Source organism: Oncorhynchus masou, chromosome 15, assembly GCF_036934945.1.
Source record: "Oncorhynchus masou masou isolate Uvic2021 chromosome 15, UVic_Omas_1.1, whole genome shotgun sequence".
NCBI lineage: Eukaryota > Metazoa > Chordata > Actinopteri > Salmoniformes > Salmonidae > Oncorhynchus > Oncorhynchus masou.
In genome coordinates this window covers 257,261-329,349 of record NC_088226.1, presented here as the reverse complement: position 1 = coordinate 329,349, position 72,089 = coordinate 257,261, and the positions used below count along the sequence as shown (strand labels likewise).

At 42.5% G+C, this 72,089-nt stretch overlaps 3 long non-coding RNA genes across 3 annotated transcripts; 1 reads left to right on the top strand and 2 right to left on the bottom strand.

Annotated features, from left to right (window-relative positions):
* Positions 1-24,432: 24,432 nt before the first annotated feature.
* LOC135554931 (uncharacterized) lies at positions 24,433-25,581 on the top strand. The gene is made up of 2 exons (XR_010457789.1): positions 24,433-24,800; positions 24,925-25,581. It is a non-coding gene; the product is annotated as an uncharacterized LOC135554931 (long non-coding RNA).
* On the bottom strand, positions 24,519-25,885 carry LOC135554930 (uncharacterized). The gene is made up of 3 exons (XR_010457788.1): positions 25,521-25,885; positions 24,933-25,057; positions 24,519-24,822 (listed from the first exon to the last, which is right to left on the bottom strand). It is a non-coding gene; the product is annotated as an uncharacterized LOC135554930 (long non-coding RNA).
* A 14,727-nt stretch (positions 25,886-40,612) lies between these two features.
* Positions 40,613-41,464, bottom strand: LOC135554929 (uncharacterized). Its single transcript, XR_010457787.1, has 3 exons — positions 41,385-41,464; positions 41,119-41,238; positions 40,613-40,675 (listed from the first exon to the last, which is right to left on the bottom strand). It is a non-coding gene; the product is annotated as an uncharacterized LOC135554929 (long non-coding RNA).
* Between the last annotated feature and the right edge of the window lie 30,625 nt (positions 41,465-72,089).

The window sequence follows — 72,089 nt, the reverse complement described above, 5'->3', positions numbered from 1 at the left end:
ATTGTCCAATTCACGCCCTTATCAAGAGAACATCCCTGGTCATCCCTACTGCCTCTGATCTGGTGGACTCACTAAACACACATGCTTAATTTGTAAAGGATGTCTGAGTGTTGGAGTATGCCGCTGGCTATCCGTCAATTAAAAAAACAAGAAAAGTGGGCTATCTGGTTCGCTTAATAAGGAATTTGAAATTATTTATATATTTACTTTACATTTGATACTTAAGTATTGTTACGGACATAGGATATACGGATATATCCTGTGTGTATTTCTTTTCTCTCCTTCTCCCCTCCTCACGGGTGGCAATCATGATTCCCCAATCAGTCGACACCTGCTCTCTCTCTCTCTCTCACCCTCTCCCTCTCTCTCTCTCCCTCTCCCTCCCCTTGGGTCCAGCTCAGCCCCTTTTCCCACCCCCTTTACCGTGTGTTTAAAAATAAACCATGAGTGTTTGACGGTAATTTAGTTGTCTGTGGTTTTTGTTCTCACTGTTACTTTTTCACTGTTATACTTTGCATGAGTCATGTGTCACGCCTTGGTCTTAGTATTTTGTGTTTTAGTTTATTAGTTAGTCAGACCAGGGTGTGACATGGGTTATTATGTATTGTATTTTCGTATTGGGGTTTGTAGTGTTTGGGATTGTAGTTGATTAGGGGTGTGTGTGTGTTAAATAGGTTGGCTGCCTGAGGCGGTTCTCAATCAGAGTCAGGTGATTCTCGTTGTCGCTGATTGGGAACCGTATTTAGGTAGCCTGGTTTTCGCCTTGTATTTCGTGGGTGATTGTTCCTGTCTCTGTGTAGTGTGCACCAGTCAGGCTGTAATTGGTTTCACGTTCTTCTGTTTGTTATTTTTGTATTTATTAGTTATTCGTGTATAGTTCGTTTGTCTTCACTAAATAAACATGAGTAACTTACACGCTGCATTTCGGTCCGACTCTCCTTCAACTAAAGAAGAACGCCGTTACATCATGTTATGGGTCTCCTGCCCATCCCCCTAGACTGCCGGGCCAAAGGGATTCGTAACAAGTATATTTGAGCAATTACATTTACTTTTAATACTTAAGTATATTTTTAACCAAATACCTTTTGACTTTAACTCAAGTAGTATTTTACTGGGTGCCTTTCTCTTTTACTTGAGTCATTTTCTATATCTTTACTTGTACTCCACTGATATTAACACATGTTTAATAGTGAGGGTATTGTGTTATACCTATATCTGTTCATATCCTACAGTCAACCTATGCAATGACTAGTGACTGATACTACATCTAGTTCACACAGTCATCAGATCATAGCAGGATATTTCATGTAAAGGCTAAGATCGTCCACTCCTGGTGGGTACATATAACTCCAACCATTTATGGAGTAGGTGAGTTTTTGTACAGCTCTGGTGCTGGTTTGTATCACTGTGACCACCGAGCACAATAATACACAGCTGTGTCCTCAGCCTGCAGACTGGTGATGTCTAAGTACAGTACATTACTACTGTATCTGCTCTTTAAAGAGGCTCCAGAGATGGATCCACTGGCCCAAATGATCCCAATCCACTCCAGTGTTTTCCCTGGCTGACGTCTTATCCAACCTGTACTAGTCTATCAGGACATAGCCAGAGACTTGGCAAGACAGTTTCACTGATTCCCCAGATTCCCCAGGAGTGTCGAGTTGAGCAGGGGAAGAGGTCAAACTAATGCTGTGTATATCTGGCAGGGAGAAGAGAGAGACAACTTAACCTGACGAAAGAGAATCAATTACTTTTTCCAACCATCCACGTCTTTATACAAAAGGAACACATGGGCAAAAACAACCTTATTTACTGGATTTAGTGTCCAATCTTGTTTTGTACCCTGTATTTGAAGAGATAAAAATCACCCCACTTACCTGGCAGGAAGGACAGGAGGAGAGAAATAAGAAACGTGTTTCTCTGTTGAATGACAGACAGGGTGGTTGCAGTGATGAAGGTTGTGTCTGTGTGTGTCTGTGTGTGGCTGCCCCACAGAGCTGTTTATACAGTTTATAGCAGAGGGGATTATGTGCATATTGTCCGTCTTTTATTGACAGAGTAAACGGGAGTCAATATTGAGACATCAACCTAGGATCTGGAAAATATGCATATGCTGTTCAGATTTCCATGCATGCATAAATGACAAACTCAGCAATGCTGTTCTACAGTGATCATTGAGGACATAGTCAGATAATTAGTTAGCACGATGTGTCATTCACCACAGAGATTTGGAACATTAAACTTGGAGAGATACCTGGTGAAACCTTTAGTTCAACTCAACATTAATGTCAGTTTGACAATCTGTAACGGGATTCCTCCTGGGAAGGAGAGGCGGACCAAAATGCAGCGTGGTTATAATTCATGGTTCTTTAATTATGAAACTATACATGAATAAACTACAAAATAAGAACCGTGAAAACCCGAAACAGTCCCGTGTGGTACCAACACTGACACAGGAGACAACCACCCACAAAACCCAACACAAAACAGGCTACCTAAATACGGTTCCCAATCAGAGACGATGACTAACACCTGCCTCTGATTGAGAACCATATCAGGCCCAAACACAGAAACAGACAAACTAGACACACAACATAGAATGCCCACTCAGATTACACCCTGACCAAACAAAACATAGAAACATACAAAGCAAACTATGGTCAGGGTGTGACACAATCATGGAGGAAGGATTTGATTTTGATATGCCTGAAGTGCAGTTCGACTTTTGTGAAGCTGACATAGAGATGGATCACTGTGGTGATGTTGAGGAGGAGGGACAATAAGAAGAAGAGGAAGAGAAGGGAGATCGTGGACGCTCAGGCCAGCCCAGACAACCCCGATAGCCATAACAGCAGTGGGCTCTAAGACACATGGGAGTCCAGGTTAAAGACTACTTCTGTTGCTCCGTGTGCAACATCATGTTCGGCAACTGCCTCTTCCTAGGGCTCCTGGCCCTGCTCTGCTCTTATCAGGTAAGATGTCTGACATCAATTGGATCATGTCATAACAAAGCACTCAGAAATAAGATGGTTTTCATGGTGAGCTGTGTGTGTACAATGATGGTTCCAATCTACATAGGCACTTTGTTACAGGTTGAAGAGTTTTAGTCCAATCAGGGATGAGACTTTTTAGGTCCCCCAACCGCCATTGTGTAATTCTAGAGTTATACAATTATACAATGCACTTTCTTCAGTTATTGTTGATCTAGCGTGAGTAAAATGTGACCAGTTAAACTAACATTTTAGTGACATTGAAATCAGAAAAGTACAAAACCCTTTATTTCCCTGTCTATGTTCTTTGTTTTTCACCTCTCGGTGAGGAAGAGGATGGCGAAGAGGGACCTGAAGGGGCCGCGGCAGTGCAGTGGTCATGTTTACAGGACCAAAACGGATGCTCTGGCGGTGACCCACTGTGGCCTGGCCATTTTCTCCTCTGTCTATATTTTGGTCATTCTCTTTCTGACCCAAGCGTGCCATATGAAATATTGTCATCACATTCTAATAGTTATGATGCCCCCCAAGTTCTGGCCGCAGCCCCAATTCCGGCCACCAGGCAAGTCAAGGAGGACGCACCAGGGGGAGAGGATAGGGTCAGAAAGGAGTCAGTACACATTAATAATACTACACTTAATAGCCAGGGACGTTAATGCTACAGGCCTATAGTTGTTTAGCACAAATGGGTTTCACAGGACAGACAGGTAAAGGTTTCCCTTCATACTGAGTGTGGAGATATAAACTCAGCTGCTCCACACAAGACAACAATACAAGTCAGCAGCAGAACAGAAGAATATATGAACTCTGAGGGATTTGGATTTACATAATGATGTCATGGGTGAGGGTCTGATGACTCCTTCAAGATTGGTGTTCCGTCCGCGGGCTTGGTTGAGCAAACGTAGGCTAATGTGATTAGCATGAGGTTGTAAGAAAGAAAAACAATTCCCAGGACATAGACATGTCTGATATGGGCAGAAAGCTAAAATCCTTGTTAATTTAACTGCACTGTCCAATTTACAGTAGCTAATACAGTGAGAGAATACCATGCTATTGTTTGTGGAGAGTGTACAATTATGAACATGAACATGTATGAATAAACCAATTAGGCACATTTGAGCAGTCTTGATACAACATTTTGAAAAGTTATGCAATAGTTCACCGGATAACTCCAAAACTTTGCACATACAGTGCGTCCATCTACTGACCAAAGTCTAATTTGCGTCTGGGCTAAAATATTTCTTTATGGCCTTTCTCCTGCATTTCAAAGATGATGGTACAAAAAAATACAAAAATAATACTGCCGTTTTTTTTTTTTTGCATTATCTTTAAAAAAATATCTAATATGTTAAATTCTCCTACATTCCTTTCAAATGGTATTAATAATATGCATATCCTTCCTTGAGGCAGTTAGATTTGGGTATGTCATTTTAGGCGAAAATGGACAAAAAGGGGCAGATCTTAAGAGGTTGGTCGGGGGTCAATATATGACTCATCTCTAGGGTCAGGAGTTTTCGTTGATCACATCTCACAGACAAACTCACAGACAAATGTCCCCATGCCCGAACCAGGGCCTGGAGTTTTTCCTGCTCAGGTCACGTAGGTTGGTAAAACTGCAGGGAATCTGCGAGAATGATTTTCTAAATATTTATAGAAATCCTTCACCATTTGGGTTAATTTACTGTAAATGTCAGATTAGGGATCAATTGTACGTTTCTTTACAGTTTAGTATATTGTTATTATTATAATTTTTATCACTTCCATTGTTATAGTCATCACTGAACAGGGGCAGCAGGTAGCCTAGTGGTTAGAGCGTTGGGCCAGTAATCGAAAGGTTGCTGGATTGAATCCGCAAGCAGGCAAGGTTAAAATCTGTCTTTTTGTCCCTGAACAAGGCAGTGAACCCACTGTTCCCCAGTAGGCTGTCATTGTAAATAAGAATTTGTTCTTAACTGACTTTCCTTGTCTTAATTATAAAGGTTAAATAAAACACACCTCTAAATCAGAACATAGTTTTATTTAGGATGTTTCTCAAGGATCTATCCTTGGTCCATTAATGATTTTAGTTTACATTACATTCATGATTTTCATCTGGTATCTAAAAGTACATTTGAAGAGTTTCATTCCATCCGCTATATTTCCATTTTCAGAAATGTTGGTAAATTAGCATTTATTGTTTAAAGAAATTATGAAAGAGATTGTGTGGTTTTCACTATTTAATCATGACATACTGTACATGTATTTGTTTAAAGTTGATGGTTTCATTAAGGAGACTAATAATCATGTTTTTTTGCAAAATGCAATATATCTACCTCACTCTCAGAGAAATAAGTAGTTCATAACTACATTTTTAATAAAGAACTGTACAAATGATACATTTCTGACATTAATATTTTTAAATGTATATATTGTTTTGTAATTCAATACAGTAATATTAGATCTGTATGTAAAACATTTGATATCATACTTGTTTAGCAGATGCTCTTATCTTGAGCGACTTACAGTAAGTGCATTCATCTTAAGATAGCTAGGTGAGACAACCACATATCACAGTCAAATATATATTACTGTATATGAAAACAAAATTCAAGGAATATATTTTGTTTTGCCCTCGCCTACATTTTTTTCATACACATCTAAAATTAAAATAAAATAAAAAAACCTGAGAACAGTAATATTTTGCACACACATGAAGGTAACCCACAAGAAATAATTTCTGAATAAAAAATACAAATGTAAAAATGTTAGATGTACCCCAGTACAAAAACACCTCCACATCTCCATAGGGATTCAATATGACTCTGTCTGTTCTCAGTGAGGTGTAAGAAACATAAACCATGGTAGACACTATAGTATAGCATTACCACAGATTCTTACATTATAATATTCACCTATCAGTTGTTGATTTCATCTTCCATGTTTGTGCCATTGTCAGTTTGTAACAGTGGTTTGCAAATGTATGGATTTAAGTGTTGCAGCATAAAATCCACTAACATGGCTATGGCCACAATCCTGTTTATGGTGAGGTTTCATTAGGTTACCACCATTGTTGTGGAGTGTGTTAATTTGACCTGTTCAGTGTTGATGTGTCCATACAGGAACAAAGGGGGTTTTGTACGATGGAATATCACTGTGGCCCCCATATAGTCACAGTGATACACACATAACAAAAACCTCCCACCAGAACCACACACCTGCTGTATGAGGACAGCAACACATGTAGATGGTTGTAGTAGGTGATCATACGAATATCTATTATTTCTTAGAATATTAAAATATATTTTAACCATCAGTTAACTGTTTTGTAAAGTAGTATATATTATAACATTATTAAATTATTCTTTAGAATTACAAAATGTTACCTAAATCTTGCAGGTACAGTGCTTTATAATTGTTACAAACATGTTTAGTGCTTGATCAGTTGTTGTAAAGCCCTGCAGCCTCCTGTGTCACTGTGTCTCTGGCACAATAATAAACAGCAGAGCCTTCAGTCTTCAGTCTGTTCATCTGGAGATACACCTGCTGCTTGCCTGTCTGATCCAAGCCATCCAGTAGCTATTCATGTCTAAATCAGAGGCTGTACAGGTCAGTATGTGTGGTCCAGACTCAGTCAGTGTCTGACCCTGAACACCTATTGATAAAAAGAGAGCATTTCAAACTTGAAGAAAGACTGGGCAAGAGATCGGATTTTTATGAAGTTTGAATGTTAGAGGTTGGAGTATTTTATTGTTTAGTGCTTTGTGATATTGTTGATGTATTATTTACAGTAATGATACTCAGCATTATTATAGTGTGACACAAAGAGAGGAAGCGGTACACCAGCTAGCCTTTTTGTTAGGGTTGTTTTTGTACAGCTGCTTCACCAGCTTCAGTCAGTGTGTCTCTCGAGCACAATAATAAACAGCAGAGTCCTCTGAACTCAGACTCTTGGCCTCTAAGAACTGTGTGCTTGTAGAGACGTCTTCAGTCAGAGTGAACTGGCCTTTCAGGGAGTCTGAGTAGTCTGGAGCATCTGTTGAACCAGAGTTAACTGCCCCAATCCACTCTAGAGCTTTGCCTGGTTTCTGTCTTATCCAGTGCATGTAATAGTCTGTCATATCAAACCCAGAGATTTTACATGACAATTTAAATGTGTCTCCAGGTCTTTTCACCTGAGAAGGTGACTGATCCATCTCATCACAGCAAACACCTGCAAAACAAAAATGTTGACACTCAGTTGAAGATCTGGTATTTACATACATGTTGAGTTTAACCATGATACTCAGACATTCTTCAGTCTTGTAATGCTTTACTTACTGTGTATGGACATCACCATGACAACTAAACTCCAGACAGTCAGAAGCTCCATTATTCAGTATTAGTTAGTACAGGACTTGTAATGTCAGTCCAAGCTGCCTATAATGAGAAGGCCGGAGACGAGTGTGTGATTATAAAGGGATGAAGGGGAGGGAGACTTTGCATAGACCGCCCTCTAGGGGTTTAAATACAGACTGAGTGGGAGAAATCTTCTCCTCTATTCCTTGATTCTCTGTCCTCTCTGTCCAGTATTCTGCTCTCTGAAGTTCAGATTTTACTTATGAGATGTGTTGAGTATATAATGGCTTTAGTATAATGTGTTGAAGATAAGGAACAAAAGTTAAGTTTTATTTGGGTTAACATTTATTTAAAGCTTTTAATGATGTATGGTTTTAACGATTTTTGTAATGTTAATTTACCAAATTATAATGTAACTGTTTTTGAGACTGACCGTTAATCTTAAATATGTTGATATCTTGGTGTGGAGATACATTTACATTATAATGTGCTTACACCATTCTCAAATGAGTCTCTGGGTAATTGTTCAGGTCTGGTATTGGTTCGTATCACTGTGGTGGGTAGCGAACACAGTAATACACAGCTGTGTCTTGTTGCAGGCTCTGCCTTTTAAAAGACACAGAGTTACAGGAGGCATCTCTTGAAATGCTGAACATGTTTTTCAGTGAATCAGTTTTGTAGATATCTCCATCATCCCATATATGGGAAATCCACTCTATTGCTTTCCCTGCAGGCTTTCGAACCCGACCTGTGGCAAAGCTTATGCTGCTATCACTAACAGAATACCCAGAGACCTGTAGGTGATGCTCAGAGACTCTCCAGGCTTTACAACCAATAAACTTGGCTGGCTGAGTTCAAGACCGCCGCACCATACATCTAAGGGAGAAAAAAACGTAATTAGTCATTATTCTACATAGTATAATTCAGTATGACCGTTAAGGATATGGTTAAATTAATATTTTCTCAATATATTTTATTGAGCCTCAACCCATTCCTTCCCCAACATCTTGAGAGACTCACAGGAGGCAGCTGCCAGCAGGAGATGCAGCAGAGATGCAGAGAACATGGTTTGTGCTGAAACTGAACTGGTGGGAGCTGCTCTTCTCTACTCCAACTGACTCTGAGACAGACAGTCCGCTTTTTACAGAGAAGGGTGGTGTGTTAGGCTCCTTTGCATGTAGAGTTGGTATAAAAGGATTAGACTGTTATTAAGCACCAGCTATCAGAGCAGCTCACAGATTACTGCACCTGTACATAGCCCATCTATAATTTAGCCCAAACAACTACCTCTCCCCGTACTGTATTTATTTATTTATTTTGCTCCTTTGCACCCCATTATTTCTATCTCTACCTTGCAAATTCTTCCACTGCAAATCTACTATTCCAGTGTTTTACTTGCTATATTGTATTTACTTTGCCACCATGGCCTTTTTTTCCTTTGCCTCCCTTATCTCACCTCATTTGCTCACATTGTATATAGACTTATTTTTCTACTGTATTATTGACTGTATGTTTGTTTTACTCCATGTGTAACTCTGTGTTGTTGTATGTGTTGTTGTATGTGTTGAACTGCTTTGCTTTATCTTGGCCAGGTCGCACTTGTAAATGAGAACTTGTTCTCAACTTGCCTACCTGGTGAAAAAAAAAATGTAATAAAAAAATTGCTTGACCTGTTCAGTGTTGATGTGTCCACACAGGAACAAAGGGTTTTTGTACGGTGTAATATCACTGTAGCCCCCATATAGTCGCAGTGATACACACCATATCAAAAACCTCCCACCAGTACCACACACCTGCTCTATGAGGATAGCAACACACATTGATTGTATGTGGATAGGTGATCATACACATACAGTGGGGAGAACAAGTATTTGATACACTGCCAATTTTGCAGGTTTTCCCTACTTACAAAGCATGTAGAGGTCTGTCATTTTTATCATAGGTACACTTCAACTGTGAGAGACGAAATCTAAAACAAAAATCCAGAAAATCACATTGTATGATTTTTAAGTAATTAATTTGCATTTTATTGCATGACATAAGTATTTGATTCATCAGAAAAACAGAACTTAATATTTGGTACAGAAACATTTGTTTGCAATTACAGAGATCATATGTTTCCTGTAGTTCTTGACCAGGTTTGCACACACTGCAGCAGGGATTTTGGCCCACTCCTCCATACAGACGTTCTCCAGATCCTTCAGGTTTCGGGGCTGTCGCTGGGCAATACCGACTTTCAGCTCCCTCCAAAGATTATCTATCGGGTTCAGGTCTGGAGACTGGCGAGGCCACTCCAGGACCTTGAGATGCTTCTTATGGAGCCACTCCTTAGTTGCCCTGGCTGTGTGTTTCGGGTTGTTGTCATGCTGGAAGACCCAGCCATGACCCATCTTCAATGCTCTTACTGAGGGAAGGAGGTTGTAAGTCGGATCTCGCGATACATGGCCCCAGCCATCCTCCCCTCAATACGGTGCAGTCATCCTGTCCCCTTTGCAGAAAAGCATCCCCAAAGAATGATGTTTCCACCTCCATGCTTCACGGTTGGGATGGTGTTCTTGGGGTTGTAGTCATCCTTCTTCTTCCTCCAAACACAGCGAGTGGAGTTTAGACCAAAAAGCTCTATTTTTGTCTCATCAGACCACATGACCTTCTCCCATTCCTCCTCTGGATCATCCAGATGGTCATTGGCATACTTCAGACGGGCCTGGACATGCGCTGGCTTGAGCAGGGGGACCTTGCGTGCGCTGCAGGATTTTAATCCATGACGGCGTAGTGTGTTACTAATGTTTTTTTTTGAGACTGTGGTCCCAGCTCTCTTCAGGTCATTGACCAGGTCCTGCTGTGTAGTTCTGGGCTGATCCCTCACCTTCCTCATGATCATTGATGCCCCACAAGGTGAGATCTTGCATGGAGCCCCAGACCGAGGGTGATTGACCATCATCTTGAACTTCTTCCATTTTCTAATAATTGCACCAACAGTTGTTGCCTTCTCACCAAGCTGCTTGCCTATTGTCCTGTAGCTCATCCCAGCCTTGTGCAGGTCTACAATTTTATCCCTGATGTCCTTACACAGCTCCTGGTCTTGGCCATTGTGGAGAGGTTGGAGTCTGTTTGATTGAGTGTGTGGACAGGTGTCTTTTATACAGGTAACGAGGTCAAACGGCAGGGTAGCCTAGTGGTTAGAGCGTTGGACTAGTAACCGGAAGGTTGCAAGTTCAAACCCCTGAGCTGACAAGGTACAAATCTGTCGTTCTGCCCCTGAACAGGCAGTTAACCCACTGTTCCTAGGCTGTCATTGAAAATAACTGACTTGCCTAGTTAAATAAAGGTAAAATAAAATAACAGGTGCAGTTAATACAGGTAATGAGTGGAGAACAGGAGGGCTTCTTAACCTCTCTGCCCACCGAACCCGTTAGTGGGATGAAATTCAATAACATACGGTGATCGCTACATAAATAGTCATATTAAACATTTATTAAAATACAAGTGTATCACATGTTCCGAAAGCCTAGAATCTTGCTAATCCAACTGTCAGATTTAAAAAAGGATTTACTGCGAAAGAATACGATGCGATTATCTGAGGATAGAGCCCCATAAAAAAACAACTATTTCATCCAGCACAGGCGTAACAAAATCACAAAATGCAATACAATAAATTGTTTACCTTTGACGATCTTCCTCTGTTTTCAATCCCAATGCTCATTTTTACACAATGAATGGTCTTTTGTGTGATCAAATCCATTTTTATAGCCTAACACGAAACATTTTGTGAACCGCTTGTGTCGTGAATTCCGTTTCATTCCATGTTCGACGACACATTCCATATAAATACACACACACAAAACGTAACTTTTCCAGTCATGTTTGGTTTCGTTGCAATCAACTGGTTTGTTTGTAACACAACCAAATCTGATGTGTCATTTCGCAGGAGGTATTGAAGGAAAGAAACCGATTTGAAGACAACAAGTAATGACATCATTGTGCACCAATGATGTGACGCTGTTTCGTTGATTGACTGTATTTTAACCCAATGACCACTGATCGTCTTGAAATCTTGCTGGGTAGATAGCCAATGAGCTGAGGTAAACGGTAATATGTAATGTTTATGTGTTGGAAGACCAATCCATGTAGTAAACTCCAGTGTAAAGAGGCTCATTGCTATTGAAGTTTCATACCGGAAGGAACCACACCTGTTGCGCACAGCATTGTTTTGGTAAACGCTCATATTCAGCTGAAACTGAGACAGAGATTGTTGGAGGATGATTCATTTAGCGATTCCCAAATAGAGGAATATTTTTTGAACGGAGAGGACATCGTTTTGGACTGGTAAGTTCTTCTCATGCTAATGCCGTTGTTTGAAATTAATAATATAAAATATTTTTTTAAATTTTAGTAGCAATATATAAAAATATATTCAACCTTATGTTCCCTGTACTCTATATATATATATATATATATATGTTTATTATACCTGTTGATACAGGGCTCATTAGTGAAACTATTCTAACTTAACATTTTCTTTCACAGTGACACTGACTCCGAATGGGAGCCCCCAGTGCCAAGGTGTCCATCCCCCACTGAAGCTGGTTCATCCAGTGGTGTTCATCTGCCACAAGTGGTGTTCATCTGCCCAAATATATTTCTGCAGGCATGGATGCGCCTTGTGGCCAAAAGGGCACAGCATGGAGGCGTCGCTGTGTTCTTTGCAAAATTAAGTCTCCCATCACCTGCACCACATGCTTGGTGATCCTCTGCTTTACAGCAGAAAGAGACTGCTATGGCACCTGGCATCAGCAGCACAATATTGTGTAGAAGACTGAGGGTCTTCCAAATATTGAAAGTGTTATTTTGTAAATGTAAATATATATTTTTCATGTTTTTTCTCCATTTTTTGTGGGGGTGTGCTAGAATACCATTTTGGTATTTTGTATATAGTTATTCCATTCAAAATGTATAACTTCACCAATTTGGCCACTTGGGTACATTTGGGCTACTTGTGTGGGACACCTGGGTGACTTCATGATAAATGTCATGTGGCACACTCATTTTGAAAGTTATCATTCTGAAACTTTGCACAAGTACTGTTGCCCTCTTATGTTTTCACTGAAATTGTCCGCATCATCCTATCTGAATGCTTGTTTTATCTTGTTCATTTTAAAGATGTTGATACAAAAATAAAAAAATAAAAACGTATGGTTTTTTTCATTATATTATCTAAACCAGATCTATTGTGTTATATTCTCCTTCACATTTACATTCAATTCACATTTACACAAACTTCAGAGTATTTTCTTTCAAATGGTACCAAGAATATGTGTATCCTTGGTTCTGGACCTGAGCTACAGGCAGTTAGATTTGGTTATGTCTTCAGGCAGAAATTGAAAAAAGTAGGGGGGTAGCTCTAAGAGGTTTTAATTAATTAACCCTTTCCACGTACCATCACATGGGTGTGATCGTTCTGCAGTGGTCCCTGAAGCGTACGATCACACCCTGTGTGATTAGCACACTCATTTAGAATGCTCTGTGTGATTAGAACACTCATTTAGAATGCTAGTTTGGAACGGCCAATTTCGAATGACGCAACACTCAGCGATTGAGCTGGACACACTTTTTTCAGAAACTATTTACACAAACACAGTCTTTACAAAGTTATGTCCAGAATGTGAGCAGTTTATTTTTGGATGCAATGTTCAGATATTCACAGAAGTATATATATAGCATAACAGAATCATCCTAACCAGAAAAATGTAGGCTACATTTGTCCAAGCGCTAACTGAGGAAAGATTGACCCAACACAAGCAGTCATATTTTCTAACTATCGGCTGACATAAACGACAATATGAATTAGCTAATACCAATTACCATGTACTGTATAATTAATCACATCACTGGTGAGCTCACCATTGATCGAAATAACTAGGTAAAACACTATAGAAATCGAAAGTAATCCAAGGATTAGTTTCAGCGCGCAGTAAGTAAGTAAGCAGAGGAAGATGACAAAATACATGTGTTAAGCCTGTGATACACCTCTATGTATTTCACCATGCTTTGAGGAGTATCACATGCTCACGCATGATTGAGCACATCTGCAGCAATAAGTGACAGACTGACCTGACAGGTGACCTGCCATGATACTATGCCTTTAGAGATGGGGGTGGAAATGCAGTTGTTGTTTAGTCACTGCGTGGATATTAAATATGGGTTATGCATATTCAGTTTTTTGTCCTCTAGTTAAACAAGTTGTTGAACAAACTACCAATGCTGCAATAAAATAGATGACTATTACATATTGGCATATGTGTTTTCTTGCTGTGTTTTCACCCAGTACAACTGTTAACTTGTTATGGCTGCAATCCCAATACCGGGATCGATATGACAACTACCAGTGAAAATAGAGGGCGCCAAATTAAAACAACAGAAATCTCATAATTACAATTCCTAAAACATACATGGGTCTCATACCATTTTAAAGCTATTCTCGTTGTTAATCCCACCAAAGTGTCCGATTTCAAATATGCTTTTCAGCAAAAGCACTACAAACGATTATGTTAGGTCTCCACCAAAACACAATAAACACAGCCATTTTCCAGCAAAATATAGCATTCACAAAAAGCGGAAATAGAGATAAAATTAATCACTAACCTTGAATTATCTTCATCAGATGACACTCATAGGACTTCATGTTACACAATACATGCATGTTTTGTTTAATAAAGTTCATATTTATATAAAAAAAATCAGAGTTTACATTGGCATATTAGATTCACTAGTTGAAAAACATCAAGTGATTTTGCATAGCCACATCATTTCAACAGAAATACTCATCATAAGTGTAGATGTGTACAAGTTATACATATGGAATTATAGATATACCTCTCCTTAATGCAACCGCTGTGTCAGATTTCAAAAAATGTTTATGGAAAAAGTAACCCATGCAATAATCTGAGACGGCGCTCAGAACAGTAGCCAAATTTGCCTCTATGTTAGAGTCAACAGAAACCAGAAAATACATGATAAATGTTTCCTTACCTTTGATGAACTTCATCAGAATGCAGTCCTAGAAATCCCAGGTCCACAATAAATGCTTGATTTGTTGGTTAGTGACTCCAAAGTCACAAAGCGCGTCCACTATAATGTGCGGAATGTCCAAAAGTTCCGTAAAGCCAGTAGAAACTTGTCAAACGATGTACTGAATCAATCTTTAGAATGTTGTTTACATATATCTTGAATAACATTCCAACCGGAGAATTAGAATTACTTCAGATGAGCGGTGGAACGCAAGTCCTTCCCCTGTGAACGCGCCTGGTGAAAGCATGGTCCACTCATGGCTGTGGTGACTATTTCCTGTCTCATTCAACTCCCCGTTACATCAAAATAAAGTTATATTGACTGCTGACATCTAGTGGAAGGCGTAGGAGGTGAAAATTCATCCATATCTCGCTGTAATTTCAATGAGAGCTTGGTTGAAAATCTGCTACCTCCAGAAAAAAAACAATAATATGCAAATGTTAGCAACTATGACTGAGGAGCAGGCCGTTGAATATGGGCACCTCTGTGCACCTTTCATCCAAGCTACTCAACACTGCCCCTGCAGCCATAAGAAGTTCAGGAGTGTACGCTAGCATACAAAAGCTGTCCTCATTCTTCAGCTCCAAAGATGTCCAGCTCCAGTTATGATATTGGCAAATAATGTTTGTGGTTTCTGAAAGTACAGAATAAAGAGGAATTATTCATTAGAATACAATATAAGGATATAGCAATAAAACAATACTACAAAGAAGTAACATAATAAATACTGCTATAAAAAATAGTTTATTGCATTGACAAAATCACAGATTTGAGTTATAACAGTAAGAAACTAACTTTTGAGCTCCACAATGGGGGAAGGCAGGGCAGAACAGAGCTATGCTGAATAGACCAAATAAACAAACCATGGTTATATTTTTTATTTATTTAACTAGGCAAGTCATTTAAGAACAAATTATTATTCACAATGATGGCCTACACCGGCCAAACTCGGACAACGCTGGGCCAATTGTGCACTACACTATGGGACTCCCAAACACAGCCAGTTGTGATACAGCCTGGATTTGAACCAGGGTGTCTGTAGTGACACCTCTAGCACTGAGATGCAGTGCCATAGACCGATGCGCAACTTGGGAGTCATAAAGCCAGGGTAGCTTCAAAATACAACACAAGCTAATAGTTCTCTGACGCAACTAGCATTGTTTTACAGAGCTGATAGAATAATGTAGCTACGTAAGCACGATTGACTATAACACCATAATTGTTATAAAATGTGTAATGTTACCTCACGTGTCCGCGGTTATAAGGAATATATTATGATCCATACATACAGTGAGCTACAGCAGAAACGGCACACGGAAACTATTATAACGTAATAAAGGACTTACTTTGATAGAAACGAAGCCTTGATTTGAACCAGGGTCTTCAGTAGAATTGGCACTCTGGTACCGCTTGCCAGGCGGCAGCAGAGAGAACATTTTATGACTAGGGTGGCTGGAGTCTTTGACAATATTTAGGGCCTTCCTCTGACACCGCCTGGTATAGAGGTCCTGGATGGCAGGAAGCTTGGCCCCAGTGATGTACTGGGCCGTATGCACTACCCTCTGTAGTGCCTTGCGGTCGGAGGCCAAGCAGTTGCCATACCAGGCAGTGATGCAACCCGTCAGGATGCTCTCGATGGTGCAGCTGTAAAACCTTTTGAGGATCTGAGGACCCATACCAAATCTTTTCAGTCTCCTGAGGGGGGATAGGTTTTGTTGTGTACTCTTCACAACTGTCTTGGTGTGCTTGGACCATGTTAATTTGTTGGTGATGTGGATGCCAAGGAACTTGAAGCTCTCAACCTGTTCCACTGCAGCCCCGTCGATGAGAATAGGGGTGTGCTCGGTTCTCCTTTTCCTGTAGTCCATAATCATCTCCTTTGTCTTGATCACGTTGAGGGAGAGGTTGTTGTACCTGCACCACACAGTCAGGTCTCTGTCTTCCTCCCTATAGGCTGTCTCATCATTGTCGGTGATCAGGCCTACCACTGTTGTGTCATCATCAAACTTAATGATGGTGTTGGAGTTGTGCCTGGCCGTGCAGTCATGAGTGAACAGAGAGTACAAGAGGGGACTGAGCACGCACCGCTGAAGGCCCCCCGTGTTGAGGATAAGGGTGGCGGACGTGTTGTTACCTACCTTACCACCTGGGGGTGGTAAGGTAGGTGTTGTTATTTAGTCAGCATTAGTATGAATGGTTTAACATGTAATAGTTGTTATTTAGTCAACAACGTTATGAGTGATTTAACCTATTAGTTATTATTTACAGTGTTGTCCCATCGCTGCTAATCACGTACGGACTCGGGAGAGGCGAAGGCCGAGAGCCATTTGTCCTCTGAAACACGACCCCGCCAAGCCACACTGCTTCTTGACACAATGCTCGCTTAACCCGGAAGACAGCTGCACCTATGTGTTGAAGGAAACACTGTACAGCTGGCGACCGAAGTTAGGGTGCGTGCATGCGCCCGTCCCGCCACTGGGAGTCGCAAAAGCGAGATGGGACAAGGACATCCGAGCCGGCCAAACCCTCCCCTTCCATGGATGATGCCATCTCATGGCTCTCATGGTTAAAGGTTAAACCATTCAAAATGATTATGAATGGTTCTGTTCTGCTCGTTGTTTACAGTATGTTACCATAATTATTATCATTGTTGCTTTGGAGAACTGCACAAAAGGCACAGATGGTGAGAATTTAACTATTGGTATCCCCAAAGATACAGTATATACTTGGACAATTAATATGTTTATTTAAAAGTAAGTCTGTTATCAAAATTCTTCTTCTAAATTGAATTATGCTCCATGAGGACATTCATTAATACCTACCAGGAATCCAAACTCTTAATTGGATTAGGCTGACATACAGGTGAATGTAATTAAGATTATATTTACTGATCAAAGTGGCCAGAGGAGTGGATTAAGCTGTATTGACCTTGATGAGTGTAACTCATCTGCTTCCAACTCACACCCTTCACTGAACGCAGCTCACTCTAACAAACACCTCGATCCCCTGAACACTGCTCACTCTCCAGATCCCAATCACCTGAATTCTAATCACCTGTTCACACACCTGTATGTCATTATCACACACTATTTAGTGCAGTTCTTTGTGCCCATTCACTGTGAGGTATTGTTTGTTTTGTGACATGTCTTTCTGAGCGCTGGGTTTCCCGTGAGGGACTCCTCCCTTGTATGATAGTTTTTGCCTGCATCACTAATGACGCCTGTTGCCTATTCCCTGCCTGTACTTTAGCTTGTACTTTAGCTTACCTATTGCCTGATCTCCCGAACAACGTTACGAGCCTTTCCCCTGCCTGTACTGTTGCCCTTTTTGACCCCCTGTGTCTGACCTTCTGCCTGCCCCTGGACCCAGCTACCTGCCTCCTCCTGTGGTCCTTTGCAATAAACACCTGCTGCGCCCTGCACTTGAAACCAGCACTCTGTCTCCCATCATGTTCATTACAATGAGGAATGATATGCTTTGAATGAACTTAGAATTGATGCTGGATCCTCAGTTTGTCGGTCTCACATCCCATTTGACTCTGCCAGAGAGAGATAAGTGCTTGATCAGTTGTTGTACAGCCCTGCAGCCTCCTGTGTCACTGTGTCTCTGGCACAAAATTAAACAGCAGTCTTCAGTCTTCAGACTGTTCATCTAGAGATACACCTTTTTCGTGCTATTGTATCTGGAGATGATAAACCAACCCTGAACAAACTGTGGGTAGTAGGTGCTTTTGCTGTCATGGGTAGTGTAGAGTATTTCAAACTTGAAGAAAAACTTACACACGACCATCTGTTGAAAGTAACAACAAAGTGACAGTCGTATAATCAGTAGCAGATGATGTGGGACAACAAGAAAGCTTGACCAGACAGGGCAGGAGATGGAATGTTAGATACTTGTTCATGTGACAACAAGTAAGATTGACCAGACTGGACAGGATATCATATTTTTGTGTAGTTTGAACATTAGAGGCTGGAGTCTTGAATTGTTTAGTGCTTTGTGATATTGTTGTATTATTTACAGTAATGATACTCAGTATTATTATAGTGTGACACAAAGAGAGGAAGTGGTACACCAGCTAGCCTTTTTGTTAGGGTTGTTTTTGTACAGCTGCTTCACCAGCTTCAGTCAGTGTGTCTCTCGAGCACAATAATAAACAGCAGAGTCCTCTGAACTCAGACTCTTGGCCTCTAAGAACTGTGTGCTTGTAGAGACGTCTTCAGTCAGAGTGAACTGGCCTTTCAGGGAGTCTGCATAGATAACATCTGTTCCTGAACCAGTGTTCATTCTCCCAATCCACTCAAGTCCTTTCCCTGGTTTCTGCCTTATCCAGTGAATGTCATAGCTAGTCATTGAATAACCAGAGATTATACAGGACACTTTAGCAGGGTGTCCAGGTATTTTCACCTGAGAAGGTGACTGATCCAGTCTGATATCACAACAAACACCTGAAATATAAAAACATGTCAGCACTCTTGAAGATGTGGTATTTACACACATTTTGAGTTTAACTATGAGACATCCTTCAGTCACCATGTAATGCTTTACTTACTGTGTATGGACATTACCATGACAACTAAACTCCGGACAGTCATCAGTTTCATTGTTCAGTGATAGTCAGGTTAGTGCAGTGCTTGCTGTAATGTCAGTCCACGTTGCCTATGATGAGAAGGGCAGAGCTTAGCGTCTGATTATAAAGGGGTGAAAGGATGGAAGACTTTGCATAGACCGCCCAATAGAGGTTTAAATAAAGACTGAGAGAGAGATGTTCTTTGACAGTTGATAATGCCAGCATTGTTTCTCAGAACAGCACAGGTTAACAGGATCTATTAGGATCCCCCGAAGATCTATATTTGTACCAATTCTGTTTAACATTAATGACCTTCATGGTACATGTATTCAATATTGTATTAATTGTTTGATGAAATTTGACATCTGGTTTCATTTAAATAAGATCACCAAATTGAAAAACATGACCAAATAGGCCACAATGGTTTTAGCTTCTAGAGATTGATAAATCATTTTACTAAGTGACTGCATTTATTATTGATAATGTTAGTTATTTCCTATTGTCAACTGACTTGGAATGGCTTTAAAGTTTTTAGTTAAAGTTTCAATAGGATATTCATACATTTATCTTACAAAGATGGCAGGCATGTTTTACGTTTTTCAAGTAATTATGGTTAAAATTTAGAGAATGATGTGTCTATTCTTTCCTATAGTGTTTATAGGCCCATAGGATTGATGCAGACAGAGACTGGAGCACAGAATTGTCTTTACAGACCTTCACAGTAAGGGAAGTGCGCATTCATGGGCAAAGGATTAGCATTTCAATTATTATAATTATCAGCTGTGCAGTGACTCTTGTCCTTCCCGCCCTTCTCAGTCCACACCCACTTCCCTTTGTCCACCAAGCCCTCATATCAGCTTAGCCCACTAGGGAACCTCCCCTATCATTTCCTTGTAACCGTATCTACTGTTTGTTTGTTTATGCATTTCTGTGATTATTTAGTTGGTTAGTAAATGATTAAGACAATTGATGTATGGAAGATTCATAGTAAAGGCTGGATTCGTGCAGATAACCAACAATTTATGACGTTTGGAATGAGACTAATGTGAGGTAAAGAATAATTCATTAATTAGAAGACGAATTGATCAGATATTAAAATATCTGAAGAGTTATGTTAGGAAAATTATAGCTTTGTAATCTGAAGATCCCCCAATTTACATGGCAGGAATGCCAGGAGGAGTAGGGATGTAAGAAACATGTTTGATCTCTGGCAGTGTCTGTCTGGTTTCTACCGAACAGGGTGGTTGCAGTGATGAAGGTTGTATCAGAACAGGGCATTGATATAGCAGAAGAAGGGTGTTTTTTGAGCTCTGTCTGTCCATTAAAGACAGGTGTCTGATACATCACTGGATGCATTATGTATGCATAATGTACTCATAATATTTGCACGTACTGTACATACGGTGCATTCGGATAGTATTCAGACCCCTTCCCGTTTTCCACATTTTGATACAATATAGCCTTATTGTAAAATGGATTCAATAAATCACTCTACACACATAATGACAAAGCATGAACAACCGTATTACCTTATACCTTATTTACATAAGTATTCAGACCCTTTGCTATGAGACTCAAAATTGAGACCAGGTGCATTCTGTTTCCAATGATCATCCTAGAGATGTTTCTACCACTCTTACTGGACACAACGATTGAAATCTGAAAACTCAGAGACCCTCTTTAGATTATATTTTTAATGTAAAATATAACTGAATGAAACACTATTTACAGCATTAGTTCATACTTGTGGTGGATGAAACATATTTAAGACACTGCTTTCACTTTGACAAACAAAAGTACTTTGAATCAACATCCATTTATTACTTTTTTTTCTTGTAATATATTTAAATAGCAGAGCCTTCATCAGTACTGGTCTTTATTTTAATCATATGGAGAGAGAGTGCCCCCTGTTGGTGCATCAACAACTCTAGCACCATGTATTTAACATGTGCATCATTGTGCTATTATTTGATCATTAGAATTGTTCCTCATGTGTCCACTTGTCATGGTCTACTGGTCATACCATACGAGTGTCTGTGTGTTTGTGCAGGTCCTTCCTTTCTCTACCAGATGGTTTTTGTACGGCTATTCTCATTAGTTTAATTATAGTGAGTCTCTAGTACAGTAATACACTGCAGAGTCCTCTGACTTCAACTGGCTCATGTGCAGAAATAAATTAGTGCTGTCCTTCAATGCAGTGAATTGACCCTGTACAACCGGGGCATTGCTCGTCAGTGTCAGAATAATAGTAAATGATTCATTCAAGTCATTTTCCAGTTTCTTGGTGGATCCAGTACATATTAGTGCTGCTTAGAGTAAATCCACTTCAGGCACATGTGAGTTTAAGGGATCCCCCGGGGCTCCCCTGGACTGACTGTTCAGTCTTTGTGAGAACGACCTGACAATGGACACCTGAGGAGGGAGAGGAATGACAGGTCAGATCAATCAAGGAGTCACATCAGTATCACAACAACACAAGTTGTACTTTTTTTGGGGTGGCAGGGTAGCCTAGTCATTGGAGCGTTGGACTAGTAACCAGAAGGTTGGAAGTTCAAATCCCAGAGCTGACAAGGTACAAATCTGTCGTTCTGCCCCTGAACAGGCAGTTATCCCACTGTTCCTAGGCTGTCATTGAAAATAAGTTGAAATTTGTTCTTAACTGATTTGACTAGTTAAATAAAAATAAATACTGATCAGACTACAGTCAGGATGCAGGGAACATGGTTTTTATGAAGTTGAAATGGTGGGAGTTTACTCTCCAGGACTCAGAGGGCATCTAATGAGAGACAGACATACACTGTTAAAGTAGGGAAGAACCAGAGGGTTGGTTTGCATTGACATAGAGCACAGGAGGTTGGTGGCACCTTAATTGGGGAGAACGTGCTCGTTGTAATGACTGGAGTGGAATCAGATAATTGGATTAAATTCATCAAACACATGGTTTCCAGGTGTTTGATGCCGCTCCGTTCTGACCAGACAGGGAGACACTGAAACAGTAGAAATGAAATACTGTATCTATTCAAGGAAAACATATTTTACTATATATACATTTTATGTGGGTAGACAGAATAAAGTAGACGGCACGGGTCAAAATGTTGATTTATGACCTACGTCCAGATGATGCGTACATGCCCAAATATGGGCACCCGGACAGGACATCCTGTTCCTGTTGTCACGTGTTAGAGGGTGTGTTATTTTATATCTATATTGCATCTATTCCTTTGAAGTTGTCATGCTGATTGATGTCTAGGGACCTCTTTGAACTGCGGGGATGTGTTTGAACATTTCAAAGAGTATGACCCCCCCACCCCCCTGTTTTATTGACCTTAGGGCTGTTGTCTATGAAACAGGAATGTCCGGGGTATTGGCTGTGGCAGACGCATTATAAATAAAGTCCAGAACAAGACATGCGACCCCAGAACAGTAAACAAGATTTTTTAAATAAACATGGATTTTGTGATCAGTGGCAAAGCTGTGATGACAGAAGCAGGACCGCGGCTGAAACATAGAGAAAGGGACAAGTTTAAAACCTGTTAAGGCTTGGGACAATACTGCCCCCTTTGGATGAATTGCGTGCCCATAGTAAACTGGAAAAAAATCTGTCCAAAATTGCTAATATATGCATATAATAATTATTATTGAATAGAAAACACTCTAAAGCTTCTAAAACCGTTTGAATTATGTCTGTATGTATAGCAGAACTCACAGAGCAGCCAATCTCCCAAACTATTTTTCTCATCAGGAAAGTTGGGCCAACTTTGACGTCATCGCCCCCACCCTTCCCAACCAGCTATGGATCTGGGATCAGTTTCTATGTCTTCCGCGAGATGTCTTCTATGAGTAGAGCGTTTAATTGTGCAAATCCCGCGAGCTTTGACCCTTTGGCAGGCAAAATACTGGGTGTCGCGAGAAAATACATGCACTTTCAGGCACGCGTTGCGCACAGAGCACCGTTTGTTCCAACTTGCTCGAGAAGAACACAGTTTGTCCGGTCGATTTGAGAATTGTTTTGTATGTTAAAGCCACAATATACGATGTGCCAAAAAAGTGGTTTCTAAGTGTGTATAGAACCCAGATACCGCCCGCAACTGCGCTGAAATATCAAGTGCTGATGTCTAATGGACAGCAATGGGGGTATCAGTTTGATTACCTGGCCTGAAGAGTGAAACTCTATACGATAGCCGAAGGAGAAGAATATACCGAACAGACATTAGGAGTGGACTATGGGCTTGAAGACTGGGCGGTTTTTCGCAAGGTTGTGTGTCCCGAACTGAGACTTATCACCAAGGGGTATAGCTTGTTCACAGGGAAGGTACCCCTGACTCCTCAGGAAGAATATTTCACAGGGTGAAAATACAAAGAAAGAATGGACTTCCATGTGGCTACGTGGAGTTCTATATCAGCAACGAGGAAACCCGCAACCAAAACATTCGTGATGGAGGTCTGACTGGGGATTTTAGGTTGGGCATGCTTATTCCTTTTAAAAGTTGGGATTTAATGGAATTGAAAATGTTAGAGTTGTTGGACGCTCTATTTGTACAGAGTCAACAGCGACAGAGCATTGTTCGGCTAAGGAAGTGCATAATAGATACGAATCCCGAGGATTATGATTCAAAGGAGCCCCAAGAAGGTACATCGTCAGAAGGGTCATCCCCCGAAGAAAACTAAGTACGCGGCTGCGTTAACCACGCCCTGATACCCAGAGGGCTGGTTCAACAATAAAAGGAGGGTCCTTAAAACCTACAGTTCTTCACTTACGCATATGCCATGGATATTCCTACCACATACCAGGACTCCGAAACGTCATGGGGCCCAGACCCTAAGGACTCTATGCCTCGCAGCCCAACATTCTACTCCCCCCTGGCAAGACCCGCGACACCCCCTACATGTACACAGCCTGAGGACGTGTTTGATGGGGTGGTCAGTACTATTTTGATGGACACCATCAAGGCCTCTGTAGCCACACTTTTACACATGGTGATTGGAGAGTATATACGAGAAAAATGCATCGGTTGTGAGATCATTCACCTCAGCCAGCTCAGACGTCCATTGGTCCTGCAGGTTTACACCATCGCTGGTCAGAGTCGTGGAGTCTATGGGTCTTGTGCCGTCTATTCCCAGAGTGGGGGTTGACTGGGCATATCGGGAGACCAGACAGGGAGACACTGAAACAGTAGAAATGAAATACTGTATCTATTCAAGGAAAACATATTTTACTATATATACCTTTTATGTGGGTATATGTAAGAATATTTTTATAGACTTTGATGATACGAGTAATCATGTGTATTCTGATGATCACCTTTATTAAAATGGTTTCCACTGTGACAGTTTATGAGGTTATGATAATATAGTGGAGATTGATGTTCTGTGTTTTATTGTTTTATATCACATGATTAACCTGTGTTGTTTCATGACCAACCTTTATGTTGCAAATATTGTAGAGTCATTAGATCAAGGGAGGTTTGAGTTTACAATCAGACTTAGATCACCCCCATCTGGTAGATAATGTATATATACAGTATATATAGTATAACTGTTCATGGAGCAATGAGTTTTAGTACAGGTCTGGTGCTGGTTTGTATCACTGTGGAGGCGAGCACAATAATAGACAGCTTCAGTATGCAGATTCTGTCCTTTTAAAACAGCATGTTGCTGGAAGTGCTGCTGGTGGTGCAGAACTTGTTTTTCAGTTCATAATTATAAGCTATGCTTCCACCACTTTAGTTATATCCAATCCACTCCAGTTTTTTCCCTGCAGGCTGTCGAATCTAAGCTGTATGCAATCTACTACTGAATATGAGACCTTACAGGAGACGGTTAGTGGTTGACCTGGCTGGACAGTCATGGAGGCTGGCTGAGTGAGTTCATAACTCTGTACACCTGTTGAAAGGAAATAATGAACAATATTAAAAATCCAAGTAACATGATTTTAGCATTACATTAAAGTCTGATCCAATTTTCCTTATTGTGCCTGTAATATAGACACTCACAGACAACAGCTGCCAGCAGCAGAGATGCAGGGACATGGTTTGTGGGGACAGGCACAACGGTTGGAGATGCTCTTCTCTACTCTCCAGGACTCAGAGGGATGTATTTTGATACACACATATGGAGCCTGTTTATATAAGGAAGAGGGAGAGACAGGGTTTAGATTACATTTGAATAATGACAATCAGGTATAAAGGACTGGGAATATCAGTGCAAAATGGGGGGAAAATGTGATAATGTGCCAGTTTTTAACACTACACTTATGGGAGATGAAACTGGAATGGATAAACACTGTTTCTTGTTATTGGTAATCCTACTGTCACACCATGGTCGAAATATATTATGTTTATTCTTCATTTATTCGGTCAGGCCAGGGTGTGACATGGGTTATTGTGGTGTGTTTTTGTCTTGGGGTTTTGTGGGATGTCTAGCGTAGTTTATGGCTGCCTGAGGCGGTTCTCAATCAGAGTCAGGTGATTATTGTTGTCTCTGATTGGGAACCATATTTAGGCAGCCATATTCTTTGAGTGTTGTCGTGGGTGATTGTTCCTGTCTCTTCACCAGATAGGACTGTTTAGGTTTTCACGTACCGTTTGTTGTTTTTGTATTGTTCGAGTTTTTTCGTTCTTCATTAAACATGTCTCAAACATACCACGCTGCATTTCGGTCCGCTCCTCCTTCAACAGAAGAAAGCCATTACACCTACTGTATACTATATTTATCAAGTTGTTTTTTTAAACATATGGGGTGCTTGTGAACATTTTGCTATTAAATCATTCATTTAAAAAAATTAGGTTGTCTGTGTTGAATGGGGAAATGCTTTTTGTACGGCTTCTCCCATTAGTTTAACCACTGTGACTCTCTAGCACAGCAATACACTGCTGTGTTCTCACTCTTCAGGCTGTTCATCTGTAGGTACAGCTTACTGCTGGAGTCATCGCTGGAGATAGTTAATCTACCCTGGACTGACTGGGAGTAAGAGATTGGATTACTAGATGTATATAAGCAGCCCACTTCAGTCCTTTCCCAGGAGCCTGTCTGATCCAAGCTATGTCGTAGCTACTGAATGTGAACCCAGAGGCTGTACAGGTCAGTTGGTGGGATTCTCCAGGCCTTTCAACTACTGGTCCCGACTCAGTAAATGTCTGACCATAAACGCCTGTTGAAAGAAATCACAGATGTTGTTAAAACAGTATCTAAAACTCAATTAGTAAATGTATTCACCATAAATCATTTAAAAAAAGAGACCCACAGGAAGCAGCAGAGATTCAGGGAACATAGTTTGTTGTCACGCCCTGACCTGAGTATTCTTTGTTTTCTTTATATATTTTGGTTAGGTCAGGGATTGACATGGGTGATGTATGTGTTTTTGTACTGTCTATGGGTTTTGTAGGTTTATGGGGTTGTTTACCATCTAGGTCTTTATGTATGTCTATGGTTGCCAAGATTGGTAATCAATTAGAGGCAGCTGTTTATCGTTGTCTCTGATTGGGAACCATATTTATGCAGCCATCTTTGGGTATTTCGTGGGTTCTTACTCTGTGATGTTAGCACGCAGTTTCTTTAGAGGTCGTGTTCGTCGGTTTTTTCGTCCATTCATTCTTGGTACTACCCATCCCAGATCCGGGAGCGTTGTCATCAACTGACACTAATTAGCATAACGCAACGGACATCAATATTACTAGAAAATATTCCTATTCATGAATTCACAAGTGAAATATATTGAACCACAGCTTAGCCTTTTGTTAATCACCCTGTCTTCTCAGATTTTGAAAATATGCTTTACAGCCAAAGCAAGACAAGCATTTGTGTAAGTTTATCGATAGCCTAGCATAGCATTATGCCTAGCTAGCAGCAGGCAACCTGGTCACGGAAATCAGAAAAGCAATCAAATTAAATCGTTTACCTTTGAGCTTCGAATGTTTTCACTCACGAGACTCCCAGTTAGATAGCAAATGTTCCTTTTTTCCAAAAATATTATTTTTGTAGCCGAAATAGCTTGGCTGAGAAATCGACCGGAAATTGCGGTCACGACAACGCCGAAAAATATTCCAAATTAGCTCCATAATATTGACAGAAACATTGCAAACGTTGTTTATAATCAATCCTCAAGGTGTTTTTCAAATATCTATTCAATATTATATCAACCGGGACAGATGGCTTCTTAGTAGGAAAGAGAGAAACAATGGCCGCATTTGTCCTTTACGCACAAAAGACTGAGAGACTCCAGCTGACGCAATGTTGACGTTCAGGCTCATTTTTCTAAATAAGCCTGAAACTATGTAGTGTGACACTAGACACATTTGGGAAGCCATAGAAAAAGGAATCTGCTTGATATCTCATTTACTGCTTAATATGGGACGCATAGGAACGCAGAGCTTTCTAAATAAGAGTCCCTTCCTGATTGGATTTTTCTTAGGCTTTCGCCTGCAATATCAGTTCTGTTATACTCACAGACAATATTTTTACAGTTTTGGAAACTTTAGTGTTTTCTATCCTAAGCTGTCAATTATATGCATATTCTAGCATCTCGTCCTGACAAAATAGCCCGTTTAATTTGGGAACGTTATTTTTCCAAAAAAAGTGACCCCTAGATTCAAGAGGTTAAAAAATGTATTCACATCACGCTGCGCTTTGGTCTCCTCACTACGACGATCATGACATTTGTGTTAAACTGAACTGGTGAGCTGCTCTTCAGAACTTCAGATACAGAGGCATACTAGGACTCTCAGATACAGAGAGGTTTTTATATAAGGAGGTAGAGGGAGTTAAAGAAAGAGGAGCTATATGAAATTTGCATACGGAGAGGATATATAAAATGAAAAAAATATTTAATCTGTACAAGCTATAAATATCAATTGTTACATTCCCCAGCAGGATACCAAAAATTGTCGCTCAAACAGAAGGTGAAACTAACAGAGTCCAAAAAAACGAAACGTGGAGTTTCAAGAGGGGTTCTTAAAGACACTCATGGGGGTGTCGACTGAAAGTTGACTAGCATCAACAACTGGAAACTTAAACCCACCATGAGTGCCAAATTAATTTACCCAAGAAGAGGAAAACAAAATAAAAACCCACAGTAAACTTAAAACAGGAAGCAAACCAAAAAGCTAAACAAAAACAGGGAAGATAAAAAAATAAAATAAAAAATCTTCTAGAACTCAAATAGGGAGCATACTGGGCCAGCCACTCCTAAATATCACCTGGGCAAGCACAGGTGAAACACCTTCCGACAAACGAGGTGGACAAGCCAGCACAGGTGTAACACATACTGACTAACGAGGTGACACCAATCAGTACGCCCCATGTGCTAACGTGTTTATATCCAACCTCAAAATTTAAATAGAAAAACCAAAGCTTCAAACATAATGTATTGTCCATGTAAAAAGACAGACTTATACTGCAGGAAAATGTTAGGCAGGACTCTTATACAATGAGCTTTACACTCTGCCAATATTTTTTACATCATAACCCATGAGTGTCAAGGATATGAAGTTTTTTTATACAAATATTGTTCTAACATACTATTTGTTCTTTGTGTCTTTTTGAATATACAGAGATTAGACCTTATTGTGCAGTATTGTTGAGGCCACCTTTATTAAAGGCCACCTTTATCAAGGCACACAACTCAGATATTAATTTCCAACACCGCCAGCACTGAGCTTATAATTGTTTACAAATGTGATATTGAAAGAGTTCTCTGTTTCATTTCATTTAATAAGTCCTTATTATAAGCTACAATGAATCCCTGGAGGAAGAGTTTTTGTAAAGCTCTGGTGCTGATTTGTATCACTGTGTCCACCGAGCACAATAATACACAGCTGTGTCTTCAGTCTGGAAGTTGTTCCCTTTAAGAAACACTGTACTGCTGGAACTGTCATATCTAGAAGTGATCTTGCTCTTCAGTGAATCTACTGTGGAAACACTACTACTGCATGTATAACCAACATGCTCCAAAGCTTTCCCTTCAGCTTGTCGTATCCATCCAAGACAATAAGAAGATATAGAAAACCCAGAGAATTTGCAGGAGATGCTGAAAGACACTCCTGGTTCTATAACCACTGGACCAGACTGGATGAGTTCAATATCACAGTAGACACCTGTAATGAGGAACATACATCAATACACATCATTGTCAATTTTCGTCCGAAATTAGAAATGATAATTCCAGAGTTGTAATAATCTCAATTTGTATTAACAGAGAGACTCACAGGAGGCAGCTACCAGCAGCAGCAGAGATGAAGGGAACATGGTTTGTGTTGAAGCTGAACAGGTAGGCACTGCTCTTCTTTACTCTCCAGGACTCAGAGGGCCTCTTAGGACAGACAGACAGACACTGTTTAAGTAGGGAAAGAACAAGAGGGTGGGTTTGCATTGACGTAGAGAGATGGATGGAGGGAGGGGTTATACTGTAGAGGTGAGCATACTGAAGCTGATATTATATTGTCTAATAAAGAAGGTCCACAGTTTGGACATTTTGAGTTTGGAACTTATATATGTTATATTTTGGAGAAGGTTGGAGCTATACATTGAGCAAACATATATATTTTGTCTAAGCCAATCATTTATTATAATTTAAAAGACACCAATGTAGTATAAACTAAATTAGTCATTCCATTGGGGGGATTTGACTATATTTTATTACATTAAAAAGGTTAATATCACCATTGCTCCAACTGTTTAAGGGATGAGTGTTTTTTACATGTTCATCCCTGGTTTATATCACAGTGAGTCTCTGGCACAATAATACACAGCTGTGTCTTTAGTCTGCAGATTCTGTCCTGTTAAAGAGGAGTCTAAAGTGAGTCCAAACTTGTTTTTCAGTGAATCCTTGTAGATTGTGTTTCCAGTATATATTTGCCCAATCCACTCCAGTCCTTTCCCTGTAGGTTGTCGGGTCCAAGCTGTCCAATAGCTAGTAACAGAATATGAGACCTTACAGGAGATGGTCAATGGTTGACCTGGCTGGACAGTCATAGAGGCTGGCTGAGTGAGTTCTTCACAGTGAACACCTTTGAGAAGAGAAAGAAGGAAGCGATAATTACAAGCTCCAAATAGTGTCAAATTATATCAGTCTTATTCAATTTTCATTGATGTGTTTTTTCCCAAGATCCAAAGAGACTCACAGGAGGCAGCTGACAGCAGCAGCAGTAGAGATGCACGGAACATGGTTTGTGTTGAAGCTGAACTGGTGGGAGATGCACTCCTCTCCTCTCCAGGACTCAGAGGGATAATCTATTGGACACACAATGAGAGACTGTTTGTATAATAGAGAGGTGGAGAGAGTGAGAGGCGTCGAGCGACAAGTGATATTTGCCGGAATAAAATAACTTCCATTATTAGTGAGCGAGAGTTGCACCCCTTCTGAAAAAACCTACACTCGATCCCTCCGATGTCAACAACTACAGACCAGTATCCCTTCTTTCTTTTCTCTCCAAAACTCTTGAACGTGCCGTCCTTGGCCAGCTCTCCCGCTATCTCTCTCAGAATGACCTTCTTGATCCAAATCAGTCAGGTTTCAAGACTAGTCATTCAACTGAGACTGCTCTTCTCTGCATCACGGAGGCGCTCCGCACTGCTAAAGCTAACTCTCTCCTCTGCTCTCATCCTTCTAGACCTATCGGCTGCCTTCGATACTGTGAACTATCAGATCCTCCTCTCCACCCTCTCCGAGTTGGGCATCTCCGGCGCGGCCCACGCTTGGATTGCGTCCTACCTGACAGGTCGCTCCTACCAGGTGGCGTGGCGAGAATCTGTCTCCTCGCCACGCGCTCTCACCACTGGTGTCCCCAGGGCTCTGTTCTAGGCCCTCTCCTATTCTCGCTATACACCAAGTCACTTGGCTCTGTCATAACCTCACATGGTCTCTCCTATCATTGCTATGCAGACGACACACAATTAATCTTCTCCTTTCCCCCTTCTGATGACCAGGTGGCGAATCGCATCTCTGCATGTCTGGCAGACATATCAGTGTGGATGACGGATCACCACCTCAAGCTGAACCTCGGCAAGACGGAGCTGCTCTTCCTCCCGGGGAAGGACTGCCCGTTCCATGATCTCGCCATCACGGTTGACAACTCCATTGTGTCCTCCTCCCAGAGCGCTAAGAACCTTGGCATGATCCTGGACAACACCCTGTCGTTCTCAACCAACATCATGGCAGTGGCCCGTTCCTGTAGGTTCATGCTCTACAACATCCGCAGAGTACGACCCTGCCTCACACAGGAAGCGCGCAGGTCCTAATCCAGGCACTTGTCATCTCCCGTCTGGATTACTGCAACTCGCTGTTGGCTGGGCTCCCTGCCTGTGCCATTAAACCCCTACAACTCATCCAGAACGCCGCAGCCCGTCTGGTGTTCAACCTTCCCAAGTTCTCTCACGTCACCCCGCTCCTCCGCTCTCTTCACTGGCTTCCAGTTGAAGCTCGCATCCGCTACAAGACCATGGTGCTTGCCTACGGAGCTGTGAGGGGAACGGCACCGCAGTACCTCCAGGCTCTGATCAGGCCCTACACCCAAGCAAGGGCACTGCGTTCATCCACCTCTGGCCTGCTCGCCTCCCTACCATTGAGGAAGTACAGTTCCCGCTCAGCCCAGTCAAAACTGTTCGCTGCTCTGGCCCCCAATGGTGGAACAAACTCCCTCACGACGCCAGGACAGCGGAGTCAATCACCACCTTCCGGAGACACCTGAAACCCCACCTCTTCAAGGAATACCTAGGATAGGATAAGTAATCCTTCTCACCACCCCCCCCTTAATGATTTAGATGCACTATTGTAAAGTGGCTGTTCCACTGGATGTCAGAAGGTGAATTCACCAATTTGTAAGTCGCTCTGGATAAGAGCGTCTGCTAAATGACTTAAATGTTAAATGTAGTGGAAAATGGTTGGGGTTATTAAAGGCATCAATAATGGGACAGTAATTATATGGATAGTTTCTTGCATTGTTGGTATCCTAATACAGTTGGGCAAAAAAGTATTTAGTCAGCCACCAATTGTGCAAGTTCTCCCACTTAAAAAGATGAGAGAGGCCTGTAATTTTCATCATAGGTACACTTCAACTATGACAGACAAAATGAGAAAAAAAATCCAGAAAATCACATTGTAGGAATTTTAATGCATTTATTTGCAAATGATGGTGGAAAATAACATCCATATCTAAAATGGACATCAAATGGCACTGTTTTCAAAATCAAGTTCTCACTTCCTGTTTGGATTTCTTCTCAGGTTTTTGTCTAGGACGCAGTTTACTCTGGGCACTCCTTTCATCCAAAAGTGAAAATGCTGCCTCCTATGTTCCCTTATCATTGTCGACTTTCTCTGCACCCTTCTGAATAGGAATTCCGGAAGTACTTCCATACTTATTATTGGCACTGAAACTATACTTACTGTGTACTTGATCACTAACAAACAGAGTTTCAAGAAAAAAACTAAAACAATGCTTCAACAAAAAAGCAACTCCAAGTCTATATGAATGAATATACTAAATTACAGTGAGTGTGTTTGAGTGTAGTGATGGTGAATGAAAGAACTATGAATTTAAAGTACTTTTTTTTTTTTTTTTGATTGTATATTTATAGTATAATTAAGATATAGAGTATCAGTCAAATGTTTGGACACACCTACTCATTCAAGGGTTTTTCTTTATTTGTACTATTTTCCACATTGTAGAATAATAGTGAAGACATCAAAACTATGAAATAACACATACGGAATCAATTAGTAGCCAAAAATGTGTTAGACAAATCAAAATATAATTAAGATTTTAGATTCTTCAAAATAGCCATGATGACAGCTTTGCACACAATTGGCATTCTCTCAACCAGCTTAATGAGGTAGTTTTTTTTATTTATTTTTTTACCTTTATTTAACTTTAGTAAAAAAACAGAGTTATAGTTTAATATAGTCAACTTTTAATAACAGTAATATATTTTAATGTTGGTAGTAAAGTATATTTTTTTGAGTAATCAAGGGTTTTAAAAGAAAATGTAATTTGCCTTTAAGGAAATATCAGACTCTCTGTCTCTGACTGCCCTTGACCAGCACAAAAACATTGTGTGGCATTCTGCATTAGGGGTGGCAGCGTAGCCTAGTGGTTATAGCATTGGACTAGTAACCAAAAGGTTGTGAGATCAAATCCCACAGCTGACAAGATACAACATCTGTTGTTCTGCCCCTGAACAAGGCAGTTTTTTAAAGAAATCAAGGGTTTTAATAGAAAAATAATTTGTTCTTAACTGACTTGCCCAGTTAAATAAAAAATAAAGGTACATTAGCATCAAATAGCCCCCGCGATATGCGACTTTTCAGAGAAGTTAGGAACCAATATACACAGGCGGTTAGGAAAGCAAAGGCTAGCTTTTTCAAACAGAGATTTGCATCCTGTAGCACAAACTCCAAAAAGTTCTCAGAGAATAATAATCATAATAACAATAAGAGCACCTCCTCTCAGCTGCCCACTGCACTGAGGCTCGGAAACATTGTCACCACCGATAAATCCATGATAATTAACATTTACAACAAACATTTTTCTATGGCTGGCCATGCTTTCCACCTGGCTACCCCTACCCTGGTCAACAGCTCTGCACACCCCACAGCAACTTGCCCAAGCCTCCCCCATTTCTCCTTCACGCAAAACCAGATAGCTGATGCTCTGAAAGAGCTGCAAAATCCGGACCCCTACAAATCAGCCGGGCTAGACAATCTGGACCCTCTCTTTCTAAAATTATCCACCGCAATTGTTGCAACCTCTATTACTAGCCTGTTCAACCTCTCATTCGTATCATCTGGGATCCCCAAATATTGGAAAGCTGCCGCAGTCATCCCCCTCTTCAAAGGGGGAGACACTCTAGACCCAAACTGTTATAGACCTATATATATCCTACCCTGCCTTTCTAAGGTCTTCGAAATAAATACAAGTTAACAAACAGATCACCGAACATTTCAAATTCCACGGTACTTTCTTCGCTATGCAATCTGGTTTCCGAGCTGGTCATAGGTGCACCTCAGCCACGCTCAAGGTCCTTAATGACATCATAACCGGCATCGATGTGCAGCTGTCTTCATCGACCTGGCCAAGTCTTTCGACTCTGTCAATCACCACATTCTTATCGGCAGACTCAACAGCCCTGGTTTCTCAAATTGACTGCCTCGCCTAGTTTACTAACTACTTCTCAGACAGTGTTCAGTGTGTCAAATCGGAGGGCTTGTTGTCCGAACCTTTGGCAGTCTATGGGGGTGCCACAGAGTTCAATTCTCGGGCCAACTCTTTTCTCTGTACACATCAATGATGTCGCTCTTGCTGCTGGTGATTCTCTGATCCACCTCTATGCAGATGACCCCATTCTACATACTTCTGCCCCTTCTTTGGACACTGTGTTAACTAAACTCCAGACGAGCTTCAATGCTATACAACTCTTCTTCAGTGGCCTCCAACTGCTCTTAAATGCAAGTAAAACTAAATGTATGCTCTTCAAACGATCGCTGCACGCACCTGCCAGCCCATCCAGCACCAATACTCTGGACGGTTCTGACTTAGAATATGCGGACAACTATAAATACCTAGACTCACATTAAGCATCTCCAATCCAAAAATAAATCTAGAATCGGTTTCCTATTTCGTACCAAAGCCTTCACTCATGCCGCAAAACATACCCTCAAATAACTGACAATCCTACCGATCCTTGACTTCGGCGATGTCATTTACAAAATAGCCCCCAACACTCTCCTCATCAAACTGGATGTAGTCTATCACAGTGCCATCCATTTTATCACCAAAGCCCCATTTACTACCCACCACAGAGACCTCTATACTCTCGTTGGCTGGCTCTCACTACATATCCGTCGCCAATCCCTCTGGCTCCAGGTCATCTATAAGTCTCTGCTAGGTAAAGCCCCACCTTATCTCAGCTCACTTGTCACGATAGCAACACCCACCCATAGCACGCGCTCCAGCAGGTACGTTGCACTGGTCACCCCCAAAGCCAACACTTACTTTGGCTGTCTTTGCTTCCAGTTCTCTGCTGCCAGTGACTGGAACGAATTGCAAAATCTCTGAAGCTGGAGTCATATCTCACTCTCTAACTTTAAGCATCAGCTGTCTGAGCAGCTTACCGATCACTGTACCTGTACACAGCCAATCTGTAAATAGCTCACCCAACTACCTCGTCCCCATATTATTACTTACCCTCTTGCTCTTTTGCACCCCAGTATCTCTACTTGCACATCATCATCTGCACATCTATCACTCCAGTATTAATGCTACATTGTAATTGTTTTCACCTCTATGGCCTATTTATTGCCTATTTCCCTACACTTCTACATTTGCACACACTGTAGATAGAATTTTCTATTTTTATTTTCTTTTGTGTTATTTACGATACGTTTATTTATGTGTAACTCTGTGTTGTTGTTTTTGTCGTACTGCTTTGCTTTATCTTGGCCAGGTCGCAGTTGTAAATGAGAACTTGTTCTCAATTGACCTTCGTGGTTAAATAAAATATATAAAAAAATACACTGTATGAGCGTCACAGGCGGAACCACGAGGGAAACACTTGGTGGTCACTGCTTAATTATACAGTAAATACTAAACTGATGGTGGAAAATATCTCCTGTTGTGTACGTAGTCTTTTTACACACACAGCGATCTCAAAATTCTAACAATATTCAGTGGAAGCCAGCTCTAATGACTTTCTATGTGCACTGGAAGTGCTCTTATCAAATGAAACTTCATGGAGTAAACCTTCACCGGGTAAAACTATGAAGGAAAAATGCATTAATGGTGATTTGTCAGCGACAAAAGAAATAAGAGGTGGAATTGATTGTAAACATTGGTGTACTCAAATTATTTTAGAACCTAGACACCGTGTACCATAACCAATTCTAATCCAACCCCGGTGAACTTTATTCCAAACCTGTAATTGTCACAACCCAAGTAATATCTCTATACCACGATCTAATGAATCTTATTTGGGAATGTCAACATGTGTTAATTATAGTCTTCCCGCTAGGATGTAGCTGGACAAGTGGAACATGTGATTCTGACTGGCCCGTTAAAATGTGGAGCACACCACTATTCAGGCAGAAACAGACGAGCACTCTCCACATCAATATGGCTCAGACACATTTGCTGATCAAATCAAATCCAATTTATTTATATAGCCCTTCTTACATCAGCTGATATCTCAAAGTGCTGTACAGAAACGCAGCCTAAAACCCCAAACTGCAAGCAATGCAGGGGTAGAAGAACGGTGGCTAGGAAAAACTCCATAGAAAGGGAAAAACCTAGGAAGAAACCTAGAAAGGAACCAGGCTATGAGGGGTGGCCAGTCCTCTTCTGGCTGTGCTGGGTGGGGATTATAACAGAACATGGCCAAGATGTTCAACTGTTCATAAATGACCAGCATGGTCTCAAATAATAATAATCACAGTAGTTGTCGAGGGTGCAGCAAGTCAGCACCTCAGGAGTAAATGTCAGTTGGCTTTTCATAGCCGATCATTAAGAGTATCTCTACCGCTCCTGCTGTCTCTAGAGAGTTGAAAACAGCAGGTCTGTGACAGGTAGCATGTCCGGTGAACAGGTCAGGGTTCCATAGCCGCAGGCAGAACAGTTGAAACTGGAGCAGCAGCACGGCCAGGTGGACTGGGGACAGCAAGGAGTCATCATGCCAGGTAGTCCTGAGGCATGGTCCTACAGCTCAGGTCCTCCGAGAGAGAGAAAGAAAGAGAGAATTAGAGAGAGCTGATCATTATTGGATCTGTGGTGATAAGACATCCCTTTATTTACCAACAAATTGGACAGGGTGCTGTGTTTTTGGGAAACTGATGTTGTGTCTTTGGCTATGCCGGATTAAGTGATATGACATGCTATTCTATAAAATCCTTTCCCCGTTATTAATATTACCTGATTGAGCTAATCTGTAAACGTAATTAACTAGAAAGTCGGGGCACCACAAAATGATATTTAGATTTAGATTGTCAGTTAGAACGTCAGTTAAATTCCTATTTACAAGGATGGCCTACCCACCTGGCCAATTGTTCACTGCCCTATGGGACTCCCAATCACAGCTGTGATACAGCCTGGAATCAAACCAGGGTCTGTAGGGACACCTCTAGCATTAAGATACAGTTCCTTAGACCTCTGCGCCACTCGGGAGCCGATAGCAATTATGAATTTCAGAAAACCCTCTGAACCATATTGACTTTTCACACTTCACTTATGGGACAATAGTATGTTTAGAAAAGCCATAGGACTATTTTTTTTAGAAATCCCAATATTTTACTTATCAACAAAAAAATGGTGTATTCATCAGTGTTAAATTAACTATGGGAGTGTTGACTTTATGACAATGGAGTGTGTGCCATTTAGAGTCAAATCGTTTAGAAATAAACACCATAACTTTTAAACTGAAAAGCCTATGCCCAACAATAATACACAGCTGTGTCCTCAGCCTGCAGACTGGTGATGTCTAAGTACATTACTACTGTCTCTGGAGATGGTGAATGTGCTCTTAAAAGAGGCTCCAGTGTTGATTGATCCACCACTCCAGATGATCCCAATCCACTCCAGTGTTTTCCCTGGCTGCTGTCATATCCAACCTGTACCATAGTCTGTCAGGGATAGCCAGAGACTTGGCAAGATAGTTTCACTTACTCTCCAGGTGCTTTGAGTTGAGCAGGGGAGGAGGTCAAATGAATGCTCTGTGTATCTGAAAAAGATCAGGTAGAAGAGAGAGAGAGACAAAAACTTAACCTGATGAAACCATCTACGTCTTTATATTAAAATAAACTCTACAAACTCATGTGCAAAAACAACCTTATTTACTAGATTTACTGGTTTTGTACGCTGTATTTGAAGAGATTAATATTACTGCACTTGTGTGGTAGTAAGGCCAGGAGAAGGAGGTATGTAAGAAAAATGTTTCTCTGTTCAATGGTCGACAGTGTGTGTCTGGTTACTGGCAGACAGAGTTTTTGCAGTGATGAAGGTTGTGTCTGTGATTGTGTGTGTGTGTGTGTCTGCCCTTCAGAGCTGGTCATTGATATACAGTTTATAGCAGAGGAGCTTATTTGTATATTAGAGAAGAGTCTATCTTGAGGGTCTAGGATCCAGAAAATATACATATGCTGTACAGTTTTCCATACACGCATCACTAACTTTACAATACTTACAGTCAGAAACTAAGTGATCAACATCAGATACAACCTGTTCTACAGTGATTATGGAGGATTTCGAAGTATTTTCCCCAGGGGGACCACAGAATGAGAGAGTATTAATAAAGTAGATATCTAGTACGTCAGGAGATAGCCAATCAAAATACCACCTACCCCACAGCAGCACGACCATAGAGTTCATGGTCAGATTTTATAGGTCAGATAGTTAGTTAGCTCGGTGTGTCATTCACCACAGATATTTGGAACATTAACCATTCTGCAAATCTAGGTTAGCAAGAGAGAGTGTTAAAGGAGAGAGGAGGGTGCTGTGGTTGAAGGAGGGGTATACATTCTCTACTTCATAATGCATCAATTTGTTGCTGTGGAAAATATACAGTGTATGAGAGGAAGAGGTAATAGGAGAGATACCTGGTGAAACCTTTAGTTCAGCTCAACATTAATGCCATTTTGACAATCATGGAGGGAAGATTTTACATGACTGAAGTGCCAATAGATTTAGGTGAAGCTGACATTTATTTGGGGATTCTACCCCTATAAGAGTAATTTGCCTGATGATGCGCGAGTGGAGAGAGTCTCATTTCATACAAGCACATTTTCGCCCACGTTCCTTCTCCTTGCCGCTCTCCTCGATTACCCAAAACAAGAATGACCTACTTTGTGTATGTTGGCCAAATGTTGCTTTGTTATTAAATAAAATGCATTTTCACAATTCACAGGCTGTTGTTTAAGCATTGTGAACAAGTTCAACATGTAATATGCTGGGTGTGCAGGCTTTTGCTCTAGCCTTACACAAACACATCTGACAAGACAGTCAAGGCCCTTAAGCAGTGTCACCTCTAGCCTTTTGGGGTCAAAATAATATAAAGAAATACTCGAGGCACTCTTCATGAAGCATAATCAGTGTTTCTGATATAAGGACATCTCATATTAAAGCATATGGTTGTTTACCCCAGCTGTTTGCAGAGGAGGGTTAGTGAAGTGTGTCAGGGGAGTACAACAGTGTGTACATGTTCCACATCCTGTCAGAGGGGTTTTTGTACATCTCCATCACACATTCACATCACTGTACCCAGTAATACACAGCAGAGTCCTCTGCCTTCAGACAAGACAAGTCAGCAGCAGAACATAAGTGTAAATTAACTCTGAGGGATCTGGATTAAAATCATGATGTCATGGGGGAGGGGCTGTTGACACTGAGGTCAGTGGTCAAGCTACGACTCATTGGTAGGGCCAGGAGTTTTTGTTCAAAACATGACATGTGAAGTGACACGGACACTATGGCATGTCCCCATGCCATAACCAGGGCAAAGAGTTTTTCCTGCTCAGGTCAAGGAGGTTGGTAAAACTGTAGGGAATCTTGGAGGATGATTTTCTAAATATTTATAGTAATCCTTCTCCATTGGGGTTAATACTCTGACCATGCTGTTATAGAATCAAAGGGGGACCAACTCCACATTAATGCCCATGATTTTGGAATGAGATATTTGACGAGCAGGTGTCCACATACTTTTGGGTATGTACCTTGTGTTGACGTACAAGTAGTTCTGTAGTTTTGACTCTTAAGGGAATATTATACCTCAGTAGATTTTACTCTGCAGTACTGATGCTCTACTGCCCTCTGTTGACTCTACTGCCAGTTAGATTCTCTGAGGGGTTTTGTACAGATCCTCCACTCACACCACTGTGTCTCTTGTCCAGTAATACACAGCAGAGTCCTCTGCTCTCAGACCAGACAGCTTCAGAGTCATCATGCTGTTGGAATTATCTTTAGTCGTTTCCATGCGTCCTTCAAAAGTTTTAGCATGGTAACCTAGGCCTAATCCAGAATAACCCATCCATTCCAGAGATTTTCCTGCTGGCTGTCGTATCCAGTGTGTGCTGTGGCTGTTAAAGTTGAATCCAGATATCTTACAGGATAGACTGAAAGTCTCTCCAAGCCTTTTCAGGACTGAACTGGAGGGACTGGATTCCAGACTCATTTGTCCATTTAAACCTGATGGAGAGAGAAAGAAATATGGAGAATGTGTTAGAGGAAAGCAGCAGAGAAATTAAGGAAAGCAGAGAAGAGAGTTTACAAAAAAACATTGTCCATGTTCAGCCATTCAACAAAGAACAGTTGATTAAGTACTGCAGAACTCACATGGCAGACAGAGAGAGAGCAGCAGAAGGTAGAGTTTTCCCATCTTACAGAGGGTGGAAATATGAACTCAGCTGCTCCACACAAGACAACAGGTCAGCAGCAGAACATAAGTATATATGAACTCTGAGGGATCTGGATTTACATCATGATGTCATGGGGAGGGGCTGTTGAATGAGGTCAGAGGTAAATGTATGAGTCATCAGTAGGGCCAAGATTTTATTTAATCTTTAGTTTTGACAGGGAGTCATGTTGATATCAAGGTTAATTTCCAATAAATAAATACAAATATGAATATGAAATGCTAAATAGAAATACAAAGCACGATACAAAAAAAAACAGCTCTTTAACCTGGGTCCTGAGTTTGTCATGGGGTGGACTGGCTCTATTCATCAGACATCTGGACTGACTCAACATTTGGAGGAACTGTGGGGAACCTTGGTGGATGATAAAAAGCTTAATCATGATTTAAAAGGCAGATTTTAGACATCTTAATGCAATTCTCTCTCTCCTTACTATACCTCTCCTCAGGGAAATGTGTACTTTGTATTGATGTACAGTAGTTCTGTTTACAATACACTGTATGTTTCGGCTCTCAGGGGAATATTATACTTCAGTAGATTTTACTCTGTTGTACTGACGCTCTACTGCCCTCTGTTGACTTAGATTCTCTAAGTGGTTTTTGTACAAATCCTCCACTCACTCACACCACTGTGTCTCTCATGCACAGTAATACACAGCAGAGTCCTCTGCTTTCAGACCAGACAGCTTCAGAGTCTTTAGTCGTTTCCATACGTCCATCAAAGCTTTTAGCATGGTTACCTAGACCTAATCCAGAGTAAACTACCCACTCCAATGCTTTCCCTGCAGGTTGTCTTACCCAATGTGTGTTGTAGCTACTAGAGGTTACCCCAGGTCCCGTACAGGAGAGACTGAGTTTCTTCAGGCTTTTTCATGACTGAATTGGAGGGAATGGACTCTAGACTCAGACCATTTAAACCTAATGGTGAGAGAGAATGAAATATGAAGAATGTATTAGGAAAAGCAACAGAAAATTAAGGATAGCAAGAGAAGAGAGTTTGCAAAAAACATTGTCAATGTTCAATCATTCCAAAAAGACAGCTGATTAAGTACTGCAGAACTCACAGGTCAGACAGAGAGAGAGAGAGCAATAGAAGGGAGAGTTTTTCCATCATACTGAGAGTAGAGATATGAACTCAGCTACTTCACACAAGACATCAAGTCAGCAGCAGAACATAAGTATATATGAACTCTGAGGGATCTGGATTTACATCATGATGTCATGGGGGAGGGGCTGATAAATGAGGTCAGAGGTCAATTTATGACTCATAAGTAGGGCCAGGAGTTGTACTTTAAAAACACCTTGAGGATGGATCCTAAACAATGTTTGCCATGTTTCTGTCGATATTATGGAGCTAATTTTGAAAAAAGTTTGGCGTTGTAGTGGTACCATTTTCCGGTCGATTTCTCAGCCAAGCATGATGAAGAAACGGGAGCTATTTCGCCTACAAAAATAATATTTTTGGAAAAAAGGAACATTTGCTATCTAACTGGGAGTCTCCTGAGTGAAAGCATCTGAAGTTCTTCAAAGGTAAATGATCTAATTTGGTTGCTTTTCTTATTTTCGTGAAAATGTTGCCTGCTGCCAGCAGAGCCTAGCATAGCAAAAAACTGAAACTTACACAAATGCTTGTCTAGCGTTGGCTGTAACGCATATTTTGAAAATCTGAGATGACAGTGTGATTAACAAAAGGCTAAGCTTGTGTTTGAATATATTTCATTTGCGATTTTCATGAATCGGAAAAGTTTCCAGGGGTATTTATGTCCGCTGCGTTATGCTAATTTGTTTGAGGCTATGATTACGCTCCCGGATCCGGGATTGCTCGTCGCAAGAAGTTATCACATGACCTGACCAGGAACAGAGTTTTTCCTGATCAGGTCACTTAGTTAAAAAAGACTCCATGTTCTACTCTCCACACACATAACTGACTCACGGACTGAAGGAACTGTGGGGAACATGATGATTTTCAAAATATTGATAATCTTCATTAATTCATTTTATTGTGGGTTCATTGAAATGGAACATACTGTATATACATCCATTTATCAAGGAAATAATTAACATGTATTGAATAGTATATACAAAAAGGCCATTGGTGACAAAAACAGTACACTAGTATTCACAGGAAATGTTTTCAATGTGAAAAAAAGAGTCTGTTTTACATTTATACAGCAGAGTCCTCTGTTCTCAGAACATACAGCTTCGATACACCATTCTGTTAGTGTCACACCCTGATCTGTTGCACCTGTCTTTGTTATTGTCTCCAACCTTCTCCAGGTGTCGCCACTCTTCCCCATTATCCCAGTGTATTTATACCTGTGTTCTCTGTTTGTCTGTTGCCAGTTCGTTTTGTTCATCAAGCCAACCAGCGGTTTTCCCAGGTTTTCCCGGGTTTTGACCATTCTGCCTGACCTGACCCTGAGCCTGCCTGCCGTCCTGTACCTTGCCCCACTACTCTGAGTTATTGACCCCTGCCTGTTCTGACCCTGAGTTCTGCCTGCTGTTCTGGAACTTTTGAACCCTATCTGGATTATGGACATTTGCCTGCCTTGACCTGTCATTTTGCTTGGCCCTGTACTAGTAATAAACTTTTGTTACTTCGACACTGTTCTGATCTGTATTATTCTTAGCCGTCTATCTACCACCACAAAGCGAAGCTGGCACAAAGACCACTATCAACCAACTCTCTAAGGCCATAAGCAAAGAAGAAAATGCTCACCCAGAAGCAGCGCTCCTAGTGGCCGGGGACTTTAATGCAGGCAAACTTAAATCAGTTTTACCACATTTTTACCAGCATGTCACATGTGCAACCAGGGGGAAAAATCCGAAACCAACTTTACTCCACACACACAGAGACGCATACAAAGCTCTCCCTTGCCCTCCATTTGGCAAATCAGACCATAATTATATCCTCCTGATTCCTACTTACAAGCAAAAACTAAAGCAGGAAGCGCCAGTGACTCGGTCAATAAGAATCAGTCAGATGAAGCAGATGCTACGCTACATGACTGTTTTGCAGTCAAAGACTGGAATATGTTCTGGGATTCTTCCGATGGCATTGAGGAGTCCACCACATCAGCCACTGGCTGCATCAATAAGTGCATTGTTGATGTCATCCCCACAGTGACCATGCATACATACCCCAACCAGAAGCCATGAATTAAAGGAAACATCTGCACTGAGCTAAAGGGTAGAGCTGCCACTTTCAAGGAGCGGGAATCTAACCCGTAAGCTTATAAGAAAACCCGCTATGCCCTCTGATCTACCATCAAACAGGCAAAGCATCAATACAGGACTAAGATTGAATCGTACTACACCGGCTCTGACACTCGTTGGATGTGGCAGGGCTGGCAAACTATTACAGATTACAAAGGGAAGCACAGCCGCGAGCTGCCCAGTGACACAAGCCTACCAGGTGAGCTAAATTACTTCTATGCTCGCTTCAGGGCAAGTAACACTATGTTAATGATCTAAAATAATAAATTGCTCTGTGGTTTCTCATATCTGTCCTGGGCACCTCCCGTGAGTACATTATGTATTGATTATAATTATTTATATGGGATAAAGTTTAAGGACTCATTTTTCAATGCAATTCTTGATAAGTGTGTTATATTTATTACGAACCATGAATATGGCGTGTCAATACAATTGTGTGTGATGAGTAGCAGTGAATAACTGAAAATAGTAAATCATATAATTAATACAACTGTTAACAAGGTCTTTCATATGAATTAAACCTTGAATAAATTGTCAGATTGTGAGATTATTTGATCATTCTCACCATTTATTCAAACCAAATGCCAGTCGAGTTCATGTGGTTGAACCATTGTACTGTCCCTGGGCTACTTAACTACTTTAACTGTCTATCTGAATCATCAGAGATGCTAAACTGGGATACTGAAACACCCAGGTGACAGACTGGAGTTCACCAAGCATGGTGCCACACAGCTGTGAGGGTCACAGAGGGGAAGAAAGAGGGGTGGGGTGTGTGAGAGAAACAGACACAACTGAGAAAAGCAGAGCAGGGCCGGTGTGCAATGGAATAGATTATCATAAACCTTTCGAATATGGAATGGATGCATTAATAGTTACTTCTCATACGGTTTGACCAAATTGTGGAAAATATGCTGTTTCTGTGTGACCTGATATCTTTAATGAATAAAATTGTGGAAAGCATTTCAATAAAGTGCAAAAATCCTTAAAGAAGGGATGATTATGTAATCTGAACTCTCCATACAAAAAGACAGAATACACCAAACAGACGAAGAGGGGAGAGTGATACTAATACTTTGAGCAGATTTGATGGATGGAATGTCACTGCTAAGGAACTGTAGTAATACAGTAATTGTATATAAAGACATGTGTTTGAATTGTTATGCAGGTTTGTATTGTGGTGTCATGTTTAGTGTTTCGATACCTTTATATTCATATGAATGTCATGGAGTTTTTGTCCAGGTTCTGCGCTGGTTTGTATCAGTGTGGGTAGCGAGCACAATAATACACAGCTGTGTCTTCAGTCTGCAGACTCTGTCCTGTTAAAGTTACTGTGCTGCTGGAAGTGTCTCTGGAGATACTGAACTTGTTTTTCAGTTTATCACTGTCATATGTGTTACCATCGTGACAAATGTATCCAATCCACTCTAGTGCTTTTCCTGTAGGTTGGCGATTCACACCTGTACAGTAGCTGCTACTGGTTAAAGAATACCCAGATACCTTACAGGAGATGGTCAGAGGCTGTCCAGGCTGCAGAGTCAAAGAGCCTGGCTGTATGAGTTTAGTCTGACAGAACACACCTGTAAAACAAAACAAATGAAATATTATGTTAATTACATTTCCAAAACTCTATTACTCCCAAGTACACCAATGTTGATGCATCAGTCCCCCAAAACTCACAGGATACAGCTGCCAGCACCAACAGCAGAGATGCAGGGACCATGGTTTGTGTTGAAGCTGAACTGATGGTAACTGCACTTCTGAACTCAGTGAAAGAGAGTGAGATATTCCTCTTTATACAAAGAGAGGAGAGTTACTTTGCATGGAGTGAAATAGTTATAAAAGGAGGAAATAAACAACTTGTATCATTTTGACATGTTACACATAGAATCAGTATCAGAATGTAATGACTTGATGCTGATATTTTCAGTGAAATAACGATGGTTAACTATAGCAAGCTAGTATGAACTCTGAATTTCCTTGAGAATTGACACCTCTATTAGAGCAAATAAGATACAGCATGTCATGTAGAGGGAAATGAACAGTGGAATTATTTGAGAAATAGTCTATTTTCACACTTGATTTACTATGTAGACGTCTATGAATGGTACACCAGTATTTCTGGTCGGGGAAATACAATATGATTAAGTTTGTTTTCTACTCATGGCTGTTGGGATTTTTGTACTAGTTTTGGGCTTGTTTGTATCACAGTGGTAACGCAAACAGTAATAGACAGCTGTGTCATCAGTCTGCAGACTCTGTCCTATTAAAGCCACTGTGCCTCTCAAAGTGTCTCTGGTCAAGCTGAACGTGTGTTTAAGTGAATCTTTGTAAGCTGTGCCTGCATTGTGATAGATGTTCCCAAGCCACTCTGGTATAATGCCTTCTGGTTGGATCCATGATACTCCATAGGTTGGTGCTATCAGTCAATACCCAGAGACCTTACACGTGATTACCAAAGACTCTCCAGAATTTCTAACCATTGGACTTGGCTGGCTGAGCTGAAGACCACAATGCACACCTGGTAAGAATCATATCGAACAATCTCAAAAGTACAGCTATTGTAAAGCTATGTAAGCATTAATTACATAATATATTCCTTTAACGATGTTGTAAATCTGTTAATAACCTGTTTGGGATAGGGGGCAGTATTTTCACATCCGGATGAAAAGCATGCCCAGAGTAAACTGCCTGCTACTCAGGCCCAGAAGCTAATATATGCATATTATTAGTAGATTTGGATAGAAAACACTCTGAAGTTTCTAAAACTGTTACTTATCCATTTATCTATAAAATATATTGCACAACCAGCTAAATTTGTTTTATCACTTTACACATTTATTTGGGGTAATTTGCCTGATGATGTGCAAGTATAGGGAGTCTCATTTCATACAAGTGCATTTTCGTCCACAATGCCTCTCCTCGACCTCTCCTTGATTACCTTTGGCCTTAAAAAGGACAAAGCCAGAATGACCCACTTTGTGTATATTGTCAAATGTTGCTTTGTTATTAAATAGAAGTTGTTTTTAAGTGTTTTGAACAAGTTCAATATGTAATGTACTTTTCTGGGTGTACAGGCTTTTGCACAAACCCCATCGGACAAAGACAGTCAAAGCTGTTATGCAGTGTTGTCTCTCGCCTTTTGATGGCCCTAAACCAGATACCAAATGTAAAAATCTCAGAATAATTGCAAGAGAAACTCAAGGCCCTATTCATGAAGCATAGACAGTGTTTCTGATATAAGGACATCTCATATTAAAGCATATGGTTGTTCACCCCAGCTGTTTACAGAGAAGGGTTAGTGAAGTGTGTCAAGGGAGTACAACAGTGGGTACATGTTCCACATCCTGTCAGAGGGGTTTTTGTACATCTCCATCACACATTCACATTACTGTACCCAGTAATACACAGCAGAGTCCTCTGCCTTCAGACCAGACAGTTTCAGATGTGTCATGCTCACTGAGCTGTCTTTGGTCAGTTCATTCTGTCCCTCCAGAGATTTGGCATAGCCTGCTGCTCCAGTATTGTTGATCCAGCCCATCCATTTCAGTGGTTTCCTGTATCCAGTTCATACCATAGCTTATAAAGGTATACCCAGTTCCTCTGCTGGAGAGGTTGAGAGTTGAGAGTACCAAACTTTGCAGGATGGGGGCTGGGATAAACTATATATATGTGTGTGTGTGTGTGTGTGTGTGTGTGTGTGTGTGTGTGTGTGTGTGTGTGTGTGTGTGTGTGTGTGTGACAAAACACACAAGAGAGACACCACAACTCTACATAAAGAGAGAACTAAGACAACAACGCAGCAACATATGACAATACAGCATGGCAGCAACAGATGACAACACGGTAGCGACACAACATGGCAACGGCACAACATGGTAGCAGCACAAAACATGGTACAAACATTATTGGACACAGACAACAGCACAAAGGGCAAGAAGGTAGAGACAACAATACATCACGTGAAACAGCACAAGTGTCAGTAAGAGATAATTGAGTTTTGAATGTAGAGATGGAGATAAAACTGTCCAGTTTTAGTGTTTTTTTGGAGCTTGTTCCTGTCGCTAGCTGCAGCGAACTGAAAAGAGGAGCGACCCAGGGAAGTGTTTAATTTGTAAATTGAGAGGTGGCAGAACAAATAGTGAGCAGAGAGGGGGGTTACCTGGGGAGTTCCGGAATGCATGAAAATAGAAATCTCCTTCATAACAAAGCATTCCACTCATATCATCACATGTGTGTAGTGGCATAGAGCGGTAGAATAGGGGCACCTACAGAAGTTGTACACATGGGGTACATTTTTAGTAGCATAATGTCAGGGAAAATGTTGGCCTTATATAAACGCATTGCATGCAATTCTGCGTCATTTTACATGACTGGAGACTTCGGCAGAATCTTTGTTAATATCACACAAATGATCAAAACAGCTGGCTACTTTGATACTGACAAACTTATTATCAGAGATCAATAAAAACAACCTTGTCTTGTATCCATCAATAGCCTAAGCCTAGGTGTGTGTAGACACATATTGTAGGCTACAATATGAGGGGAGAATTATAGTCGTAAAAATGCATTCCAGTTTCACTGACTCAGCCAATGATGGGCAGCTCACTCACTGGTGATGGCCGATGCACTCGAGCCAAAAGTCTATTTCTCTCTCTTCTGTAAAACAATATTTGGAAGTTGATCAAATATTTTGGTAGCCTTCAGCATAGAGTCTAAATAAATGATTAAGTGCAACGCTTGAGAGATGAGAGTTCAGGTTCATGTCTATCGGAGCAGAGAGGGAGAGAGATCATAGAACGTGAATCTCATTCCAGTTATGTGAGAGACACTGGGGCGCTTCTCACACAGCCAACGTCACGAGTTGGCCACACGTTGGTGTATATACTATGCCCACATACTCTAGTATAGCTGTGGGACTTACAAGTCTGAATTTCTTATAGCCTAATTTTCAAGACATCAATGGACAGCAACATTTTTAATAAGAGTCACTGCAGTACACCCTCCATATGCATAGGAACACATACTCAGCTGTGGGGCTTACAAGACTTGAAGTTTGATATCATAATGTACTTCAAATCAAATAAACCAATGTAGGCTACAGCGGAACACATTTTATAGTATAAAGGCCTCCTACCTATGTGATAATATATGAAGCACATATTCAGATTAACTTTACAGTACAGAACAAGTTTGAAAAGGAAAAAGATGTTCCTACCTTAGTTTTCCAAAACCTTCCACAACACAGTAAATTTCCTTGGGTGTCTTCTCCTCATTTCTTGTTTTGCTCCTGATGTCTGTGACACATCTGTGTCCTTTAGCAATCCATGACCACACATAAGGGACTGGGTTGAATTTGGTCAGGGGTGGGCCAACGAGGTCCAGAAAGAGTAGTCCTGATATGGTGGAGGTATGCAGAGAAACACGGCCAACGAGGTCCAGAAAGAGTAGTCCTGATATGGTGGAGGTATGCAGAGAAACACGGCCAACGAGGTCCAGAAAGAGTAGTCCTGATATGGTGGAGGTATGCAGAGAAACACGGCCAACGAGGTCCAGAAAGAGTAGTCCTGATATGGTGGAGGTATGCAGAGAAACACGGGTTGAGGTACAAATCAGATTCATTTGAGAAAATCCTCCCTCACATTCTGCACATCACCAGCTGGAATCCATGTGGAATGTATCCTTTATCATTATCATTAGTGTCCCTATACTACCTGTAGGCCCATAGGGGGACTGTCAATGCCACACCGCTGGCAGAGAGATTCTATCTGTCACACCCTGACCATAGTTTGCTTTGTATATTTATATGTTTTGTATGGTCAGGGTGTTATCTGAGTGGGCATTCTATGTTGTGTGTCTGGTTTGTCTGTTTCTGTGTTTGGCCTGATATGGTTCTCAATCAGAGGCAGGTGTTAGTCATTGTCTCTGATTGGGAACCATATTTAGGTAGCCTGTTTGGTGTTGGGGGTGATGGTTCCTTTTCCTGTCCTTATGTCTGTCGTGTGTTAGTCTGCACCAGTATTAGGCTGTTTCGGTTTTCGTTACGTTTTTTTTGTGTTTCTTCAGTTTTCATTAAACATGGATCGCAATAGACACGCTGCATTTTGGTCCGACTCTCTTTCACCTACAGAAAACCGTGACAATATCTTTGTTTCTCCATACTGTGCTCCTGAGTCCTCCGGATAGTATTGCGTGTCAAGCACCTTCAGCTCCTCAATGAACTGGCTTTATCCTGTATTGTACACTACCCGTCCTCCTTGAGAGAACATTCCAGCCTCCATGTTCCTCGCCAAGCTCTCGAAAAACTCCCTCTGATCAATGACTCTGTTGCTGAGTCTTCCACCATTCAGTTTAATGCCTTGGAAAGAGTTCTCCTGAATCCCTGTCTGGCTGAGTTGTGTGTGTCACCTGGCTGCTCTGCCATTGCACTGAACTCCCTCGCTCCCCCTGGTGACTGCCCTGTGTGCAGTAATAATTGTGCAGTCTCTCTTTTGGAGTTTGGGTGACAATTCAGATAGTTCTTGTGCATCACACATATGGCTTAGATTGTTAACAAATGCTGTAACGGTCTTCTTCCTCCTCTGACGAGGAGTAGTAGGAAGGATCGGAGGACCAATGCGCAGCGTGGTAAGTGTTCATGATACTTTCAATAGAACACAGAAAAATACAAAAATAACAACGTGAAAAAACAAATCTAAACAGTTCGGTGTGAAACACACAGACACCCACGAAACACTGGTGGGAAAAGGCTACCTAAGTATGATTCTCAATCCAAGACAACTAACGACACCTGCCTCTGATTAAAAACCATACAAGGTCCAAACGCAAAACACAACATAGAAATACTAACATAGACAACCCACCCAACTCACACCCTGACCATACTAAAACAAAGACATAACAAAATAACTAAGGTCAGAGGCCACTCTAGCTCTGACGGGTCACGCCGTAGTGGGAGGCATCCTCAGCTGCTGTGGTGAAATGCTTTGTCATTTTTCCACGGACTCTACAGTTCTAAAACTGGATGCCACCCATCTAGAGTCCAAGATCCTGCCAATTTTGCACAGCTGAATGTCTCATCTCTCTGTGCACTCCCTCAGCTCCATTCAGTGCCAAACAGTTATATTTGGGAAGAGAGCCTGCAGCCTTGTTGCTACTCAGCTCTTGTGTTCCAGCATGACAGACGCACCTTAATTCCAATGAGGGTTTTTGAGAGAAAGTCCTCAGTAAAATTTACACCCTCTAATGAAGATAACAGACAATTCCCACAGCAGATAAATCCTCCAATTGAACAACCTCAACAAAAATGTTTGCTGGTCCATATCTGCTAGCTGATTGTCTGATGTACATAATCAAGGCACTCTTTTTATTCAAACCAGTAGCCTCATCGAGCAATAGGCTGATTTTGGGAGAGCACTGAACAATTCTTTCAAATAGATTTTGTTTCATTTCGGATGAAATGTGTTGCTGTATGTTGGAGCAAGCAACATTGGAATGGAGAATTCACCCCATGTAAGGCTCATTTAATCATTTAACTCCTGACAGTCATTTTCTTTCAAAACTGTGAGCGGATCTATGATGTTTAGCCTCCTTGTAAGCTGTTGAGAAGACTGGCTGCAGTGTCTATGTTTTTATTTTGAGTGTTAACTACAACCTGTGTTAAGGTGTCCTCTTTAGCCTTGTCTAAATAGCCTTGCCTCTAAATGGGACGAGGTTTGAGCATGTTCAAAAACCTTTTTTCTAAGGCCTCTTTGTTACTTTTTTACGTTGGAGGCGAAGGATGTTACTGTACATTCCACCCACTCTTTTGCTAGTTTCATCTCTCCAGTCTTTTCAGGGCCCAAACTCCCTACCTTTTTGCATGTTGTACAGCCCAGCTTTGAATTTTGCATGACAATCCAGGGGTTATAAGTTTGCTTGGTCTTGAACTGAGCCTCTGTCCACATTGCATCTGCTGACTAGCTAGTTGAGGTGCCAGTGGTGATGCTGAACTAGCTGGATAAGAATCACTGCTAGCTAAGGCATCGCCATCAGCAGCAGTTTGCTTCTCATTCCTCTCATCCGGCACTGACAGTTCTCCATCTCGTTTCGGGTTCGATTTACCATATTTTTCATGATTTTGGGACTTGAAAAACTTCAAAGTTGATTGCCTTTTCTTATTCATTTCTGAATTGGCTTTCCCTCAGTTTCAAATTCAGTAGGGAGATGGCTAGCCTAGGCTACGTGACGTGATTAAGTAGGGACCTCTTCACTAGCTGGCCATCACTACCGAGTCCTGTTTCAAGATCAGTTATTTACCTTGCCGGCCGCCCCATAACCTGTATCTACAAATAAGACAGCAGGTCTGAAATCAGTGTGGAAGGATGATTGGACAGAAGAATCGCAGCACTTTACATTATGGTTTTTCTGGGAGGCGGGAGAAATAACCAGGAGGCAAGTTGATCTGAGAGGTGCCGGATTCTGTTACGGCAGGATCCATATAAAATGAAGCACTGGACCAAGGGATGTGTGTGCTTTTGGGATATTTAACAGAATGTGACTGATAGAACGGGTGTGGTATGTGGAGGATGAGGGCTGCAGTACAATAGGTATCTCTGATAGGAGGGAGTGAGGCCTAAGAGGGTTTTATAAATAAGCATCAACCAGTGGGTCTTGCGACAGGTATACAGAGATGACCAGTTTATAGAGTGTAGTGATGTGTCTTATAAGGAGCATTGGTGGCAAATATGATGGACGAATGGCAAAGCACATCTAGCCGCTCAAGAGCACCCTTACCTGCTGATCTATAAATTACGTCTCCGTAATCTAGCATGGATAGGATGGTCATCTGAATCAGGGTTAGTTAGGCAGCTGGGGTGAAAGAGGAGCGATTACGATAGAGGAAACCAAGTCTAGATTTAACCTTAGCCTGCATCTTGGATATGTGCTGAGAGAAGGACAGTGTAACGTCTAGCCATACTCCCAAGTCATACTGAGGGTGGAGATATGAACTCAGCTTCTCCACACAAGACAACAAAACAAAAGGTCAGTAGTATAACATTATATATGAACTCTGAGGGATCTGGATTTACATCAATATGTCATAGGGGAGGGGCTGTTGACTCTGAGGTCAGGGGTCAAACTGTGACTTATTGGTAGGGCCAGGAGTTTTTGTTGATAACGTGACATGCCTGGTGACACGGACAAAGTCTGTCCCCATGCCATAACCAGGGCCTAGAGTTTTTCCTGATCTGGTCCAGGTGTTTGGTAAAACTGTAGGGACTCTTGGAGGATGATTCTCTACATATTTGTAGATATCCTTCATGATTGGGGTTAATTAACTGTAAATGTCAGATTAGGGATCAATCTATTGATGTACAGTCCAAGTGTTCATCATGAATGAAGACCGCTATGAAGGCCTGTATCCGATTCCTATTTACTTTCTATCTCTCTCCTAAGGAAAATGTGTACCTTTTGTTGATATTCAACAGTTATGTAGTTTTGGCTCTCAGGAGAATATTATGCTTCAGTAGATGTTTTTCTGCTGTACGGATGTTATACCTCCCTCTGTTGACTCTGCTGCCAGTTAGATTCTTTGAGGGGTTTATGTACAGATCCTCCACTCACACCACTGTCTCTCTTGCACAGTAATACACAACAGAGTCCTCTGCTTTCAGACCAGAGAGCTTCATAGTCATGAAAATGTTGGAATTTTCCTCATTTCTACACGTCCTTCAACACATTTTGCAAATGCACTTGCCCCTGCATACCCCATCCATTCCAGTGATTTTCCTGATGGTTATCTTATGCATAATAGTTACTAAATGTAAATCCAGGTCCCTTACAGGAGAGACTGAGAGTTTCTCCAGGCTGTTTCTGGACTGGACTGGAGGGAATAATTTAATAATAAATAACTGATCATTTAAACCTGATGGAGAAAGAAAGAAAAGAGGGATTAGGAGAGAGAAAGAGAAGAGATGGGCAAGCAGAAATTAGAAGGGAAAGCAAGAGGGGAGAGTTTACAATAAACAAAGTCAATGTTCAGTCATTCCGGTTGATGAGGAGTAAAACCAAGCTACACACATGGCAGACAGAGAGAGAGCAGCAGAAGGTAGAGTTTTCCCATCATACTGAGGGTGGAGATATTAACTCAGCTGCTCCACACAAGGCAACAAGAAATCAGCAGAACAGAAGTATGAACTCTGAGTGACCTGGATTTACATCAGGATGTCATGGGGGAGGGGCTGATGAATGAGGTTAGGGATCAAGCTATGACTCATTGGTAGGGCTGGGAGTTTTTCTTGATCACATGATATGTCACCTGACCAGGACAAATTATGTCCCCATGCCATAACCAGAGCCTGAAGTTTTTCCTGCTCAGATCACGTAAGTTTTAAACTGTAAGGAATCTTGGAGGATGATTTTTGAAATATTTATAGATATTGGGGTTAATTTACTGTAAATGTCAGATTAGGGATCAATCTATCAAGTATAGTCACCTTGTTTAACAGGAATGAACACAGCTATGTAGGCCTGTATGAGATTCCTTTACTTTATATCCCTCTCCTCAGGGAAATACACCAAACCAGATATTTCAGCACCACCCGTTGCTGACAGTTAAGGCCCAAGGCAGGAGATGAGAAGCAGGTTAAGGGAGTGAAACATTTAATATAGACGGACATGCAATGGAACAAGAACAGTGTCTGGGCATAAACACGACACGACAAACAATGCTACTACAGGGAACAACACAGAGGAGCAGACATATTTGCAGGGGAAATCAACAAAGTGAGGGAGTCCAGGTGAGTCCAATGTGCGTATGATGACGGGTAGCCTGGCACCCTTGAGCGCCAGGGAGGGTGAGCGGGAGCAGGCGTGACACAGGTGTATAAAATTGGGCTCACAAGCATGCAATCTCCATAGACAAACAATGGCAGTAGAATGGCCTTAATGAAGAGCTCAGTGACTTTCAACGTGGCACAGTCATAGTATGCCTTCTTGCCAACAAGTCAAGTTCTTCAAATTTCTGACCAGCTAGAGCTGCCCACGGTCAACTGTAAGTGCTGTTATTGTACTGTGAAGTGGAAACATCTAGGAGCAACAATGGCTCAGCCGTAAAGTGATAGGCCACACAAGCTCAGAGAATGGGACCACCGATTGCAGAAACGCTTAGCGCGTAAAAAACGTCTTTCCTCGGTTACAACATTCACTATCTAGTTACAAACCTCCTTCTGGAAGCAATATCAGCGCAAGAACTGCTCGTCTGGAGCTTAAGATCACTATGTGCAATGCGAAGCGCCACCTGGAGTGGTTAAAACTCCCCTCCATTGAACTCTGGAGTAGTGGAAACTTGTTCTCTGGATTGATGAATCACGCTTCACCATCTGGCTGTCCGATGGACAAATCTGGTCTTGGTGGAGGCCAGGAGAACACTACCTGCCCGAATGCATCGTGCCAACTGTAAAGTTGAGTAGAGGAGGAATAATGGTCTGGGGCTGTTTTTTATAGTTCAGGCTAAGCCCCTTAGTTCCAGTGAAGGGAAATCATATCTCTACAGCATACAATGACATTCTAGATGATTCTGTGCTTCTGTAACAGTATAACTTTAGACCGTCCCCTCGCCCATACCCGGGCGCGAACCAGGGACCCTCTGGACACATCAAGAACAGTCACCCACGAAGCATCGTTACCCATCGCTCCACAAAAGCTGCGGCCCTTGCAGAGCAAGGGGAACCACTACTTCAAGGTCTTAGAGCAAGTGACGTCAACGATTGAAACGCTTTTTAGCGCGAACCACCGCTAACTAAGCTAGCCGTTTCACATCCGTTACACTTACAACTTTGTGGCAACAGTTTGGGGAAGGCCCTTTCCTGTTTCAGCATGACAATGCCCCCATGCATAAAGTGAGGTCCATACAGAAATGTTTGTCGAGATCAGTGTGGAAGAAATTGACTGGCCTGCACAGAGCCCTGACCTCAGCCCTACCTTTGGGATGAATTGCAACCCGGACTGCGAGCCAGGCCTACTCGCCCAACAACACTAATCAGGGCCCAACAACACTAATGCTCTTGTAGCTGAATGGAAGCATGTCCCCGCAGCAACGTTCCAACATCTAGTGGAAAGCCTTCCCTGAAGAGTGGAGGCAGTTATAGCAGCAAAGGAGGGACTGACTCCACATTAATGCCCATGATTTCGGAATGAGATGTTCGATGAGCAGCTGCCCACATACATTTGGTCATGTAGTGTATGTGCCTTGTGTTGATGTACAAGTAGTTATGTTGTTTTGTCTCTCAGGGGAATATTATGCTTTACTGCCCTTTGTTGACTCTGCTGCCAGTTGGATTCTCTGAGGGGTTTTTGTACAGATCCTCCACTCACTCACACCACTGTGTCTGACGTGCACAGTAATACACAGCAGAGTCCTCTGCTCTCACACCAGACAGCTTCAGGAATGACATGCTTTGGGCATTGTCCTTAGTTATTTCAAGGCGTCCACTAACGCTGTTGGCATACGTTGCTTCACCAGTATCTGTTCTCACACGTCCTATCCACTCCAGTCCTTTTCCTTTTGGTTGTCGTACCCAGTGCACGGCATGGTTTCCAAAAGTATACCCAGATCCTTTACAGGAGAGACTGAGAGTTTCTCCAGGCTTTTTCATGACTGGACTAGAGGGAATGGACTCCATACTCTGACCATGTAGACCTGATGAAGAGAAAGAGAGAGGGGGATGATGATGATGAAATGAAAGAATAGACCAATACATTTCAAGGCATGGCCCAACAGTAAGCGTAACCACCATTGATAACGACTAAAACCAAGCAGAACTCACAGGGCAGACAAAAAGAGAGCAGTAGAAGGGAGAGTTTGTCAGTCATACTGAGGGTGGAGATATGAACAGCTGCACCACACAAGACAACAAGACAACAAGTCAGCAGCAGAATATAAGTATATATGAACATTGAGGGATCTGAATTTACATCATGATGTCATGGGGGAGGGGCTAAAAACTCTGCGCTCAGGGGTCAAACTGTGACTCGTTGGTAGGGCCAGGAGGTTGGTAAAACGGTAGGGAATCCTGAAGAATGATTTTCTAAATATTTCTAGAAATCCTTCACCTTTGGGGTTAATTTACTGTAAATGTCAGATTGGGGTTCAATTTATCAAGGACAGTCACCTTGTTTTACAGGAATGAACACAGCTATGGAGGCCTGTATCTGATTCGTATTTACTTTCTATCTATCTCCTAAGGGAAATGTGTACCTTGTGTTGACGTACAAGTAGTTCTGTAGTTTTGACTCTTAAGAGAATGTTATAAAGTACTTCAGTAAATACTCTGTTACTCTGTTGTACTGATGCTCTACTGCCCTCTGTTGACTCTGTTGCCAGTTAGATTCTCTGAGGGGTTTTTACACAGATCCTCCACTCAATCACACCACTGTGTCTCTCTTGCACAGTAATACACAGCAGAGTCCTCTGCTCTCAGAACAGACAGCTTCAGATACACCATGCTGTTAGAAGTCACCAGAGAGAATTCTATCTGTCCAACACTTGTTGCATATGCAGTTCCACTAGCATCACTCCATGTAATGCCGATACATTCAAGTGCTCTTCCTTCAGGTTGACGTATTCAGGCCAATGTTGTAGCTACTAAATGTAAAGCCAGATCCCTTACAGGAGAGGCTGAGAGGTTCTCCAGGCTTTTTCAGGACTGGACTGGAGGGAATGGACTCCAGACTTTGACCATACACCTCTAATAGAGAAAAGAGAAGGAAGACAATAGATCACTAATATGTTAACTCAATGTATGTTATAATTATCGCTTTACGTAAAATACTTTGTTCCAATATATTGCTAGATTATTGTAGTACATACTACAGAGCAAGACAAGGAGGAGGTGTAGTTTGCCTCATCTTTTCTGAAAAGTTTTGAATCTGACCTATTGCCCTTTGACACAACCTTTCATCACTGTTATCTTCTTTCTCTGTCTGTTCAATAAATTCAGAAAATACCTTAAAAGTTTTCTTTAAACAACACTCAAAACGAAATAACAAAATAACAATAAAAATGAACTTTTCACATCCTGAAGTCCTGTACCCTAAAATGCAACCATCAACAAACGATTAAATGGCTAAACTTCACTCAATTACTTTTCAAATGATCATTTGTCATTTTCTCTCGCATCTGCAGTACATCACTGTTATTGTTTGTTTATATGTTACTGCACTTGTACATTGATACTGTACATAGGTCCTTTTTAAGGTTAATCAAGATACTATATCTGGGAAATGTCTTTATCAGAGTGCAGGTGCATCCTGGGTAGAATTCATGCTTGGGTAGCTTTGAACTATTGATCCCAACACTCATTTTGATAGACTTGCCTTATAAAACACATTCTTAAACTCTCTTCCCTGTAAACAATTATAATGAAGACATAGTAAAGTTTTTCGGTGGAGGTGCCCAAATGTGTTATTTTAGTTAAGGACTCATTGTTCAGAGCAATTCTTGAAAAGTGTGTTATATGAATTACAAACTCAAACCATGAATATGGTCTGTCAATAACATTGTGGTGATGAGTAGCAGCAAATGACTGAAAATATTGAATAATACAATTAATACAACTGTTGATAACAGTCTAACATAAAATAAACATTGATTCAATTGTCTGATTCTTTGATCCATCTCACCATTTATTCAAACCAAACCATGTGGTTGAAACATTGTATGGTTACCAGCCACCAGTTGGCTTATGCAAAAGACAGTTTCTCAGCTGAAACGAGGTAGTGAGAATTAGATCATGAAAGTGTATAGGAACAGTCCCTGCAGTCCCTGGGCAACTTAACTACTTTAACTGTCTATCTGAATCATCAGAGATGCTAAACTGGGACCCTGAAACTCCCAGATGACAGACTGGAGGGGAGGGTTGTGTGAGAGAAACAGACACCACTGAGAAAAGGAGAGCAGGGCCGGTGTGCAATGGAATGGATTATCAAACATAAACCCTTAGACTATGGAATGGATGCTTTAATAGTTACTTCTCATACAGTTTGACCAACATTATGGAAAATAGGTTGATTCTGTGTGACTTAAAGCATTATAATTATGACAAAAGTAACTACAAATATGTTTACTCCATGCTCTAAGTATGTACGATTAAATAGTCAGTTTATATTGATAAATTCATTGAATTTTGTCAGAATCTGTGACTGATGCATTTTACCTCTTAGAAATGACATTACAGTTTCAATATCTCAGACCCAGAAAGTCAGATTCTTACAAGGTAAAGTTCTCCTGGTTCAGTTTTCTGAGGCTCTACATTATCAGAGATTGGTCCTTGCTGGTGCTACAGACCACAGCTGTGGCTGAAAACATCTACATTTTCATCCATTCTGTATATTTGCATGTCTTAAAGCATAACAACTGTTTGAAAAGTAACTATTAGTACATCCATTCCATAGTCTGTGTTGGTTTAAGAATTTTTTTAATCATTTGTAGCTCCCAATGTTGGAGGACGTGCAGGAATCTGATGTTTCTATGGTGTTTCTAGCTCCCAATGTTGGTGGACGTGCAGGAGTCTGATGTTTCTATGGTGTTTCTAGTTCCCAATGTTGGTGGACGTGCAGTATTCTGATGTTTCTATGGTGTTTCTAGTTCCCAATGTTGGTGGATGTGCAGTATTCTGATGTTTCTATGGTGTTTCTAGTTCCCAATGTTGGTGGACGTGCAGTATTCTGATGTTTCTATGGTGTTTCTAGTTCCCAATGTTGGAGGACGTGCAGTATTCTGATGTTTCTATGGTGTTTCTAGTTCCCAATGTTGGTGGACGTGCAGTATTCTGATGTTTCTATGGTGTTTCTAGTTCCCAATGTTGGAGGACGTGCAGTATTCTGATGTTTCTATGGTGTTTCTAGTTCCCAATGTTGGAGGACGTGCAGTATTCTGATGTTTCTATGGTGTTTCTAGCTCCCAATGTTGGAGGACGTGCAGTATTCTGATGTTTCTATGGTGTTTCTAGCTCCCAATGTTGGTGGACGTGCAGTATTCTGGTGTTTCTAGTTCCCAATGTTGGTGGACGTGCAGGAGTCTGATGTTTCTATGGTGTTTCTAGCTCCCAATGTTGGTGGACGTGCAGTATTCTGATGTGTCTATGGTGTTTCTAGTTCCCAATGTTGGTGGACGTGCAGGAGTCTGATGTTTCTATGGTGTTTCTAGTTCCCAATGTTGGTGGACGTGCAGTGTTCTGATGTGTCTATGGTGTTTCTAGTTCCCAATGTTGGTGGACGTGCAGTATTCTGATGTTTCTATGGTGTTTCTAGCTCCCAATGTTGGTGGACGTGCAGTATTCTGATGTTTCTATGGTGTTTCTAGTTCCCAATGTTGGTGGACGTGCAGGAGTCTGATGTTTCTATGGTGTTTCTAGTTCCCAATGTTGGTGGACGTGCAGGAGTCTGATGTTTCTATGGTGTTTCTGGCTCCCAATGTTGGAGGACGTGCAGTATTCTGATGTTTCTATGGTGTTTCTATCTCCCAATGTTGGAGGACGTGCAGGAATCTGATGTTTCTATGGTGTTTCTAGCTCCCAATGTTGGTGGACGTGCAGTATTCTTGTGTTTCTAGTACCCAATGTTGGTGGACGTGCAGGAGTCCGATGTTTCTATGGTGTTTCTAGCTCCCAATGTTGGTGGACGTGCAGGAGTCTGATGTTTCTATGGTGTTTCTAGCTCCCAATGTTGGTGGACATGCAGTATTCTGATGTTTCTATGGTGTTTCTAGCTCCCAATATTGGTGGACGTGCAGTAGTCTGATGTTTCTATCGTGTTTCTAGTTCCCAATGTTGGTGGACGTGCAGTAGTCTGATGTTTCTATGGTGTTTCTAGCTCCCAATGTTGGAGGACGTGCAGTATTCTGATGTTTCTATGGTGTTTCTAGTTCCCAATGTTGGTGGACGTGCAGTAGTCTGATGTTTCTATGGTGTTTCTAGCTCCCAATGTTGGAGGACGTGCAGTATTCTGATGTTTCTATGGTGTTTCTAGTTCCCAATGTTGGTGGACGTGCAGTATTTTGATGTTTCTATGGTGTTTCTAGTTCCCAATGTTGGTGGACGTGCAGTATTCTGATGTTTCTATGGTGTTTCTAGTTCCCAATGTTGGTGGACGTGCAGTATTCTGGTGTTTCTAGTTCCCAATGTTGGTGGACGTGCAGGAGTCTGATGTTTCTATGGTGTTTCTGGCTCCCAATGTTGGAGGACGTGCAGTATTCTGATGTTTCTATGGTGTTTCTAGCTCCCAATGTTGGAGGACGTGCAGGAATCTGATGTTTCTATGGTGTTTCTATCTCCCAATGTTGGTGGACGTGCAGTATTCTGATGTTTCTATGGTGTTTCTAGTTCCCAATGTTGGTGGACGTGCAGTATTCTGATGTTTCTATGGTGTTTCTAGCTCCCAATGTTGGTGGACGTGCAGTATTCTGATGTTTCTATGGTGTTTCTAGTTCCCAATGTTGGTGGACGTGCAGGAGTCGGATGTTTCTATGGTGTTTCTAGCTCCCAATGTTGGTGGACGTGCAGTATTCTGATGTTTCTATGGTGTTTCTAGTTCCCAATGTTGGTGGACGTGCAGTATTCTGATGTTTCTATGGTGTTTCTAGCTCCCAATATTGGTGGACGTGCAGTAGTCTGATGTTTCTATCGTGTTTCTAGTTCCCAATGTTGGTGGACGTGCAGTAGTCTGATGTTTCTATGGTGTTTCTAGCTCCCAATGTTGGAGGACGTGCAGTATTCTGATGTTTCTATGGTGTTTCTAGTTCCCAATGTTGGTGGACGTGCAGTAGTCTGATGTTTCTATGGTGTTTCTAGCTCCCAATGTTGGAGGACGTGCAGTATTCTGATGTTTCTATGGTGTTTCTAGCTCCCAATGTTGGTGGACGTGCAGTATTTTGATGTTTCTATGGTGTTTCTAGTTCCCAATGTTGGTGGACGTGCAGTATTCTGATGTTTCTATGGTGTTTCTAGTTCCCAATGTTGGTGGACGTGCAGTATTCTGGTGTTTCTAGTTCCCAATGTTGGTGGACGTGCAGGAGTCTGATGTTTCTATGGTGTTTCTAGCTCCCAATGTTGGTGGACGTGCAGTATTCTGATGTGTCTATGGTGTTTCTAGTTCCCAATGTTGGTGGACGTGCAGTATTCTGGTGTTTCTAGTTCCCAATGTTGGTGGACGTGCAGTATTCTGATGTTTCTATGGTGTTTCTAGTTCCCAATGTTGGTGGACGTGCAGTATTCTGATGTTTCTATGGTGTTTCTAGCTCCCAATGTTGGTGGACGTGCAGTATTCTGATGTTTCTATGGTGTTTCTAGTTCCCAATGTTGGTGGACGTGCAGGAGTCGGATGTTTCTATGGTGTTTCTAGCTCCCAATGTTGGTGGACGTGCAGTATTCTGATGTTTCTATGGTGTTTCTAGTTCCCAATGTTGGTGGACGTGCAGTATTCTGATGTTTCTATGGTGTTTCTAGCTCCCAATGTTGGTGGACGTGCAGTAGTCTGATGTTTCTATGGTGTTTCTAGTTCCCAATGTTGGTGGACGTGCAGTAGTCTGATGTTTCTATGGTGTTTCTAGCTCCCAATGTTGGAGGACGTGCAGTATTCTGATGTTTCTATGGTGTTTCTAGTTCCCAATGTTGGTGGACGTGCAGTATTCTGATTTTTCAATGGTGTTTCTAGCTCCCAATGTTGGTGGACGTGCAGGAGTCTGATGTTTCTATTGTGTTTCTAGCTCCCAATGTTGGTGGACGTGCAGGAGTCTAATGTTTCTGTGGTGTTTCTAGCTCCCAATATTGGAGACATGCAGTATTCTGATGTTTCTATGGTGTTTCTAGCTCCCAATGTTGGTGGACGTGCAGGAGAGTGGTGGACGTGCAGGAGAGTCTGATGTGTCTATGGTGTTTCTAGCTTCCAATGTTGGTGGACGTGCAGGAGTCTGATGTTTCTATGGTGTTTCTAGCTCCCAATGTTGGTGGACGTGCAGTATTCTGATGTTTCTATGGTGTTTCTAGTTCCCAATGTTGGTGGACGTGCAGTCTGATGTTTCTATGGTGTTTCTATGGTGTTTCTAGCTCCCACAGTGTTGGTGGACGTGCAGGAGTCTGATGTTCTAATCCAGGAGGAGATTTTTGGTCCCATCCTGCCCATCCTAACCACAGAGTCTCTGGAGGAGGGCAAAGACTATCAATCGCCAAGAAAAAATCCACCAAAACAGTTTGAAATTTCAGGAAACCTTTTCAAACAGCTCTAACGCTAAAAGTTCATTATCATCATGTTCACAATCTCACAGTATTACTCCAACCTCATAGTGTGGAAATATACACTGCTCAAAAAATAAAGGGAACTGTCACGCCTTGGTCTTAGTATTTTGTGTTTTAGATAATTATTTGTTCAGGCCAGGGTGTGACATGGGTTTATGTTATTGTGTTGTTGTATTGGTTTTTTGTAGGCATTGGGATTGTGGTTGATTAGGGGTGTGTTTAGTTTAGGTTTGGCTGCCTGAGGCGGTTCTCAATCAGAGTCAGGTGATTCTTGTTGTCTCTGATGGGGAACCGTATTTAGGTAGCCTGGGTTTCACTGTGTATTTCGTGGGTGTTCCTGTCTCTGTGTAGTTTCACCAGATAGGCTGTAATTAGGTTTCACGTTCCGTTTTGTTGTTTTGTATTTTGTAATCGTCATTTGATTCATTCATTAAAAACATGAGTAACCACCACGCTGCATTTCGGTCCGACTTTCTTGCGACAAACGAAGAACGCTGTTACAGAATCACCCACCACACACGGACCGAGCAGCGTGTTAGCAGGCAGCAAAAGCAGGAGCAGCGAAGGGAGGTCGTTATAGACAGCAGAAGCATGGAGTATACGACGTGGGATGAAATAGACAGGTGGGCGGTCGACCCAGAGAGAGTGCCGGAGCCCGCCTGGGATTCGCTGGAGCAGTGCGAAGAGGGCTATAGGAGAATGGAGTTGGAGAGGCAATCACGACGGCGCAGAGGAAAGCCCGTGAATCAGCCCAAAAAATGTATTGGGGGGGGCTCAGAAGGAGAGTGGCTGAGTCAGGAGACAGACCTGAGCCAACTCTCCCTGTTTATCGTGAGGAGCCAAGGAGGAGACCAGAACCGGTGTTGGAGGTGAGCGAAACAGAGACTGTGAAGGAGTTAATGGGGAAATTGGAGGAGAGAGTAATGAGGGAGTTGCTAGTTTGGTGCTTTAAGTACAAGAGTCGTCCGACGGAGCGTGTCGGGGATTTAATGGCACCTGGGTCAGCGCTCCATACTAGTCCTGAGGTGCGTGTTAGTCGGCTGGTGAAAAATGTGCCAGCCTCACGTACTAGGCCTCCTGTGTACCTACCTAGCCTTGCACGTCCTGTGCCAGTCCTGCTCACAGGCTCTCCAGTACACCTTCACGGTCCAGTCCATCCTGTGCCACCTTCACACACCAGTCCTCCGGTGGCAGCTCCCTGCACCAGGCTTCCTGTGCGTGTCCTCGGCCCGACAGAGATGGCCGCCTCGATTTGCGTTCCTAGGAAACTATGCAGTTTTTTGTTTTTTTACGTGCTATTTCTTACATTAGTACCCCAGGTCATCTTAGGTTTCATTACATACAGTCGAGAAGAACTACTGTATATAAGATCAGCGTCAAATCACCATCAGTATGACCAATAATGTTTTTCGCGACGCGGATCCTGTGTTCTGCCTTACAAACAGGACAACGGAATGGATCGCATGCAGCGACCCAAAAAAACAACTCTGAAAAAGAGGGAAACGGGGCGGTCTTCTGGTCAGGCTACGGAGACAGGCACATCGTGCCCCACTTCCTAGCATTCTTCTTGCCAATGTCCAGTCTCTTGACAACAAGGTTGATGATATCCGAGCAAGGGTAGCATTCCAGAGGGACATCAGAGACTGTAACGTTCTGTGCTTCACGGAAGCATGGCTCACTGGAGAGACGCTATCCGAAGCGGTGCAGCCAACGGGTTTCTCCACGCATCGCGCCGACAGAAACAAACACCTTTCTGGTAAGAAGAGGGGTGGGGGTGTATGCCTTATGGCTAACGAGGCATGGTGCGATGAAAGAAACATACAGGAACTCAAATCCTTCTGTTCACCTGATTTAGAATTCCTCACAATCAAATGTAGACCGCATTATCTACCAAGGGAATTCTCTTCGATTATAATCACAGCCGTATATATCCCCCCCCAAGCAGACACATCGATGGCTCTGAACGAACTTTATTTAACTCTTTGCAAACTGGAAACCATTTATCTGGAGGCTGCATTCATTTTTGTTGGGGATTTTAACAAGGCTAATCTGAAAACAAGACTCCCTAAATTTTATCAGCATATCGATTGCGCAACCAGGGGTGGAAAAACCTTGGATCATTGTTACTCTAACTTCCGCGACGCATATAAGGCCCTGCCCCGCCCCCCTTTCAGAAAAGCTGACCACGACTCCATTTTGCTGATACCTGCCTACAGACAAAAATTGAAAAAAGAAGCTCCCACGCTGAGGTCTGTCCAACGCTGGTCCGACCAAGCTGACTCCACACTCCAAGACTGCTTCCATCACGTGGACTGGGACATGTTTCGTATTGCGTCAGATAACAACATTGACGAATACGCTGATTCGGTGTGCGAGTTCATTAGAACGTGCGTTGAAAATGTCATTCCCATAGCAACGATTAAAACATTCCCTAACCAGAAACCGTGGATTGATGGGAGCATTTGCGTGAAACTGAAAGCGCGAACCACTGCTTTCAATCAGGGCAAGGTGTCTGGTAACATGACTGAATACAAACAGTGCAGCTATTCCCTCCGTAAGGCTATCAAACAAGCTAAGCGTCTGTACAGAGACAAAGTAGAATCTCAATTCAATGGCTCAGACACAAGAGGCGTGGCAGGGTCTACAGTCAATCACGGACTACAGGAAGAAATCCAGCCCAGTCACGGACCAGGATGTCTTGCTCCCAGGCAGACTAAATAACTTTTTTGCCCGCTTTGAGGACAATACAGTGCCACTGACACGGCCTGCAATGGAAACATGCGGTCTCTCCTTCACTGCAGCCGAGGTGAGTAAAACATTTAAACGTGTTAACCCTCACAAGGCTGCAGGCCCAGACGTCATCCCCAGCCGCGCCCTCAGAGCATGCGCAGACCAGCTGGCTGGTGTGTTTACGGACATATTCAATCAATCCCTATACCAGTCTGCTGTTCCCACATGCTTCAAGAGGGCCACCATTGTTCCTGTTCCCAAGAAAGCTAAGGTAACTGAGCTAAACGACTACCGCCCCGTAGCACTCACTTCCGTCATCATGAAGTGCTTTGAGAGACTAGTCAAGGACCATATCACCTCCACCCTACCTGACAACCTAGACCCACTCCAATTTGCTTACCGCCCAAATAGGTCCACAGACGATGCAGTCTCAACCACACTGCACACTGCCCTAACCCATCTGGACAAGAGGAATACCTATGTGAGAATGCTGTTCATCGACTACAGCTCGGCATTCAACACCATAGTACCTTCCAAGCTCGTCATCAAGCTCGAGACCCTGGGTCTCGACCCCGCCCTGTGCAACTGGGTACTGGACTTCCTGACGGGCCGCCCCCAGGTGGTGAGGGTAGGTAACAACATCTCCTCCCCGCTGATCCTCAACACTGGGGCCCCACAAGGGTGCGTTCTGTGCCCTCTCCTGTACTCCCTGTTCACCCACGACTGCGTGGCCACGCACGCCTCCAACTCAATCAGCAAGTTTGCGGACGACACAACAGTGGTAGGCTTGATTACCAACAACGACGAGACGGCCTACAGGGAGGAGGTGAGGGCCCTCGGAGTGTGGTGTCAGGAAAATAACCTCACACTCAACGTCAACAAAACTAAGGAGATGATTGTGGACTTCAGGAAACAGCAGAGGGAACACCCCCCTATCCACATCGATGGAACAGTAGTGGAGAGAGTAGCAAGTTTTAAGTTCCTCGGCATACACATCACAGACAAACTGAATTGGTCCACTCACACAGACAGCATCGTGAAGAAGGCGCAGCAGCGCCTCTTCAACCTCAGGAGGCTGAAGAAATTCGGCTTGTCACCAAAAGCACTCACAAACTTCTACAGATGCATAATCGAGAGCATCCTGGCGGGCTGTATCACCGCCTGGTACGGCAACTGCTCCGCCCTCAACCGTAAGGCTCTCCAGAGGGAAGTGAGGTCTGCACAACGCATCACCGGGGGCAAACTACCTGCCCTCCAGGACACCTACACCACCCAATGTTACAGGAAGGCCATAAAGATCATCAAGGACATCAACCACCCGAGCCACTGCCTGTTCACCCCGCTATCATCCAGAAGGCGAGGTCAGTACAGGTGCATCAAAGCTGGGACCGAGAGACTGAAAAACAGCTTCTATCTCAAGGCCATCAGACTGTTAAACAGCCACCACTAACATTGAGTGGCTGCTGCCAACACACTGACACTGACTCAACTCCAGCCACTTTAATAATGGGAATTGATGGGAAATTACATTTACATTTAAGTAATTTAGCAGACGCTCTTATCCAGAGCGACTTACAAATTGGTGAATTCACCTTCTGACATCACCGCCTATCACTAGCCACTTTAAACAATGCTACCTTATATAATGTTACTTACCCTACATTATTCTTCTCATATGCATACGTATACTGTACTCTATATCATCGACTGCATCTTTATGTAATACATGTATCACTAGCCACTTTAACTATGCCACTTTGTTTACATACTCATCTCATATGTATATACTGTACTCGATACCATCTACTGTATCTTGCCTATGCTGCTTTGTACCATCACTCATTCATATATCCTTATGTACATATTCTTTATCCCCTTACACTGTGTATAAGACAGTAGTTTAGGAATTGTTAGTTAGATTACTTGTTGGTTATTACTGCATTGTCGGAACTAGAAGCACAAGCATTTCGCTACACTCGCATTAACATCTGCTAACCATGTGTATGTGACAAATAAATTTGATTTGATACCACCAGTGCCAGCACCACGCATCAGGCCTACAGTGCGCTTCTCCTCTCCTGCGCTGTCGGAGCCTTTCTCCTCTCCTGCGCTGCCGGAGCCTCCCGCCTGTTCAGCGCTTCTAGAGCCTTCCTCCTCTACAGCACTGCTGGAGTCTCCTGTCTGTTCAGCGCTATCAGAGCCTTTCACCTCTCCTGCGCTACCGGAGTCTCCTGCCTGTTCAGCGCTTCTAGAGCCTTCCTCCTCTACAGCGCTGCCGGAGCCTCCTGCCTGTTCGGAGCAGCCAGAGCTGCCAGTCTGCATGGAGCAGCCAGAGCTGCCAGTCTGCATGGAGCAGCTAGAGCTGCCAGTCTGCATGGAGCAGCCAGAGCTGTCAGTCTGCTTGGAGCAGCCAGAGCTGCCAGTCTGTGAGGAGCTGCCAGTCTGCATGGAGCTGCCAGTCTGCAAGGAGCTGCCAGTCTGCAAGGAGCTGCCAGTCTGCATGGAGCTGCCAGTCTGCAAGGAGCTGCCAGTCTGCAAGGAGCTGCCAGTCTGCGAGGAGCTGCCAGTCTGCATGGAGCTGCCAAAGCTGTTAGTCTGCATGGAACAGTCTGAGCTGTCAATCTGCATGGAGCAGCCAGAGCCGCCAGTCAGCATGGAGCAGCCAGAGCCGCCAGTCAGCATGGAGCAGCCAGAGCCGTCAGTCGGCATGAAGCAGCCAGAGCTGTCAGTCTGCCAGGATCCGCCAGTCAGCCAGACTCTTCCAGATCTGCCAGTCAGCCAGACTCTTCCAGATCTGCCAGTCAGCCAGACTCTTCCAGATCTGCCAGACTCTTCCAGATCTGCCAGTCAGCCAGACTCTTCCAGATCTGCCAGTCAGCCAGACTCTTCCAGATCTGCCAGTCAGCCAGACTCTTCCAGATCTGCCAGTCAGCCAGACTCTTCCAGAACTGCCAGTCAACCAGACTCTTCCAGATCTGCCAGTCAACCAGACTCTTCCAGATCCGCCAGTCAGCCAGGATCTGCCAGAACTGCCAGCCAGCCAGGATCTGCCGGATTCAACTGCCTGGCTGGGCTTCCTCTCAGTCCCGGGCTGCCCCTCAGTCCCGAGCTGCCCCTCAGTCCCGAGCTGCCCCTCAGTCCCGAGCTTCCCCTCAGTCCCGAGCTTCCCCTCAGTCCCGAGCTGCCCCTCAGTCCCGAGCTGCCCCTCAGTCACGAGCTACTCCTCAGTTCAGTGGGGTTCTGGGTGAGGACTATTAGGCCATGGTCGGCGGCGAGGGTGGATTATCCCAGGACGCGAAGGGGAGGAACTATGACATTTATGGAGTGGGGTCCACGTCCCGAGCCGGAACCGCCACCATGGACAGCCGCCCACCCGGACCCTCCCTATGGTTTTGAGGTGCGTCCGGGAGTCCGCACCTTAGGGGGGGGGGGTTCTGTCGCACCTTGTTCTTAGTATTTTGTGTTTTAGATAATTAGTTGGTCAGGCCAGGGTGTGACATGGGTTTATGTTATTGTGTTGTTGTATTGGGGTTTTTGTAGGCATTGGGATTGTGGTTGATTAGGGGTGTGTTTAGTTTAGGTTTGGCTGCCTGAGGCGGTTCTCAGAGTCAGGTGATTCTTGTTGTCTCTGATGGGGAACCGTATTTAGGTAGCCTGGGTTTCACTGTGTATTTCGTGGGTGATTGTTCCTGTCTCTGTGTAGTTTCACCAGATAGGCTGTAATTAGGTTTCACGTTCCGTTTTGTTGTTTTGTATTTTGTAATCGTCATTTGATTCATTCATTAAAACATGAGTAACCACCACGCTGCATTTCGGTCCGACTTTCTTGCGACAAACGAAGAACGCCGTTACAGGAACACTAAAATAACACATCCTAGATCTGAATGAATGAAATATTCTTATTAAATACTTTTTTCTTTACATAGTTGAATGTGCTGACAACAAAATCACACAAAAATTACCAATGAAAAATCTAATTTATCAACCCATGGAGGTCTGGATTTGGAGTCACACTCAAAATTGAAGTGGAAAACCACACTACAGGCTGATCCAACTTTGATGTAATGTCCTTAAAACAAGTCAAAATGAGGCTTGGTAGTGTGTGTGGCCTCCATGTGCCTGTATGACCTCCCTACAACGCCTGGGCATGCTCCTGATGAGGTGGCGGATGGTCTCCTGAGGGATCTCCTCCCAGACCTGGACTAAAGCATCTGCCAACTCCTGGACAGTCTGTGGTGCAACGTGGCGTTGGTGGATGGAGCGAGACATGATGTCACAGATGTGCTCAATTGGATTCAGGTCTGGGGAACGGGCTGGCCAGTCCATAGCATCAATGCCTTCCTCTTGCAGGAACTGCTGACACACTCCAGCCACATGAGGTCTAGCATTGTCTTGCATTAGAAGGAACCCAGGGCCAACCGCACCAGCATATGGTCTCACAAGGTGTCTGAGGATCTCATCTCGGTACCTAATGGCTGTCGGGCTACCTCTGGCGAGCACATGGAGGGCTGTGCGGCCCCCCTAAAGCAATGCCACCACACACCATGACTGACCCATCGCCAAACCGGTCATGCTGGAGGATGTTGCGGGCAGCAGAAAGTTCTCCACGGCGTCTCCAGACTCTGTCACGTCTGTCACGTGCTCAGTGTGAACCTGCTTTCATCTGTGAAGAGCACAGGGCACCAGTGGCAAATTTGCCAAACTTGGTGTTCTCTGGCAAATGCCAAACGTCCTGCACGGTGTTGGGCTGTAAGCGCAACCCCCACCTGTGGACGTCGGGCCCTCATACCACCCTCTTGGAGTCTGTTTCTGACCGTTTGAGCAGACACATGCACATTTGTGGCCTGCTGGAGGTCATTTTGCAGGGCTCTGGCAGTGCTCCTCCTGCTCCTCCTTGCACAAAGGCAGAGGTAGCGGTCCTGCTGCTGGGTTGTTGCCCTCCTACAGCCTCCTCCACGTCTCCTGATGTACTGGCCTGTCTCCTGGTAGCGCCTCCATGCTCTGGACACTACGCTGACAGACACAGCAAACCTTCTTGCCACAGCTCGCATTGATGTGCCATCCTGGATGAGCTGCACTACCTGAGCCACTTGAGTGGGTTGTAGACTCCGTCTCATGCTACCACTAGAGTGAAAGCACCGCCAGCATTCAAAAGTGACCAAAACATCAACCAGGAAGCATAGGAACTGAGAAGTGGTCTGTGGTCACCACCTGCAGAACCACTCCTTTATTGGGGTGTCTTGCTAATTGCCTATAATTTCCACCTGTTGTCTATTCCATTTTCACAACAGCATGTGAAATTTATTGTCAACCAGTGTTGCTTCCTAAGTGGACAGTTTTGATTTCACAGAAGTGTGATTGACTTGGAGTTACATTGTGTTGTTTAAGTGTTCCCTTTATTTTTTTGAGCATTGTATATAAAACACAGAAAAAATCATGCTTTTGACTGCACTGGGCCTTTAAATACTTTTTAAATACTTATGCTTATTAGCCACTATTATTGACAGTTCTTCATTAACAAATAATTGCTTCTAAATAACAACCAGGTGAATTCATATCACTTGATATATGTATTTAGCAGTAACATACAAAGTAATAACAATTTTTTACAGTTTTCTTACCTGGTCATTGCAGTCTTATTTACCTGTAGCTTCCTATTGACGTTATCCTGTTACTTCAGCACTGTAAACTGAAGTGCTACCAGCCTTTAATCCAGGGAATCACCACCCATCAACAAGGCATGTTGAGACGGGGGTGCAGCCCAATATCCTAGATTGGATTCCTCTCCTTGTCTCCTTCCCTTAACCTGTACAAATCCGAGCACACGGGATATGTGGAAACAATATGGTGGAAACTTATTTCTGAAGGTTCATCTCTGTGCATTTCACATCTGTGGAGAGGAAGGAAGGAGAAAAGGAGCGGAAGCCACTTCAGTCGATTGGGACACATCCTGGCAGGGATTACATCTCCCTCTACTGATCCATACAGAGATAAATATCCAGTACACAAACCACTAACCAGCGCACTGAAATAAACAATACACTGTGGAGACAGGCAGAACAGTGCAGCATCTGGGTAGAGGATAGTTATGATGATGATGGTGGAGCTGACAACAGTGTTGATGTTGATTTAGTTATGTTGGTGATCACGGTGGTAACCAATGACATGCTGATTAGAGGGTGACTATCCGGCTAAACGGCTGTCATTTGTCTGTGCCCTACTGAGTGAGGATGTTCACTGGTTATTTCTCCATGGTTGGTGATGGAGACTGGGGAGAGGGTCAGATGGAGAAAAAGGTGGTCAGACAGGGAGATGCTGCTAGATGGACAGCCTGCTGGGCATTGTGCCCTCCTCTCCCCTGTCGCCAGCCCGGCACGTCAGTTGGCAAAACGCTATGACTCCGTCCCGGAAACAGTGTCACAGCGTTGGTCCTCAGCCACGGCGGTCTGAGCCAATCAGAGCACTTACGAGCCAGCCAATTAGGAAGCTGGGTGAACTCAGTCTCTTCCCTCTCACGTGAATTCCTTCGAACCCTCCAGATATACATATACA